The sequence below is a fragment of the Citrus sinensis genome, chromosome 8, assembly GCF_022201045.2.
Source record: "Citrus sinensis cultivar Valencia sweet orange chromosome 8, DVS_A1.0, whole genome shotgun sequence".
NCBI classification, from domain to species: Eukaryota; Viridiplantae; Streptophyta; class Magnoliopsida; order Sapindales; family Rutaceae; genus Citrus; species Citrus sinensis.
Window position 1 is genome coordinate 16,021,580 of NC_068563.1, and position 72,089 is coordinate 16,093,668.

Genomic DNA, 72,089 nt, shown 5'->3' on the forward strand with positions numbered 1-72,089 from the left:
ACTAACATATTTACTTTTATGTATTTAAGTCCCTTAAACTTTATTATCATTTCACGATCAAGAAAAAATTAGATAGCAGAACAAACAACACTTTTTAGCTTAGAATAACTAAAAACCTTAAGAAGGAGATAAAGGCCTCATGTTCGGGGTCGTTAATGGTGGCACCAACATCATAAACCAACTTAGAAGGCTTGAAAACCGAAAGAACAATAGAAACCAGATTCAGAGGTCTGAATCTAGTATGGTAAGATGTATGCTAATTTGGTAGAGCTTAGTTGACTTTGCATTGACTGATGATGTGGCAACATTCTATCTGACTGTATTGTGCGCTTACTGAAGCCTTGTATGCACTAAAATATGGCCATTGAATTTTCATTTGATTGACATGATAATATATTATTAGACCAAATGGTGCATGCATGTACACTAAATAAAGCTTGTTGACTTTTTATTTGACTAGTGATATGGTAGCGTATTAGTGGATCGAAAAATGCACATACGTATGTGCACATATATGGAATGAAAACTCTAGTGATGTGTTCTATCTAATCTGAGAGTGCTACATGATGCAAACCTGTGCATCCGAATGATTTTCATCTAATAGCCATGATTTTTGTATTGTATTTATAAATAGGGGGCCCCTGTAATTTGATAGCTCTGAATCTAAATTTGAACTCCATTTTGTATAATTTTCACTCTATCTTTTTACTTATTTCATTATCAAATTACCATTTTACCTTTAGTTCAATATGAGTGGCTAATTTAATTTTAAGCTTGGTTTAAAGGTGAAGTCTCAACACGATCCATGACTTAATTTGGTAAGCTTATTTTCTTTTCCATCTCTAATTTATGTGAGTTGTTTTGACTCATTGTTGACTAACAGTGTATCTTATCTAGTTTTTGCACGATATACCGCTCCCTTGTGACAGATCATTACTATTTGGCACAATAAGCACTTTACACTATATTTATTAGAAAAAGACTTCTCTCTAGTAATTATGGGTCATCTTGACTCAGTGTTGACAGAGATTGCATCAAGTTATTTAGTGGGCAATCTTACCACGTTGTCGATAGATGAATTATTATTGTGCACAATGTGTAGTTAACATCACACATAGTGGAAGATTATTACTCTCATACACAATGAGTGCTTAATATCATATTTATTAGAGTGAGGCTTATGAGGAGTGAAAATTTACCCCTCATAAATCAATTAGCATTAAAGAGGAACGTTAAGCCCATTATGTAGTGTTAAGTGTAAATCTAGAAACTCAAGTGCTTCATTTCATCTGTAATTTATTCTCGCCATTTTCTTATTTTAGATCTTAGTATTTCTTAGATATCACCTCCAACCAATTCACATATTAAATTGGAAAATTAACCCTTCAGATAATTAAATCAATCTCTTCGTGGAACCCACACTCATCATCATTAATCTATACTATAATAAATTTGTGGGCTTATGAGATCAATAAAATTTGTACAAGAAATTTTTGGCGCCGTTGTCGGGGAGGTAAGTCATCTTAATTTGTAGAGTTAATTTTCTTTGTAGAAATGGTATAAATAACTTCGTATGTAGATTTTGAATATATTTTCATAGTAGTATGTAAAAGTGTACTAAGGTCAGTATCATAACTTCTCATTTCGTTTTATTTTCATTAGTATTGTTTTTAATTTTCTTTCCATGCATGGTTGAAGGTCATAATCACATAATCTAGAACCTATAGACCTTTAACTACAAAAGACACTATGCACATTGAGTCACATTGCATCACAGGGTAAAATTGTGGATAACATTGAAATGGATTTAGTGCAACAACAAGCACAAGCATCACATCAGAGGCCATTCAAGGATTACTTTAGTCCATTAGCTAATTTGAATGCATCATGTATAAGATACCCAAATATAGCTGTTACGACTTTCGAGTTAAAAACTAATGTGCTAAATTATCTCCCATCATTTTATGGCCTAGAAAATGAAGACCTTTACAATTATTTAAATGATTTCATGTTGTTTGTCAATATTTTAAATATGAAAAATTTTTAGGTGAAGGTGTAAATTGAGTTTATTTCCATTTTCTCTAAAAGATAGAGCTTATTTTTGTTCAGGTTATTGTGTTCTAATAGTATCACATCATAGGAACAATAGTAACTGATGAGATTAAGGATAAAACTATCACAAGCACATAGGATGAGGCATATTCAGATCCTACTCAAGTTCCCGTCGGACCAGTTGCAAGAGCTCGAACAAAGAAATTCAAAGAAGCGCTTAATGGATTGATTCAAGTAACTTGGGCTTAAACAAATTCGTGGAGGCCCGTTAAAGGAATCGCACATGATAAATACATGATTCAGACTCTTGAAGTTTCCAAATAATCACTTCCATTAAATAGGGAGTTGGCTTGCAAGTTATGGCGGGAAAATATATTATTTTCCTTTTTCAGATACTTTCCCGTTTCTTGAGGAGGCTATTAGGGAAGCAAATCAATTATTTCTATATTAATCACCTAGTTTCCATTTTAATTGATGTAAGGCATTTAAGCTAATTAGGATCCTTATTTGATTGAGATTCTTTCCTATTTACTTAGATTAAAATTCTGATTTAATTTAGATTCTTTTCTGTTTGCATATATTAGGATTCTGATTTGATTTAGATTCTTTCCTATTTGTTTAGATTCAGATTTTGATTTTATTTTTGGTTTAGGATTTATTTTCAAAAATTCTTGTAATCAACCTTATATAATGTACTCGTATCCAATAAATAGAGATAAGTTTTGATGCGATTGGTGAGAGAGTTAATTCTCTTTGGTTCTTTATGAACACTTTGAACTTATCGAATTTCCATGGCATTCAAGCTCTTGACTTATCAATCAGACTATCCATAACTGATTGTAGGTTCGTGCTTTCATTAAGTATTGGGTCGAGATTCCATTCAATTCCTGGTGCATAATCGATTTGGGGGACTAAATTACTTAGGGTTGCGTCAGCTCTTGACGGGGTTCATATCAGTAACTAAATTTTTAAATATATATTTCCTAGTGCATAAAGCTAATGCTATTCACAGGGAAATCTTAGAGTTAATGGGAGTAATTCAATGGGTTACTCTTGAAGTGTCCACATCATGGGTACAAGAAATAACACCAATGTCAATACTTCTTGGAGGGACTATTGCCACATGTGCAAGAATGCTAATGGCGACAAGTGGAGGTAAGCTAATGTTTAAAAAAGCAACATAAATTTAGAATTTCTTCATGTGATAAGCGGATAAATCCCAAAAGCGAAGTTGATCACATTGGTGAATCAAGAGAGTAAATGAGGTCCACGTTGGTGAATCAAGATTGGAAATTAAGGAAGTCAAAGAAATAGTTGAAAGACTTTCTCACCAAGTAACATCATTAACAGCTGCCAAATCAACAGAGCCACATGCTTACAATCGATTTGACAATGATTCATGTCAAGATCAAGCCAACGCCATAATTACGAAGAGAAAGTAGCTGAACTACAAGCCTTACTCTAATAATTACAATCCAGATAGAGAGACCATCTCAACTTTTAATGGTCTCAAAGATTCTGACAGAACAGAACAATAGCTCTAGCTCTACCAAAACAACTATTTCACCAAGCTCCTCAAGTCTCTAAGTCATAAATTAGACGGTACAATTAGAATTAGAACTACTTACAACTCAAACTATGGGAAAAAGGCACTCCAAAATTTCAAAACTTTAACTCACTTTGCAATGGAACAAAAAAATCACACTATTGATGAGCTAAGGAATCAGTTAAGACCTGGTAGTAATTCATAAGCCCAATCGGTCTCAAACCTCGAAAAGGTAGTGTGTCAACTTACTTCTTTAATTCAAACCTTGATGATGACCGTTGAGAAAAGAAAATTCTCAAGTTACTCATGCCCAATCTTAAGGGAGTAGATGAAGTTAGTACAAGTTCACCCCAGTAACATGAAGATGTCAAAGCCACCATCACCTTACGAAAAGGCAAAGAAATTAACAATAAAGTGGAGATGCTAGTGGAAAAGACAACTCAAGTTGTACCTTTAGAAAGCAACGCACGAGACTACCTCCATAAAGCTCCATTCCCTCAGAGGTTAGCTAAAGCAAAGAAGGGAAATTCCACAGGTGAGATTATGGAGATCTTTAAACAAGTACGTGTGACATCCCTTGACGCTATAAAACAAGTGCCCTTTTACCCTAAGTTTTTAAAAGACCTTTGCACTAAAAAGAGAAATATACATATTTAGAAAAGGTCTTTTTAATAGAAAACAATACAAAATTCTTCTAAAATACAAAGATCTAGGCTCCTTTACTATTTTATATAGTATAAGGAATCACATAATTGTGAATGCTTTGTTTGACTTGAGAGCAAGTGTAAATTTTTTATCTTACTCAGTATTTGTGAAACTTGGATTGGGAGAATTACATCCAACCCTAGTTGTATTACAACTTGCAAATCAATCCATGAAATACCTCATGGTATTATTGAGAATGTGCTTACCTAGGTAGACAAGTTTTATTTTCCTATAACACTCAACTAGTGCCCCACCCAAAAGGGAAGCTACTCCTTGGCTGCTGAATAGGATGAACTGTGGTTGGAACATTGGAATTTATAGCCTAAAACTTTCTAATGCACAAGATCCTACAAAGAGGCGAGTGCAGAGCATACTCGTTACAGGATCAAAATGAACTATTATGAGAGTCTGTTGTTTTTCAAGGAGAATAGAGGAAAATAAAGAAACTTAGAATGCCATTTATGAAAACATGATTTTATTTTATTCTTATACGAGTTTTGAATACAAATTAAGATAAGTTCTTCTTATATAGAAGAACTCCTGGAGAGAGGATAAGACATGACCCTTTTCATTTTTCAAAAGTAAAAACATAATTATGAAAGGGATATGACATGACCCCTATCCTACTTTTCTTAAAGAAAAAGCAAACATTAGACAACATGATTACAAAGCAAAAGTAAAAGCAAGCTTTTAGAAGAGTAAATGCTTTGCTTTTGTAAAAACAAAAGTAATTATTACAAGCAAACTAAAACTTAAAGAGGCAGCAATCACGAGACTCATAGATAAGATCATTAATGGCTATGAGAAGGAGATAGGTTGTCAACATCGCTATCGACTTCTGCGAAATGTTCTTTCCACCAAGGCAGATGGGTATAGTATTGGCGAGTTGGAGAATTTGTCGGTAGAACTGGACTGGTTGAAGGTGCATTAGATGCTTCTGCAGGATGCATGATTGAAGTGAATTATTCCCAAGGATCATGGGAATCTTGGAAAAGAATATTGGTATAATCTGGTCTTTCTTCCTTAATTAATATTCCAGTGGATGGTGAATTGTTGGGTGAGGGCATTTTAGCAATAAGAATGATCATAAGTTCATGATATGGACCGATGGAGGTATGTTGAATGTCAGTTGGTGTGGGTTGAACATGGTTTAGTTCAAGCAGGTAATTTTTCAGAGTAGAGACAAGATCAGGGTCATGTGTCAGGGGAAAACTATGAGGGATGATTTTCCACTCATAGGCTTGATCCTGTGTCTAGAAGAGTTTAATAACAGGATGTTGAAAGTAGGGACGATGGACAATGAAGATTGAGGTGAATTGTTCACCTTCTTGATCAAGGCGAAGATTGAGGTAATGGTGATTTATGATAAGGCTAAGTTGTTTTCTCCACCAAGAGAGAGGAGAGAACAATTCAAAGAGAGTCCATAACAAGGAATGAGCTTTGGTTGGGTCGGTGAGATGACTGAATATTGCGTGTACAGGAAAGATAAGCTTAGTAGCATATAAAACAGTGAGGTACCATAGGTACCACAATTCATCTTTTATGGTATCTCTGGAGGGATCGATGGTGAGTCCTGTGAGAAAAAGGTGATCAAGGTGAAAACTAGGGAATCTAGATGACTGAGTATGATACATGTTCATGAAGTACCGGAAACAATTTTTTTTAGCAAAGTCTTGGATTTGATAGGGACTGGAAAACGTGAGATTACAAGGGAAAGATTTCCTTGTAAGAGCTAAGTTTGGTAAAGAAGAAGTCATGAAGATTACTGGTACTGCAATAGATGAGGATATGAGAGTAAGATTAGTTGAAGATGGAGGTTTGGATAGCAGATCAGGAATCAGATTTTGATCTCCCTTGATATGCTAGACTGAAAAATCATATTTGGAAAACCATGTCTTAAGACAGAGAATGTGTTTGTCTGGAAGTGTCTTATTTTTTAAATTAAGGATCTTCGGAAAAGAGGGGTTGTCTAATTTTACAAGAAAATTATAGCCAATCAGATGAAATTCAAACTTTTGAATTCCATACTTTACGACTAAGATTTCTTTGTAGATTACGTGATAATATTTTTTTGATTTTTTGAACTGACCACTGGCATGAGCACAATAAGATTCTTTTCCGTCAAGCTTTTCCAAAAGTACTGCTCCCCAGTACTCATCACTTGGGTCTATTTAAAGAATGCGTTGTCTTTAGTAGGGATCTTTAGTGGAAGTGGATGCTGAGTAATCTTTTTCAGATGTTGAACTGCAGCAATCTGAGAGGGACCCCATGGTGGAGCAGATTTTTTAAGCATTTTTGACAATTGGCTGGTGTGAATAGTCAGATAAGGGAAAAAATCCCGAAGATAATTCAAAATGCCCAGAAATTGTTGTATCTTGAGCTATATGTGGACAATGGTCATCTTTAATGACCATGCCAAAAAATTCTACAGAGTCCTGACCTAGGATGCTCTTTTTGTCAGAAAACATAATGCCATGTGATTCCACTATCTTGAGAAAGTGGGAAACTAGATCCTGATGGGAGTCATGATCTTTTGAAAATAAGAGCACAGTTTATTCTATTCAGCAGCCAAGGAGTGGCTTCCCCTTTTGGGTGGTAGTGGTTGTCCGAGTGGTATCAGAGCCAGAAGTTTGTCCTTAAAAGAAGTGGTAAATATGAGATATGTTCGTTTTAATTGGTGAATAGAGGGAAAAATTTCTCTAATATCTTCTTCATCTAACAGTTCAGAAAATCTTGCTCCTGTTACTCTTTCTTCATTTCTTTCTCTTCCAAAAACCTGTACTAAACACCTCGCCTCCAAAATAGAAAACCTTGTTGAATATTCTTATATTCTTGATTCAGCTCAAATCAGTGAGTCTTCTATGCCCCTTGTTAGTCCAATACACTATATCAAAGGTCCAATTCCTTTACCCAGAGTGTTAGGACATTGATATCAACCAAAAGACCTGCTCCTAAAGAATATGTCTAGTCATCTCGATTGGACCAGTGTACTCTTCAAGCAACACAATTGGAACAGTATGTCACCTTAGAGATTCCAACGGATCTTGTCTCCCATTGGAAAAGAGAAGGATATATTCATCTCCATCTTGGTGGAGTTCGATTGATTCTTACTCTTCATGGTAGAAAAGGGTTACCAGTCACCGCCCGACTAGCACTGCTAGACACCCGGTTCAAAGAGTACCAACATGCAGTCATTGGAACTGTCCTGACTACTCTACATGCAGGAAGTGTTCTTTTGACATTTTATCCTAATTTTAACCTCTCTCTTGATGACCCCAATCTTCCCACAACCTTAAAAGTTTAGATCCAACTCCAAGGAGGTGAACAAACAGTTTCTTCAAAAATGGCAACATTACACCACCAGCTGGTGTACCGACTACAAAACCATGTACTTAACCTTCCTACCCCACAAACATCAACTGATGCCCTTATGATTCTTGCTGATTCAGAAACCATCCCTTCTATGGTCTAAATCCCTAGAAAGATTCAAAAGCAAAAGTTTATGCCTCTTGAATGGCTATTCAATTATGAAACATTTCACCAGAATTCCCAAGCTGTTCAAACTTCTAACGCTCTCTTTGAAAAAAGAGCTGATGGAACGGTTATATGACATTTCAGCCACCCACTGAACAAACACCATCCAAAGATTATTTCTCTTACTCTTCTATGATTACGGCTGTTCCAACAGCACAAGAAAACATTCTGATCCATGGATTTGCTTCTGATGGCTATCCAATTTACCCGGATAAGATTAATGGGCACTTTTTATGGGATGTTCTAGGGTCTCATATGTGTGATCCAGCTGTCCATGCTTTGAAGAAGAAGATGATGATGACTTTAACAGACAGTCCAGACGTCAAAAAAAGAAAAGTCATAAGATGGAACCATGCCAACAAAGGCCTCCTCTGCCTCCTGATGATCCAGATGATACAACTCCTTTGGCGATCTATAAGAAAGGTTAAGGCTCATTCAAAAGGAGTATCAGCAAAAAAACATGCAGACAAGAGGCTAATCAGCCTAATATGTAGCCAATTTAGTCTTGCATGATGTTTTCATTTAGCTCGTACCAAGAGCAATTTCCACTTTTGGAAAACAAGACAAATATTCAGACAAAGGTTGTCACTAAACCTTTTGTCTAGTCTCTAGTAACACTGACAGGTCAACTTGAAAAACCAAGACCTTTTGAAGCCGTTCTAAACCAGCAGGCATAGAACGCCAGAGCACAAAATTCAGCTTTTAGAACCCTTGATGACAAGATTGAAAGGGTTGCATCTCAAGTCAAACAGACTGACACCAAAGTTGATAAAATCACAGCTTAACTTGAACAAATATACCTCAATCTGCAACATCAAGTCTCTCAGCTTGATTCAGAACTTCAGATGATGATTCAAAACAGATATTGGGTCTAGAATTCAACCAAAAAGAAGTCGAGATCAGAAGGCTAAAAGCTAAACTAGCCAGAATAGATGCAGATACTTGCAACAACCTTCCTTATTTGTAAAATCTCCTACCCTACCTCTCCATACACTAATATTCAACACATATCAACCGTTTTATACACCATTTTCCTCCCGTCAGCTAGTAGATTATGCTAAATTTTTTGGACTGTCTCATACTTTGTACAGACAAACCCCAACTCCAGCTCCACCTAAGCAAAAACCCAACAAACCTGAAACAACATAGCCACCACCAGTCTATCAAATACCACCAACTGATACCAGTCGGTAGATGTACGTGGCGTTGTTACACCAGATCTATAATAGAACAAAGTCTGTCCTTTGGGCCAATAGCCTATAAGCTCTGGTTTCCAGCCGATATACACTTATCCGTCAAATACCAAAACCGAAAATCATATTTGAAAATAGTTTTCACGATACCACCCGAAGACACGGCACTCTTGGCCTTTAAAGAGGGTGAACGTTGTGAGAAAATAATTTCATTTTAAAAAATCAGTTTTTGAGGATAAAACAGGACCTTTCTGATGCACAGGATCCTTAGGCTTAAGGTAAGTGCAGAGCATACTCAGTTTAGAAAATTAGAGGTGAGCGTATCATTATTAACCCAAATAATTTCTTTGAGTCCTAGAAGAGAGAAAAGTTTTTAGAGAAACATGATGTGAAGAAAAGCTGAATTTTATTTCTGATTAACTCCTGCCTTACAAAAGGATAGAGAGATCCTTATATAGAGAACTTGAGGAAGGAGCGATAAGGTGGGGCCCTTATCTTTTACAAAAGTAGAAAGATTAAAGCATGCCACGCCAAAACCAAAAAAGAACAAGTATAAAACACACTTTAGACAAGACATGACCCTTCTCTAATTATTAAAGCAAACTTTAAAAAAGCAAAAGCTAAAGATTCCCATGCGTGTCTGCAATCATGGAGTGGATGGGTAGTGTGATGGAGACACGTCGCTAGTTTCTTTTTCATATTGGCGTTTGGCACAACAGATCTATTTTTGATCAAGATAAGCTTCAGCTTGCAGATAGGCTTCTTCATCAGCGTTAGTCATTTCTTTTGGGGCTGATGTAGTAGGAGGGTCTGGGTCTGTGACAGTGTAGTTGGGATTTTCAATATAGAGAGGAGACTATAAATCTTCCCATGGATCCTGAGCGTCTTGGAATAAGACGTTAGTGTAATCAGGACGTTGTTCCATGACAATGATTCCTTGAGGACTTGAACTAGAACCAGGAGTACAAGTTTGTGTCTTTGGGATAATTTCCAAGGTGTATGATGGTCCAACAGAGGTGTGGTGGATGTTTGTGGTAGGTGGTTGAACATTGTTGAGTTCCATTAGGTATGACTTGAGAACAGAGGTAACAGATGGATCATGGATGCGGGTATAAGGATGGGGATACGTTTTTCATTTATAGGCCATATCTTGTGTTCAGAAGTCTCTTGTTTTTGGGTGCTGGAAGTAAGGTCTATGAACAATGAAGACTGCAGTGAACATGTCTGCTTCTTATTTTTGCATCTTGTCTAATCCGTGAAAAGCACACAGATTTTTGAGTTGTTTACGCCACCATGTGAGTGGGGAATACCATTCAAGGGGAGTCCACAGAAGGTCTGGGGAGAATTCAGGAGTGGTGAGATGGCGGAGGACTGGTTGGACAGGGAAGACCAATTTTATAGCATACAGGGTAGTGAGGCACCACATGTACCATAACTCATCTTCGCAGATGGTTAAGGAAAACAGGGTAAGACCTATGAGGAACAAGTTTTCCATACAAAGGGAAGGAAAACGATCAGGCTTTTTGCTTTGAACATTGAAGAAATACTGTTAAAGGAATTTCTTTGCAAGTCTTGGATTGATAGGCTGAATGAAAAGGAATGTTCATGGGGAAGGTTCTCTCGTTGAGAGCTTTAAAAAGAAGTTGACGGTTCATGGCTATAACTGGGATGGTGTGAATGGAGGAAATAAGTGAGGGTTTATTTATAGCCGGTCATGTAAGGAAGTCTAGGATGAGATTCTGTTTGCCTTTTATGTGTTGGACAGTAAAATCATATTTAGCAAACTAGTTTTTTAGGTTGAGCAACTGTTTGTCAAGCAGCAACTTATTTTTAAAATCAAAGATTCGAGGAAAAGAGGAGTTGTGCATGTTGATAAGGAATTTATGGCTGATTAGATGAAATTTAAACTTTTTGATTCCATTTTTGACCGCGAAAATCTCTTTGTAGATCACATGATAATTCTTTTCAGAGTCTTTGAATTGTCCGCTTGCATGTGCATAGAAGTGACGTACGCCATTGATCTCTTCAAGAAGGATGGCACTCCAGTAATCATCACTGGCATTAGTCTATAGAATGCGTTGTCCAGTTGTGGGAATTCAGAGAGGAGGAGGTGACTGGGCTATCGCCTTTAGTTATTGGACAACATCTGTTTGTGCTGGTCCCCATGGAGGGCACTGTTTTCTGAGCAGGCGGGATAGCTGGCTTGTATGGATTGCAACTTTAGGGATGAAATCACGGACATAATTAACAATCCCGAGGAATTGTTGGATCTGCTTTTTGCTGAGATGTGTGTCTGAAAACTTTAATAATTCAGTTGCAATGTGTGGACCAGGTTGATAATGGCCATCTTTAATCACCATGCCAAGAAATTCAATTGATTCCTTTGCTATGCTGCTTTTCTTTTCAGAAAGCATGATTTTGTGTTCCTGCACAATATGAAAGAAATCCAAAAGGAGCTTGTGGTGGCTCTCATGGTCAGAGGAAAATAATAAGATATCATCAATGTATACCAAAGCATGATGAAGGATAGGACTGAAGATTTTTGTCATGGTTTTTTGAAATAATGAAGGAGCGACCTTAAGACCAAAAGGCATAATAGTCCACTGATAATGGGCATCAGGGATGCAGAAGGCAGTTTTGTGGCGGTCAACTGGTAAAATACCAAGTTGCCAAAACCCAGCTTTTAAATCAAACTTAGAGAATATATAAGCCCTTGAAGATGGACAAACAAGGTCTGAATTTTTGGAAGGGGGAACTTATCATCCTTAAGGAAAGAATTAACTGGCTAGTAATCGATAACTAACCTCTTTTTACCACGAACTAATTCAGATCTTTTTTCAACATAGAAGGCTTAACAAGCCCAATCTGAATCAGTAGGTTCAATAAGACCTTGCTGAAGCAACTGAGAACATTATTGCTTAGCAAGTAGGAGGTCTAAAGGAGACATACCCGGGTGTGATGCTTTTGTGGGATTTATGTCTTCGTTGAGTTTGAAAGGAAGATGAATGAAGAATTGTTCATTTTTCCAAAGAAGTGAAGGATGGTGGAACTGTGAATGGTTTTCTGAACAAAACTCCAGGAACTTCTGTGAAATAGGACTGTATGGAGATGGTGTTTCGGAAAGTGCATACAGACGCAATGTATCTATATAAGGCAAGAACATTTGCTTGTAGCGAACTCCAGAACTAGTGAGGAATAGGTTTTTAACCAAATAAAGAATGTCAAAACTAATTAGTAAATCTTTATCTAGGAGTTTGGATGTTACAATCTTTTTCCAAATTATACAATTAAGAAAGAATTGAATACCAATGGGTTTTTTGGTAATCAAAGTGGTTTCAAAAGTTTCTCCATTAACTGCTCGGAAAAGTTTCAAGTGTTTTTCCTAACAATCAGAGGAAAGGACAGAAGGATCAATCATACTGGTATCTGCACCAATATCAATAAACCCGATGACAGGAACAATTTTATGAAATTTGGAAAGAAGGATTGACATTTTTAAAGAAGGTCAAGGAATGGCTAAAACATGGTTGACAGTTTGAACTGTAGAAATAACTGAAATATCATCAGAATCAGAAGATTCTGCAATAATGAAAGCAGTTTGATCATCTTGTTCGGACTGTTCTGAGAAATTTGATTCAACATCTTCATTTTCAGATAACAGTGAAGAATGTTTAAGATGCTGTATGAGACTAACAGCTTTGGCAGACTTATGAAGAATGTTTCAGATCTTGTAGATGAAACATCGGTTGTGCTTTTTTTTTCTGTACTGAGAAACATCCTTTTTCCTGAAATATCGGAGAGGTTTCTTGGAGGATGATTTTCTATGGAAGTGTTTCTGAAAATGTCTTTTCTTTTTGGTTGGACAAACACACTTCTTTTCATCGTTGCACTCTATCTTGAGATAGGGTTTTTTGCAAGCTTGAGAAAAGGATTTTTTGTCTTCCATAAGATATTTGAAAAATTCTTTTTACTCACAGATCTTGTCGAGACATAGCATTGCCATTTGGAAAATCTTTCCCAGAGAGATATCAGCTATGTCGAGATTAGTGACTGTGAGTTTTTTTTGGAGATCAAGTTGTAACTCGGAAGGAAGTGAGGCTATGAAGACATGTTTGAGAGATGGCTCATTGAACCCATTCAACTTATAAAAAATATACTTATCATTTTGTAATGAGATTCTAAAAGGTGTCTTTTGAGCGAGCAGCACTTCATCTGGTGATACTCTTTTCTGTCTGCATCAGTGGAAGCAATTTTTTCACCAATGAATTGTTCATGAATGATATTAAGTGCTGTGCCAATTGGAGATTGCATGAATTGGAGCTGACGGTATTCTCCCAAGCTTTCTAACCAATCATATAAATAACCCGTTGATCGGGCCATAAATTCACGGAGAACAGCTTAAGGTTGAGCATTAGGTTTGGTTCCTTGGAGATCAATCCATGCGGCAAATTCTTGAAGCTGAGCAGGCCATTTATGACGAGGAATGTCATCAAAAGTGAACCAAGAGGCTGAAGATGGTTTTGTTGAGTGATCAGGAACTAGGGGAGGCATTGATGGCTCTGGTTCTGTTGGAGATGCTTTATTTTCAGCATCAGAAGAGCTGTCTTCAACAATAGGTGTGGCAGTTGAAGTACTTGGATCTTTAGTTTTGGTGGCCATTAATATGCTTGTAATGTCAGCATATTCAGATTCAGAGTCAGTGGAGGTACCGACTGAGTTTATGGATGAGGAAGATGAAGACGGGTTGGACTTTGATGGGTTTGACTCATAGACTGGTTCTAGCTCAGAGGAGTCAGAAGATGTGTTTTGGACAGTATGATAATGATACTGATCCATTGGGCCTTTTTCTTTTTTGGTAGGCTCAGGAGTGGCTTTTGGTGAATCTTCTGGTGGTACCAGAGGAATAGATGAAGATGAAGTGGCTTTTGACTTTGGTTCTGAGATCTTGACTTTGGATTTTTATTTTTTAGGTGAAGATGGCTTTGGTTGAGGAGTTGGTTGAAGGTGTGAGAATCCAAAGAACTAATTGTAAACAGGTTGTTGAGGTCTGGATGGTGTGTAGATAGGTGAATAAGTTTCAAAGATCAGAGAAGGTACCGGTGGGGTTTGTGTTTGAGTAAAAAGGGAAAGTCAAGTCTTTTCAGCATCAATTCTTGTCAATTCAGCTTTGAGCTTTCTGATCTCTGCTTCTTTTTTATTAAATTTTAGACCCCATATGTGGTTGTTGATCATTCGTTTGAGATCGGTATCTAGCTCAGAGATACGATCTTGTAGATGGATGACATCTGATCAAGACGATTGTTGATTGAATCAACTTTAATTTCAGTCTGAGAGACTTGACTAGCAACGTGCTCAATTTTCTTACCGAGTTGTTGAAGAGTTTGATTCTGAGCATTGGCATTTTTGGTTTGCCAATTTAAAACAGCTTCATACTGTTTTGGCTCTTCAGGTTGCCCAGAGGCTGTAACTGGGGATTGGACAAAAGGTTTTGAGACAACCCAGGTTTGTGTGTTTGTCTGTTTTTCAAGTTGAGGGAATGATTCCTCATAAGATTGACTTGAAAACATAAGGCATGATCTTATGGTATGGACATGAGGTTTGGGATCTGGTGAAGGTTGTGGAAGAAAGGATTTGCAAGATGTTTTTGGATGAGAGAATTTTTTCTTCTTATTTTTCTTTCTCCTCATAACTTCCAATTCGTCATCAACATCCGTATCATCCAAGCAAGGACAATCCAGGTTGCACATATGGGCTTCAGGAACATCCCATAAGAACTGACCATTGATTTTATCTAGATATCCTTCTGATGAGAAATCATAAATGGGAAGTTTCTTTTCTTGACCAGTTTGCACTGCTGTAATCATAGCAGTGTAGGAAAGCTGTGAAGTGTCTGAAACAGGCTTGGTTTCAGGTGTTTGAAAAGATAGTTTGACTTGACCATTTTGTCGTCTTTCAAACGTGGCTTCTGTTGTTTGAACTGGTTCATAATTTTGGTGGAAATGCTCGTAGTTGGTTAACCATTCAAGAGGCATAAGTTTGAACAATTTTTGTTTCTGTATTTGTTTGGGAATTTGGATGATGGTTGGAATTGTGTCTGTGTCTGCAAGGATCATTAATGCATCAGATGTAGTGTGAGGTGTATGAAGATCTAGTGCATGATTCTGTAATCGATACACTATTTGGTGATGGAGGGTTGCAATCTTTGATGTGGGTGTTTGTTTTGCTCTTTAGAGCTGGATTTGGACTTTAAGGGTTGTTGGAAGATTGGGATCCTCAAGAGAGAGTTTGAAATTTGGGTAAAAGGTTAATAAGACACTGCCAGCATGAAGTGTGGTTAGGACGGTTCCTACAACAGCATGTTGGTACTGTTTGAACCTGGTGTCTAGGAGAGCAATTCTGGCTGTAACAAGTAAACATTTTCTACCATGGAGGGTTAGAATCAATCTAACACCACCAAGATGGAGATGTGTATACCCCTCTCGTTTCCAGTTTGTTACGAGATCTGGGGGTATTTCTAAAGTGACGTACTGCTCACTTTGAAAGGCTTGTAAAGCACATTGATCCAGTCTAGAAGACTAAATATATTCTTTTAGGAGTAGTCTTTTGGTGGAGATCAAGCTTTGGATACTTCTGGTGAAAGAAGTTTTTTGTTTGTAGAGATTGTAAGGACTCATGATGGGAAACTGAGATTCATTGATTTAGGCAGACTCAAGGATATAAGAATACTCAACAAAATTTTCAATTTTGGAAGCTACGTATTTTGAACATGATTTTGGAAGAGATAAGGTAAAGGAAAGAGAGATATGAGATGAAGACAATGAAGGAATTAAAATTGATGATGAAGATGTTTCCATATTTGTGTAATCTTCTTCTAGAAAATCAAATAATATTATTTGACATTACTAATGATACCACCTCTACGGTAGGCTTGCCTCTGATACCAGTCGTCCCAAGTTTATTCTCATTCATTTGAGTCAGAAGATACTTCTTCTGATCAAGAATCCTCTGACGAATCCTAAAAAAAATCCCCTCTTTCTTCAGACTTTGAAGTAGATTTGGCTGATATCTCTAAACTGCATATGGTTCAACTCTCTACAAGGTCCAATGATCCATCTCCTTCATCTCCCCCTCCAACAACACCGATTGTTGAAGAAGTAGAATCAGATACCAACCCCACTACACCTTCCCATGACAATCCTCCTAAACCTTCAAATGGCCCATTGTTTACCTTTGACAGCATCCCGAAAGTCAAATGGCCAGTCTTATTCCAAGAATTTTCAGCATGTATAGATGTTCAAATGCTCAGAACTGGAGCAACATCTCAAACAGTCCCTAAAGAGTTCAGTTCTCGATTTACTGGATCTTTAAGAGATTGGTTTAAAAGTCTTGGTCAATACAGACAACTTCAGTTGGTCCAAGCTGAAATCCCTCAAGTTTTTAGTATCATTTATGAATAATTTCTTGGAGAAGCTACTACTGCAAATGAACAAACACGATGAGAATTCCATCAAATGAAGTGTTGTTCTCTGCAAGTAAAAGATCTTGACTTCCACTAGAAAAGAATGTCTACGATGTACTACAAGCTTAATGGCTTTAATGATCCTTTGTTAAAGCACGTCTTCGTAGCATCTCTTCCTAAAGAAATCCAGCCAGAATTACAGAGACAATTCACTATTCATCAGCTGGATATAGCCAACCTTTCTTTAGGGAAAATCTATCAGTTAACAGTAAATTATTTAGAAAAATTTTGTGAACAAAAAGAGTTTTTCAAGGATCTAATGGAAAACAACCAGCCATTCAAAAGTGCCTGCAAAAAACCTCATCTCTCCATCAAGTGTAAAAGTGGTAAAGATTGCACTTGTTCAAAAATCCCATTTTCAGAAATACCGACACCCACATAAGAAAAAGCAAACATTCGACAACATGATTACAAAGCAAAAGTAAAAGCAAGCTTTTAGAAAAGTAGATGTTTTGTTTTTGTAAAAGCAAAAACAATTATTACAAGCAAACAAAAACTTAAAGAAGCAGTAATCACAAGACTCATAAATAAGATCATCAACGGCTATTAGAGGGAGACATGTTGTCAACATCGCTATCGACTTCTGCGAAAGGTTCTTTCCACCAAGGCAGATGGGCATAGTATTGGCGAGTTGGAGAATCTATCAGTGGAACTGAATTGATTGAAGGTGCATTAGATGCTTCTGTAGGATGTAATCGGCAATGCCCACATTTAATGCAGGACTGAGTCGATTTAATTGAAGAGTTAGTTGATTATACTTTTCCTTCTTACTATAGTAAAGTTCTTTTACAAATATGTTTAACTCACTTTGACTTGAATTTTGATATCAACAAATCAATTGACAAGGTCAATGCCTTACTCAATTCATCAATGTCTATGGATACGAATAACTGGAAGTCAATAATAGAGCAACTAACACCATCATGGAAGAAACATAACCCCTCATTGGAATCACCATCAAAGCCTGAGCTCAAACCATTACCTGAAACTTTGAAGTATGCATTCCTAGAAAAAGAAAACAATTTGCCTGTAATCATCTTATCTTCTCTTGACAACAAGCAAAAGAGTAAGTTATTGGGTGTTCTAAGAGAGCAAAAAGAGGCATTAGGATGGATTATAACTGACATAGAAGGCATAAACCTAGTGGATTACATGCATTACATTTATCTTAATGAAAATAATAAACATGCTAGGGAAACGCAACGTCGGTTAAACCCTAATATGAAAAAAGTTATTAAAGTTGAAGGTTTTAAACTATTGGATGTAGGTATCATTTATCCCACCTCAAATAGTTCATGGGTCAGTCCTATACACGTTATTCCCAAAACGTGAAGAGTCACAATAGTTACCAATGTTAATAATGAATTAATACCCACTGGCATAACTATAGGATAACGTGTATGTATTGATTATAGGAAATTAAATTTCGTTACATGAAAAGATCATTTTCCTATACCATTCATCGATGATTGATCAAATACTTAATAGATTAGCTAGTTATGAATTCTATTGCTTTCTAGATTGCTACTCAGGATATAACTTGATACCTATAGCACCAAAAAATCAAGAGACAACCACTTTCACTTGCCCTTTTGGCATTTTTGTATAAAGGAAATGCCATTTGGTTTATGCAATACACTTGTCATATATTCAACTATGCATGTTAATATTTTCTTTTTTTGATATGGTTGAACATTGTATTAAAGTCTTTATGTGTGACTTTTCTAGCTTTGGTAATTCATTTGATCAATATTTGCATCATCTAACAAAGTTCTGGATAGATGTATAGAGAAAAATTTGGTCTTTAATTCAAAGAAGTGTCATTTTATGGTAAAACAAGGTATTGTTCTGGGTCACATCATTTTGAATAAAGGTATTGAGGTTGACAAAGCCAAGGAATTCAACTTTGAGTTCAAAGATAAGAAAGACACATAAAATATGGCGGCAAATCATCTCACTTGCCTTAATTAAGGAATTCAACCTCGAGTTCAAAGATAAGAACAAAAAATATGGCGACAGGCCATCTCTCTCACCTCAATTTTGACACGGTTCTAGAATCATTGCCATTAAATGAATTTTTCCTAGATAAAAAACAAAGAGTGTGGAAGTATTGCCATAGTATCCTAATATAGTTACTATCTATATACAAGGCAACTTCTTTTGGGATGATCTATCTGTTCATTTATTGTCAGAATAAAATTGTCAGACAACAGGGTTCGAGAGTGTGAATTTTAAAAAATCCTTTTATTCTATCATGAGCAAACCTGTGGAGGCCATTTTAGTGTAAAGAAGACGACTACTAAAGTTTTACAATACGGATTTTATTGGCCAACTTTATTTTGAGATGCTTATACTTTTTATTCTTCATGTGATAGGTGCCAGCGTATGGGGAGCATTACACAAAAGAACATAATGTCAATAAACTTTAGTTTGGTGGTCGAGATTTTTTATGTGTGGGGTATCGATTTTAGTGGATAGAAGTAATTCCTTGATGTTGATGAGATTTTTGAGAAGCAACATTGTTTTGCACTTTGGATTCTCTCAGGCAATAATTAATGATGGTGATACCCATTTTGCAATAAACCTTGCAAAGCTCTTTTCACAAAGTACTCCATCATGCATAAAGTGGCAACCCTATATCATCTACAAACCAGTAGCCAAGTAGAGATATCTAGTTAGAAATAAAACACATATTAGAAAAGATGGTGAGACTAGATATAAAAGACTGATTATTGAGACTCAATGATGCACTATGGGCATATCAAATAGCTTTCAAGACACCTATTGTGATGTCTCCCTATAGGTTAATGTATGGGAAAGCTTGTCACCTATCGATAGAGCTCGAGCATAGTGTATATTAGCCCATTAAGAAATTCAACTTTGACATGTAACAAACTGAATCAGAAAGGAGATTACAGCTGCTAGAACTTGAAGAGACCTGCAATTATGCATATAAAAATGCCACGAATTACAAGTAATGAATGAAAGTTTTTCATGCTTTTACACCAGGTCAGAAAATACTTTTATTTAATTCTTACTGAATTTATTCCTTAGTAAATTACACTCTTGATGGTCTAGTTCATTTGTTGCTCATTTTATTTTTCCACATAGGGCCATTGAAATTGAGGATTCAAATAATAGTGTCACTTTTAAAGTTAATAATCAAAGATTAAAAGTATATCTGGAGTACCGACCACATGAAGAAGACACCCTGATAAATTTGAGTGACTCACCAAATCTTGGTTAAGTTTTTTTTAGGTGATTTAACCTTTTTTTTGTTTCATTTTAATTTTCTGTTTGAAATTGCTTAATTGTTTCTTTCGTCATCTTGAATGAGACAGACCTTCTTCAACCATCTTGGAGAACTTCTACATGTGAAATTTTTTACATGAGACCTAATACAAATTTGTAAATCGCATCATGTTTGGGATATATGACTACCAATGTTAGTGTCCCATGTTGAGGATTTAGAAAGACAACTCAGGAAAATAGAGTGTGGTGTATATAACATCCAAATAGAACTTTAGACAAATTCAATAAAAGGTGAATGATGAGTTAAGTGTTTGATTATATCCCCTTTTTTTTACATTGCTTGTTTTCATTTTATTTGTTTGCTTTCATGCGTGCCATATTTTTGCTAGATTGCTTTTTTTTCTTTAGTGTGCTGTCATTTGTTCCCTCACTCCTTCAGAATGCTTATGATTGCTTATGAGGAATAACATCCCTATCGACATCCGTTGGTTAATCGAAGCCAAAGTACGATTGTTAGGGGAGTTACCTCCTAATTTGTTGCATGTATGCCTGGTTGCAAAAAAGAAAACTATTCAAGAAAATGAAGAGTAAGACAGCTCCAAGCTTTTTTGCCATAAGTGTGCTCGAACGAATTGCAACAAACGTCCTTGTACATCTTTGGAAATGGTGTCCAACACATCCTAGTGGATACATACAAATTACAATTGCTCGCTTGTGGCCACTATTTTTGAAAGAATGTGCACAGTATAGTCTTGGGAATTTGACAATAAATGATATTGTCTGCCAGTATATAACAAAACTAGATAGGAAGCCTATTCGCGACCGATAGAGGTCATTTCTAAACGTATAAGTATAGGAAGATGTGAGCCATAGTCACAACTACTAGTAAATATCCTTTTATTTTATTGTTCTTTTATCGTTGACATTATTATTTTTAATGTTATGACTTTATATCTAATCATTGTTTGTTTATTGTTTGCTTTTGAATATTAAGCCACCAACTTTACGCGTCGTTTGAAAACACACCACCCCATTTACATAATTTTATCATTATGCCTATCAATAAGATCTTTAAATACGAGCTTTCTTTTTTCAAATTTTCACAAATTATTTTTGAGAATTGTCCCAATGGTAGCAACTTCAAGTAGACAATTCAAGAACATTGTTGTGCTTTTTGAATTTATACCACTCGGGACAACCACCTACCACCCAAAAGGGAAGCCACTCCTTGGCTGCTGAATAGGATGAACTGTGGTTGGAACGTTGGAATTTACAGCCTAAAACTTTCTGATGCACAAGATCCTACAAAGAGGCGAGTGCAGACCATACTCGTTACAGGATCGAAATGAACTATTACGAGAGTCTGTTGCTTTTCAAGGAAAATAAAGAAACTTAGAATGCCATGTTATGAAAATACAATTCTATTTAATTCTTAAACGAGTTCTGAATACAAACTGAGATAAGTTTTTCTTATATAGAAGAACTTGTGGAAAGAGGATAAGACAAGACCCTTATCATTTTGCAAAAGTAAAAACATAATTATGAAAATGATAGGACAAGACCCCTATCCTTTTTCTTAAAGCAAAAGCAAACAGGAAATTATTACAAACAACATTATTACAAAGCAAAAGTAAAAGCAAGCTTTTAGAAAAGTAGATGCTTTGCTTTTGCAAAAGCAAAAGCAATTATTACAAGCAAATAAAAACTTGAAGTACGAGACTCATAGATAAGATCATCAATGGCTATGAGAGGGAAACAGGTTGTCAACATCGCTATCGATTTCTGTGAAAGGTTATTTCCACTAAGGCATATAGGCATAGTATTGGCGAGTTGGAGAATCTGTTGGTGGAACTGAACTGGTTGAAGGTGCATCAGATGCTTCTGCAGGATGCAGGATTGAAGTGAATTCTTCCCAAGGGTCTTGGGAATCTTGGAAAAGGATGTTGGTATAGTCTGGTCTTTCTTCCTTAGTTAATATTCCAGTGGATGGAAGATTACTAGATGAAGGTGTTTTAACAGTAGGAATGACCATAAGTTCATGATGCGGACCAAGGGAGGTATGTTGAATGTCAATTGGTGTGGGTTGAACATGATTTAGTTCAAGAAGGTAGTTTTTTAAAGTAGAGACAAAGTTAGGGTCATGTGTTAGAGGAAAGCTATGAGGAACAGTCTTCTATTCATAGGCTTGATCCTGGGTCCAAAAGAGTTTGGTGACAGGGTGTTGAAAGTAAGGACGGTGGATAATGAAGATTGAGGTGAACTGTTCACCTTCTTGATCAGGGAGAAGATTGATAAGGCTGAGTTGTTTTCTCCACCAGGAGAGAGGAGAGAACCATTCAAAGAGAGTCCACAATAAGGAATGAGCTTGAGTTGGATCGGTAAGGTGTCTGAACATTGCCTGTACAGGAAAAACAAGCTTGGTAGCATATAGAACAGTGAAACACCAAAGGTACTACAGTTCCTCTTATGTGATATCTCTGGAGGGATTGATGGTAAGCCCTGTGAGAAAAAGGTGATCAGGGTGAAAACTAGGGAATCTAGATGACTGAGTATGATACATGTTCGTGAAGTACCAGAAAATAATTTTTTTTGCATAAGTTTTGGATTTGATAGGGACTGGAAAATGTGAGATTACAAGGGAAAGATTTCCTTGTAAGAGCTGAATTCGGTAAAGAAGAAGTCATGAAGATCACTGGTACTGTAACGGAAGAAGAGATGAAAGTAAAAGTAGTTGAAGATGAAGGTCTGGATAGCAAATCAGGAATGAGATTTTGATCTCCCTTGATATGTTGGACTGAAAAATCATATTTGGAAAACCATATTTTAAGACGGAGAAGGTGTTTGTCTGGAAGTGTCTTGTCTTTGAAATCAAGAATTTTTGGAAAAGAGGAGTTGGCTAATATAATAAGAAAATTATAGACAATGAGATGAAATTCAAACTTTTGAATTCCATATTTTACGGCTAAGATCTCCTTGTAGATTACATGATAATAATTTTTCGATTCTTTGAACTGACCACTGGCATGAGTACAATAAGATTCTTTTCCATCAAGCTTTTCCAAAAGCACTGCTCCCCAATACTCATCACTTGCGTCTATTTGGAGAATACACTGTCCTTCAGTGGGGATCTTTAATGGAAATGGATGCTGAGTAATCTTCTTGAGATGTTGAACTGCAGCAGTCTAAGAGGGATCGATGGTGGGGCAGATTTCTTAAGCATTTTTTACAACTGACTGGACAGGTGTTCATCAGGGAAATGAACCAGTTCTTGAGCTATGTATGGACCAGGGTGGTAGTGGCCATCTTTAATGACCATGCCAAGAAATTCTATAGAGTCCTAGCCTAGGATGTTCTTTTTGTCAGAAAGCATAATACCATGTGATTCCACTATCTTAAGAAAGTGGGAAAGTAGGTCCTGATGAGAGTCATGGTCTTTTGAAAATAAGAGCACATCATCTATGTAAATAAGTCTATGGTGGAGTATGGGCTCAAAGATTTTGATCATTGCATTTTGAAAAAGTGAAGGTGCTACTTTGAGACCGAATGGCATTACTTTCCACTGATAGTGGGCATTTGGAATGCAAAAGGCAGTTTTATGACGGTCAACAGAATGAATTCCTAGTTGTCAAAAACCAGCTTTAAGGTCAAATTTGGAAAAGACCTTGGCATCACGAATATGGACAAACAAAGACTGGATTTTTGGCAAAGGGAATTTATCATCACCGAGGAAACAGTTAAGAGGCTGATAATTTATGACAAGACGTTTTTTACCTCGGACTATTTAGGACTTTTTTTCCATATAGAATGCCTGACAAGCCCAATATGAATTTGTGGGCTCGATAAGCCCTTGTTGAAGCAATTGAGAACATTCTTATTGGGCTAGTAGAAGATCAGATGGTGTCATACCAGGATGGGTAACTTTTGTGGGATTGATGTCTTCGTTAAGCTTAAAGGGAAGCTTAATGAAGAAGTCTACATTTTTCCACAATGGGGATGGATGTGAAAATTGACTATGGCTTTCAGGACAGAAAGGAAGAAACCGGGTTTTGAATGAGCCATATGAGGGAGGAGAGTTTGAGATGGAGAACAGTCTCAGGACATCAGTGTATGGTTGAAACATTTGTTTGTACCGAATCCTATAGGTTGTAATATAAAGGTTTTTAATCAGGTGAAGTATGTCAAACCCGATCAAGAGATCCTTATTAGGTAAATTGGATCCAAAAATTTTAATCCAAAGGACACAATTTGGAAAGAACTGAATACCAACTGGTTTTTTGGTAATTAGGTTGGTGTAGAATAGTTCTCCATTGGCTGCTTTGAAATATTCTTTATGTTTTTCCTAGAAATGAGATAGGAGGATGAATGGATTGATCATGCTTTTTTGTGCTCCAATGTCAATGAATCCAATGATAGAAATTGGTTTGTCAAATTTCTTGGGTAAAAGATGGATTTTGATTGGAGGAATTAGTGTGACTGGCTGGGTTTTTTGGATTTGTTGCATGGTTTGGATTATTGAAACACTTTCTGGATCATAGTGATCTTCTGTAAGAACAAAAGCAGTTTGTTCGTCATAGTCTTCTTGTTCTGAAAAGAAATATTCAACATCATCATTGTCTGAGAGCAAATAAGAACCTTGAAGATGTTCAATGAGAAGAACTGATTTGGAAGGGCGGTTTGGACAGTTTCTTGTAAAATGCCCTTTCTTCTTACAGATGAAACGACAGCTGCTTTTGGATTTTGAGGACTGGGTAGGATCTTTTTTTCTGAAAAAGCGGTAGGTTTTTTGGGTCTGGATGAAGTTCAGTTTTTCTTATGTGAGTGTCGATATTTTTGGAAATGGGATTTTTTCTTCGTTGAACAAGTGCAATCTTTATCACTTTTACACTTGATGGAGACATGAGGTTTTTTGCAGGCACTTTTGAATGGCTGGTTGTTTTACATCATATCCTTGAAAAACTCTTTTGTTCACAGAGTTTTTCCAAACAATTTACTGCTAACTGATAGATTTTCCCTAAATAAAGGTTGGCTATATCCAGCTGATGAATAGTGAATTGTCTCTGTAATTCTGGCTGGATTTCTTTGGGAAGAGATGCAACTAAGACGTGCTTTAACGAAGGATCATTAAAGCCATTAAGCTTGTAGTACATCGTAGACATTCTTTTGTAGTGGAAGTCAAGATCTTTCACGTGTAGAGACCAATACTTCATTTGATAGAATTCTCGTTGTGTTTGTTCATTCGCAGTTGTAGCTTCTCCAAGGAATTGTTCATAAATGATACCAAGAACTTAAGGAATAGTTCTTGGTATCATTTATGAACAATTCCTTGGAGAAGCTACAGCTGCGAATGAACAAACACGGTGAGAATTCCATCAAATGAAGTATTGTTCTCTGCAAGTGAAAGATCTTGACTTCCACTACAAAAGAATGTCTACGATGTACTACAAGCTTAATGGCTTTAATGATCCTTCGTTAAAGCACGTCTTTGTAGCATCTCTTCCCAAAGAAATCCAGCCAGATTACAGAGACAATTCATTATTCATCAGCTGGATATAGCCAACCTTTATTTAGGGAAAATCTATCAGTTGGCAGTAAATTATTTGGAAAAACTCTGTGAAGAAAAAGAGTTTTTCAAGGATCTGATGTAAAACAACCAGCCATTCAAAAGTGCCTGCAAAAAACCTCATCTCTCCATCAAGTGTAAAGGTGATAAAGATTGCACTTGTTCAACGAAGAAAAAATCTCATTTCCAAAAATACTGACACTCACATAAGAAAAACTGAACTTCATCCAGACCCAAAAAACCTACCGCTTTTTCAGAAAAAAAGATCCTACCCAGTCCTCAAAATCCAAAAGCAGCTGTCGTTTCATCTGTAAGAAGAAAGGGCATTTTGCAAGAAACTGTCCAAACCGCCCTTCCAAATCAGTTCGTCTCATTGAACATCTTCAAGGTTCTTCGTTGCTCTCAGACAATGATGATGTTGAATCTTTCTTTTCAGAACAGGAAGATTATGACGAACAAACTACTTTTGTTCTTACAGAAGATCACTCTGATCCAGAAAGTGTTTTAATAATCGAAACCATGCAACAAATCCAAAAAACCCAGCCAGTCACACCAATTCTTTAAATCAAAATCCATCTTTTACTTGAGAAATTTGACAAACCAATTTCTGTCATTGGATTCATTGACACTAGAGCACAAAAAAACATGATCAATCCATCCATCATTCCATCTCATTTTTGGGAAAAACATAAAGAATATTTCAAAACAGCCAATGGAGAATTATTCCAGACCAACCTGATTACCCAAAAACCAGTTGGTATTCAATTCTTTCCAAACTGTGTCATTTGGATCAAAATTGTTGGATCCAATTTACTTGATAAGGATCTCTTGATCGGGTTTAACATACTTCACCTGATTAAAAACCTTCATATTACCGCCTATAGGATTCGATACAAACAAATGTTTTAACTATACACTGATGTCCTGAGACTGTTCTCCATCTCAAACTCTCCTCCCTCATATGGCTTATTCAAAACCCGGTTTCTTCCTTGCTGTCCTGAAAGCCATAGTCAATTTTCACATCCATCCCCATTGTGGAAAAATGAAGACTTCTTCATTAAGCTTCCCTTTAAGCTTAGTGAAGACATCAATCCCACAAAAGCTAGCCATCCTGGTATGACACCATCTGATCTTAAACTAGCCCAACAAGAATGTTCTCAATTGCTTCAACAAGGGCTTATCAAGCCCACAAGTTCAGAATGGGCTTGTTAGGCCTTCTATGTGGAAAAACTGTCTGAAATAGTCCGAGTCAAAAAATTTCTTGTCATAGATTATCAGCCTCTTAATTGTTTCCTCCATGATGATAAATTCCCTTTGCCAAAAATCCAGTCTTTGTTTGTCCATATTCGTGATGCCAAGGTCTTTTCCAAATTTGACCTTAAAGCTGGTTTTTGGCAACTAGGAATTCATCCTGTTGACCGTCATAAAACTACCTTTTGCATTCCAAATGCCCACTATCAGTGGAAAGTAATGCCATTCAGTCTCAAAGTAGCACCCTCACTTTTTCAAAAGGCCATGATCAAAATCTTTGAGCCCATACTCTACCATGCACTTATTTACATAGATGATGTGCTCTTATTTTCAAAAGACTATGACTCCCATCAGGACCTACTTTCTCACTTTCTCAAGATAGTGGAATCACATGGTATTATGCTTTCTGACAAAAAGAGCATCCTAGGCCAGGACTCTGTAGAATTTCTTGGCATGGTCATTAAAGATGGCCACTACTACCCTGGCCCATACATAGCTCAAGAATTGGTTCATTTCCCTGATGAACACATGTCCAAAAAGAAGTTACAGTAGTTTCTAGGCATTGTAAATTATCTTCGGGATATTTTCCCTCATGTGACTATTCCCTCATGCTTAAGAAATCTGCCCCACTATTAGGTCCTTCTCAGATTGTTGCAGTTCAACATCTCAAGAAGATTACTCAGCATCCATTTCCATTAAAGATCCCCAGTGAAGGACGACGTATTCTCCAAACAGACGCAAGTGATGAGTACTAGGGAGTAGTACTTTTGGAAAAGCTTGACGAAAAAGAATCTTACTGTGCTCATGCCAGTGGTCAGTTCAAAGAATCGAAAAATTATTATCATGTAATCTACAAGGAGATCTTAGCCGTAAAATATGGAATTCAAAAGTTTGAATTTCATCTCATTGGCCATAATTTTCTTATCAGATTAGACAACTCCTGTTTTCCAAAAATTCTTGATTTCAAAGACAAGACACTTCCAGACAAACACCTTCTCCGTCTTAAAATATGGTTTTTCAAATATGATTTTTCAGTCCAGCATATCAAGGGAGATCAAAATCTCATTCCTGATTTGCTATCGAGACCTCCATCTTAAGCTACTCTTACTCTCATCCCCTCGTCCGTTACAGTACCAGTGATCTTCATGACTTCTTCTTTACCGAATTCAGCTCTTACAAGGAAATCTTTCCCTTGTAATCTCACGTTTTCTAGTCCCTATCAAATCTAAGACTTTGCAAAAAAAAATTATTTTCTGGTACTTCATGAACATGTATCATACTCAATCATCTAGATTCCCTAGTTTTTACCCTGATCACTTTTTTCTCACAAGTCTTACCATCAATCCTTCCAGAGATATCACAGAAGATGAACTGTTGTACCTATGGTGCCTCACTGTTCTATATGCTACCAAGCTTATTTTTCCTATACAAGTAATGTTCAGACGCCTTACTAATCCAACCCAAGCTCATTCTTTATTGTGGACTCTCTTTGAATGGTTCTCTCCTCTCTCCTGGTGGAGAAAACAACGTAGCCTTATCATAAGACACATCACCTCAATCTTCTCCCTGATCAAGAAGGTGAACAATTTACCTCAATCTTTATTATTCACCGTCCTTTACTTCCAACACCCTGTCACCAAACTCTTTTGGACCCAAGATTGTCCCTTACAACTTTCCTCTAACACATGACCCTAACTTTTTCTCTACCTTAAAAAACTACCTTCTTGAACTAAACAATGTTCAACCCACACCAATTGACATTCAACACACCTCTCTCGGTCTGCATCATGAACTTATGGTCATTCCTACTGCTAAAACACCTTCATCCAGTAATCTTCCATCCACTAGAATATTAATTAAGGAATAAAGACCAGACTATACCAACATCCTTTTCCAAGATTCCCAGGACCCTTGGGAAGAATTCACTTCAATCATGCATCCTGCAGAAGCATCTGATGCACCTTCAACCAGTTCAGTTCCACTAACAGATTCTCCAACTCGCCAATGTTATGCCCATCTGTCTTGGTAGAAAGAACCTTTAACAGAAGTCAATAGCGATGTTGACAACCTGTCCCCCTCTCACAGCCATTGATGATCTTATCTATGATTCTCGTGATTGCTGCCTCTTTAAGTTTTTGTTTGCTTGTAATATTTACTTTTGCTTTTACAAAAGCAAAGCATCTACTTTTCTAAAAGCTTGCTTTTACTTTTGCTTTGTAATAATGTTGTCTGTAATCATTTCCTGTTTGCTTTTGCTTTAAGAAAAAGGATAGGGGTCTTGTCCGATCCTTTTCATAATTGTGTTTTTACTTTTGCATAAGGATAAGGGTCCTGTCTTATCCTCTCTCCATGAGTTCTTCTATATAAGAAGAACTTATCTCAGTTTGTATTCAGAACTTGTTTACGAATAAAATAGAATCGTATTTTCATAACATGACATTCTAAGGTTCTTTATTTTCCTTGAAAAACAACAGAGTCTCGTAATAGTTCATTTCGATCTTGTAACGAGTATGCTCTGTACTCGCCTCTTTGTAGGATCTTGTGCATCAAAAAGTTTTTAGGCTGTAAATTCCAACGTTCCAACCATAGTTCATCCTATTCAGTAGCCAAAGAGTGGCTTCCCTTTTGGGTGGTAGGTGGTTGTCCCGAGTGGTACTCTTGTAGCCATAAATCTTGGTTGAGTCATAACAGAGAGAAAAATTCCATTGGTATATGGAGGAGGTGACCGAGGGTTAGCAAAACTTGTTTCAGAAGCTGCTTATACTAGAGGAAGCCAAGTGCTAGGCATCATTCTAAAAGCTCTATAACCTCTAGGATGCCTATCTAGCTCACTAACTAGAGAGGAGTTAGTTGTCCTAAGTATGCAGGAGAGAATAATTGAAATGCTAAAACATGCTAATGTTTTCATTTTCTTAGTAGGAGAACTTATAACTCTAGAGGCATTAGTTACATTTGCACATAAAAAACCCATTGGTTTGTTAAATGTTAATAACATTTATAATGGCTTGATAGCATTTTTTTAACCATGCAATCAAGAATCATTTCATTCCATGCTCTGCAAAAAAACTATTTATTAGTGCTCCTACTGCTAATGAGTTACTTGATTTTTTACAAGTTTATAGACCAGAGCTAGATCTCAGGGCCTCCGTATTAGATTTGTCAACTAGTGATGGTAGCAGTTGCAGTAGTAAGAAGTGCAAATTAGATTTAACTTTTCATTTGTAAATATTCTCTTATCCTGCAACATTTAGGTGATGTCTTCTAAACTCTACTTCTTTCCTTTAAGACATTAAAAATAATATCTTGTTCTGATTGGAGGGAATGAATAGTTGACAATTGTGGAATAACTGATAGTCGAATCTAAAACTTCTAATCCCTAGCAATATTAGTATTAGTTTTTGTTGTAGAGACTAATCTTTTCCAAATTTTTGAGTCGAAGATGGAATATAGGGTTTAATGACTCTAAAATGCATAATCTTAATTTTAGAGTTTAGTTACCCTTTAAAAAAAAATTGTTTTCTAATGTTTTTTTTTTTGTTCTTTGTCATTTTGTTTTAAGCTTCTACGCTAATGCTAGTGTGATTTCTCCAACTTCTTCTTTCATTATTTATGTTTTCTTTATTTTTTTTTTCGCCTTTTTGCATGCATATATTTAGAGTATGAAATGTTAAAGACAATGTTAAGAAGAGATTTGGGGGTGAGATATCTTAATTAAAATACAAAAAGTAACTTTTAAGGCATTTTGTATCATCTTTTGACATTGGATGATACCATGACCTCTACAATTTTGGTATTTGTATTTTCTTTCACTTGAAATATGTTACACGATGTTTGCTACTTTGCATATTAATGTTATTGACAAAGCAAATTGAGATATTTGATGATTGAAATTGATTGAGTTATTTCAAAGAATATACATGTCACAACAAAAGTGAGTTTTTGAGCCTATTATTTTTTTTGAAGAGAAATCTTTTTTTTTAATACTTTTCATAGCTTATCAATTTATCATATACATAATCTCTATATTTTTATTCTCAGTCTACCATGAAAAAATTTAAAAAAATTATGTGTTGCTACATATGAAAGTCCATTGAATTAATAAACTCTAACAAATTACAAAAACACAATTATTGATCTGCTTGAGCCTTTTCTAACTAACACATTGTGAAATATCTGTAGCTACCTCTTTTGAGCAAAAAAAGAAAAAAAGAAAAGAAAAAAATTTCTTTGTTAACTTATTATCCTATCCCACTCCAACTGAAGTATTAACCTATGTTTTATGTTTTTTGTCGCCTATTTGTGTTTGAAAAAAATATGGATAATTATTTTTCAAAATAGTGGTGCATTACAAAAACAAAAAAGAGAAAAAATAATAAATAATAAATAAATGAAAGAAAGTGAAAAAACCTTGCAATTTCCAAAAGATCTCTGCTTTTCTCAAACATATTGTTTTTCCTATTATTCCTTCTTTATCAACCATGTCCCTAACCTACGTTACATCTTAGTGAAGGTCCTTAATTTTAGGGAACTATAGTCTAAAGTAGAAATTGGTAATATGGATCAAAAGATATCGTGATGCATAAAAATTAATACAAATAATAATATTGGTTTGACTAACAATTTGATAACTTGAGATGATATTCCTTTTTAGGCTATGAACATTATTCTTTCATCTTAGGGAGAGTATGTGATATTGTTTTTCTATTATTTTCTCTCAATCTATCATTACTTCACTATTTCTATTAAGTTTATTTTCTTTTAAGAGTGCCACTCTTACTTATGAGATTTTGAGGTTTGACATGTCATTCTTGAAAGTGGTTTGATTAATTTAGCTTTGATAATTAGTCATTTTGCATGAGTTTATTCGACTGATTTTTGTGAATGTTGATGTGGAGGTATTTGTTTTTTCTAGGCTGGAGATAATGCTTATACTTTTATTTAATTTTTATCATTAATTTGATTTAAAAAGTAAGCACAATTGCCCCCAAAAAAAAATTAATTTGAATTTGAATTTTTCTAGATATTATCACTTAATTTACTAGAAACTAACAATAAGCTGGTTGGTCATTATTTTGAGTGCTAGAGACTGTATATTTATAACATTATATCTATAAATAGGGGACTACACCCTAATTTGACGGCCCTAAATCCAAATTTGAGCACTATTTTGTGTAGTTCTCATTGTATCATATACTTTAACATATTTTATTATAATTTTTTTTTTACCCCTACTTCAATATAAGTGGCTAATATAATATCAACCTTGGGTTGAAGGTTTTTTTTTTTTTCTCTCTGATTTATGTGGGTTGTTCTGACTCATTGTTGACTGACAATGTATTTTGGCTAGATTTCCCTAATGAAAGATCATTATTGTTTGGTAGGATGAGCGCTTTACACTATATTTATTAGAAAGAGACTCCCCTCTAATATTGTGGTTCGTCTTGATTGTTGACAGAGAGTGCATCTAAGTTATCTTTAATTTAATTCTTAGTATTACTCATATATCATCTCCAACCAATTCACATATGAAATTGAAAAATTAACCCTCCACATATTTAAATCTACCTTTTCGTTGGATTGACAATTGTCACCATTAATCTATATTATAATAAATTAGTGCGCTTACGAGTTCAATAAAATTTTCACAATACCTAACTTGACTCTTTACCTTTTTAAATTCAGTCTAAAGCCCAAAATTTTTGGATTAGATCATTTTTCATTCCTTACATTGGTGGGTACTATAAAGTATGAAGTTAAAAAGAAAAAGTGCACAGAAAAAAATAACTTAATAAAGGTAGTGTAATAGCTTGAATTTTTTTAAGTTAATTATTTTCGGATAAATGTTGATTTAATTTTTGTTTAGATTTATTAAAGTGAACGTTCTCATTTTGGTTATTAAAGGGCAAACTTGATTTTTGACTTCGTAATTTGTCAATATGAATGCATAACTTTTTTTGAAGTTAGAAATAGAATTATCAAATTATTTGAATACATGAGGGGAAATAGGGAATGCTCAAGTAGTAAAATCACAAATTTCATAGTATAGTGGCAACTTATTTCTACCCCAAGACACACTTTGACAATCATAGTTCCTAGTTTATTGCAAATTCATATCCATATGACCTAGTAAAACTTCAATTCAATTATAGCAGTACTTGTAAATTGTTGCCACATTTTTTTCTCAACTCTCTCTCTCTCTCTCTCGCTCTCAAATTTCTCTCTCCATGCACATGCATTTTTTCTCTTTCACTCTTATGCATCATCCCTCCTTATCTAATTTCTTCTCAATATATGGCAGAGCAAAATGATATCCCAAAATGCAAGATTCCAAGCAACGACATCATCTTCACAATTGTATATTATTCAACTACCTATCAATCGAATTCATCCTAGACCACACAATAGCTCTAATGATGATGCCAATATATCCTTTACTTTTCTTCTTTTATGGGTTTCTCTCCTTCTTTTCATTGTAGCTCTCATTCTCCTTCTAATTTTTATTATATTTTTATTTGTAGTAAGGCCTAAAGGTCCCAAGTATTATATTGACAATTTGATTCCCATCAATCAAAGTTCTTATTATGATGTCATATACAATTTCTCGATAAGATCAAAAAATCCAAATTGTCATATGGGTATCATTTACCAAAACGATGGTATTGTCTCTCTTTCTTTGAAACAACAAGTAATAGCCATTGGCAATGGCAAATTTCCTAAATTTTACCATGGTACAAAGAAGTCAATGTTATTCAATCTTTTACTTAACTTCAAGCATGAGTTGCCCAAGGAGATTGAAGACATCTTGAAAGATGAAAAGATACAGCTACCACTTAGTTTATTAATCAATGTTCCAGTCAAATTTAAAATTTGGTTGGTATAGTCATGGAGAATGAAGATAGTTATTAGATGTGAAATGACAATAAGCGCATTTGCAAAAGCTCCGCGTTTGGTATCACAACATTGTGATCATAAGGTTCGTCTTTGAAGACATGTTGACAGTTGTATCATCTTGAGAAGGATACTATACATGGTATAAAAATATCATTTCTTTTTCTTTTAAGAGAATAAAAGATACATTTATAGAGTTTCTTTTTCCATATAATTTCTCTTATTTAGCAGCATTTCAAAAAAGTTCATTTTATTGCTTGAAAAAGCACTTTATATTTCCTATTCCTGGCACACCTAACATGTGTGTTACGGAGACCTAACATCTATAATGTTCTCGCCAATAGGTCAAGCTCACTTAGGAATGGCAATTTGGCTAGGCTTTGCAAAGCCCAAGCTCGGTCCTCCTACATGTCGAGCTAGGTGGCCAGGCCTTGGCCTGACTGGGCTTTTGTTGGGCGAGCGTTTTAAAAATTATTATTGTTGTAGAGCAATAACTAAGGGTATAACATAGAAGTAAACAAAATTAGATATACAATTTTATGACGGGAATATTTTGACCCACCAATTTTCTCTCTATGTCCACCTATAAAAAATATATGAGAAATTATCCACCATCCACTCATTTGTTCGAGATTTGTTTTAGTACACCACTTAAATTTAAAATTTTATTGTACTCGTCCACTTCCTTCTAACCGTTGTGAGAACGTTGCTGACATCATAGGAGTAAAATGAATATTTCATTAGAATACTTAAAACTATGCCATATTAGGCTTTTTTTTTTCAAAAAGAGCAAAACGACATCATTTAACTCGATGGAAATAAAAAAAAAAAAAAGAAAGAGAACCGACATCGTTTAACTTGATTGAAAGAGAAAAACAAATACAATTTTTCTATGTCCAATAAGTAGCAATCACTGTTTTCCTCCCATATCCAGCATCTACCTTTGCATTTACCTCTGTTGCTTGAAAAAAACTTAAATCCAGCCAATTTATATCCAATTTCCACCTATTTTCATCAAAGAACTAAGTTTGAGCATTAGAGGTTTTGTCCATTCGAAGATTTAAAGGTGTGGACGAAATCAGTGAATTTTTACAAGGTTAGACGTTTTGGTTTAAGGGGTTTCAGCCTACTTTCAAGTAAGTTTCGTTGAATTTGTTTGCTATTAAACCTCAATGTTTCGTTGATCGTTGTTAATTTGTGATTGTTGTTAATCATTGTTGTTGGAAACCCTAGAATTTAGATTAATTTTATTTGGCCAAAATTTTTAAGGGCAATGATAAATTAGGGAGTAATAGGTTGTTTTACGGATGTTGATATGTTAATCTTCTCAATCTTCACTGAACTAAAAGAACCTTTACTATAATACATGTATTTTATAATCACTGTTACTAAGTCTACCAAATTATTTTTTATATTCAGGATGACACGACTGAAGCCAATGATATTCTTTCGAGACAAGAAGTAGAATTTAGGTTTATTTGGACCTAATTATACCGTTACCAAAATAAAGGATGTTGCATTGAAGATTACGAGTGCATATGGATTAGGCTCGAGTTCATAGATTTTGTTAAGTGTTATGAACCCAGAGAATAAGTTTAAGCTTATGCTAGATTCAAATTTTGGGCTGCAGTGTTTAGTTGCAATGCATAAGTCTTTAGGTGCCTGTATATTTGAAGTTGATGTTGTAGCAGTTCTTTGCCCTCAGTTCAAATATGCTTCCTTATTGCAGGCCTTGTTGACTAACCTAAGAGTTTTGTTATCTGATGGGCTTATTACTCAGCTACACAACTCTATTAAGGGACATACTTCTGTTGAGGAAAATGCTGCTGTTGGGGGACATGCTTCTATGGAGGGACATGTTCTATGGTGGAACATGTTGTTGTTAGGGGACATGCTTCTATGGAGGGACGTGTTCTATGGTGGAACATGCTGTTGTTAGGGGACATGATGTTGTTAAGGAAAACATTGTTGTTGGGGTTGATAAATCTAACGAGAATGCGATGCTATTTGATTGATCATAAAGAAGACTTGGCAGTGATGATGATCTTGATGCAAACTTCATGCAACCTGATGTTGATGAAGCTGTTGAGCCTACTGTTGCTTATGCGGATAATGAGGATAGTGAGGGTAGTGGGGGTAGTGAAAGACTTAAAGGTAGCCACTTGGAAATTGATTCTGGTGATAATATATTTGATGTTGATAAAGAGGTAAAAAAGGTGATATATTCTTCTGATGATGACATTAAACTCGACACTACCCAATTGACTAATTATTTAGAGGAACATGAGTACAAAATGGGTATCGATGGGAAACATAGGCTAAAACTAAGGCACGTGTTCAGAGAAATTGTTCATTTTAGGGAGATATTAAACGAGGTGATAGTTAGGAAAGGGTTTGCTATTAAAACAGTATATAGTGCGTCAAGAAGATTTCACTATCCAAGCCTCCCAAGGCTTCAAGTTCTTTACAATTGACTTCCAAGGTATCAATAAACCTTTACAATGAAGAGATTATCTCTCAATCTCTTCACTTAAGTGTTTCTCACACTTATACACTTACAAATTTGATGAGAAAACAAAGATTACAACAAAAACTCTCCGTTAGAGTGGATATACAAATTATAGCACAATGATGATTCAATATATAATGATTTGCAAATTGAAAGCTCAAAATATATTGTTTCCACTTGTTTATACTTGCAAAAGTTCTTAAAAATAAATTATATTTGAGTTTATATAGTTTTAACACAAAAACTAGCCATTATAGGCAAATTCCAGTAAGCAAGTGGCTAGCCTCTTAATTAGCCGGCTTACCACTTCAGTACAGTGAAAGTTACCGTTATAATTTGAATTTTGCTATAGTAACACTATTTGCCAAAATTACATTTTTACCCAAACGTTTTGTAATTGTACTATGGCCCAAAATGCCATAAAAATTTACAAAAAGGTCCAATTTCAGAATTTTTGAATAATGCTTGTTATTCCCAAAGGTTTTGGAAATTATGATACGGCCCAAAACTTCATAAAAATTTTTAAAGAGGTCATATTTAAAATTTTAACATAATACTTATTTATTTTAAAGTTCTCAAAACTTTTTCACTTTAATCCAAAATTTGAGAATTTGAAATTTTCCTCATGTGGCTAGCCGCTAGCCCTCAGGTGGTTAGCCGCTAACTCTCTGTCTATTTTTAATATTTATACTTTAGGCCCAAAACTTTTAAAAATTAGAATATGGCCTAAAAGTTTCAAATGCTTGCAAGTAGGTCCAAATCCAGAATTCAGAAAATACTTATTAAAATCAAAGATTGCAAAACTTTTTTATTTTAGTCCACATCTTGAAAAAAAACTAATTTCATAAAATGCTTGGCTTATAATTGCAAAACCTTCGCTTTATGAAAAATGATGATTTATTGAACAAAATCTTGAGCTTTTTAAATGCTAAATCATGTGTATATTAAATCATACCGGCTTTACAAGAATTGTTGCAATAATGAGTCTATTGAGCTCTAAACTTTATTCTTGATCGAACCGTTGTTCATTAAGTGTCTTGAACTTGATTTCACTCAATTCACTTGCATAAATATTATCCTTCAAGAACTAGTAAAAATGTGAAATACAATATTTATCAAATCACTTAAGACACATGTTTGTTCTCATCAAAATTACAATATGTGTAGCCCATTAGGCTAACAATTGGTGCAAAAATGAATGATAGAAGTGGTTTTATATTGTGTGAGTACAATAAAAAGCATGATTGCGGACTTACTAATAGGACACTAAAAGTTACTTCTACTTGGGTTGCTACTAAAAGAAAGAGTCAAGTTGCTATTGATCTTAATGTGAAAATTGATATTTTGAAGAATTATATGCAAGAGACTTTTGGTTTGAAGATTGAAAAGATGACATTGTATACAGCTAGAGCTAAGGCAAGACTTGAGGTGTTAGGGGATCATTCCAAGGGATATGACAAACTGTTTCAGTATGCTGCAACTATTCACAAAGTTGATCCAAGAGCAATATGCAAGGTGTTGTGTGATGTTGTTTTTATACCTAACAAGATGTTGTTCCAAAGATTTTTTGTTGCCTTTCCTGCACAGAAAAATGCTTTTCTCAATGATGTAGACCTTTTATTGGAGTAGATGGTTGTCACTTTGAGGGTAAGTATGGAAGAGTGTTGTTAGCTACTGTTGGCATGGATGCTAATAATGGGATTGTCCAATTGGTATTATGTGTTTGTGAGATTGAGAATACAGAGACATGGGGTTGGTTTATAGAGCACTTGTATAAATATTTGGATGATGACAAACAAGTGACATTTATCAGTGATAGACAAAAGGGGCTGATTAATGCAATGTCAAACACAGTCTACTACCTACCATAAGGCATGTTCTAGGCATGTTTATGCAAACCTTTCCAAGTCACATGCTAGTGCATAGTTGAAACTACTGTTTTAAAAGGCTACTAAGAGTTGTAACAAGCATGATTTTGATGAGCCAATGACAAAGATCAAAGCTGCAAAAGAAATTACATATAAGTGGTTAGAAAGCGAGCTGCTGATATGAAACCCGTCAAGAACTGATGCGACCCTAATCAATTTAGTTCACAAGATTGAATCTAAACTTGGAATTGAACGGAACTACGACCCAATGCTTAATGAAAGCATGAACCTTGGTATGTGAAGACGCCACAATCAGTTATGGATAATCTGATTGATAAGTCAAGAGTTTGAATGCCACAAAAATTTGATAAGTTCAAAAAGTTTGTTTAAGAACCAAAGAGAATTAATTCTCTCACTAATTGCATCAAAACTATTCTTCTTTATTTATTGGATGCGAGTACATTATATAGGGTTGGTTACAAGAATTTTTGGAAGTAAATCCTAAACCAAAATCAAATCAGAATCAGAATCTAAACAAATAGAAAAGAATATAAATCAAATCAGAATCCTAGTCGGCTTAAATGTCTTACATTAATTAAAATGGAAACTCGACAATTAAAAGAGAAATAACTGATTTGTTTCTCTACTAGCCTCATTTATCATATGTGACTCCTTCAACAGGCCTCCACAAATTTGATTGAGCTCAAGTTGCTTAAATCAACCCATTAAGTGCTTCATTGAATTTCTTTGCTCGAGCTCTTGTGACGGATCCGACGGGAACTTGAATAGGATCTGAATATGCCTCATCCTACGTGCTTGTCATAGTTTTGTCCTCAATCTCATCAGCTGCAAGGTTATAATTGGTTGATGCTTACATATGACAGAAACTACCTAGTAGATTGTACTGACAACAACACATCAAAGTGCTTTAACAACTGGATATTACCTTATTGAGACAGGTTGTGCTTGACAATGCTTTAAGAAATCCAATGTATACTTATAAAACGATTTACAAAGAGAATAAATGAGACAGCCAATTAGAAAAGATAGTTAACACCTAAAGTGTTGAATGAGCTGGACAAGAAAAATAAAATTGCACAGAAAATGATTGTGCAAGCTTATAGTGATCTAAATTTCCAAGTCATGGATAAAGTCTATTGTCCAACTAAGAGGTTTGTAGTGAAGTTAGAGAGCAAAACATGTGACTGTGTTATTGAGAAATTGTTGGCCTCCCTTGTGCACATGTTATGCAAGACATGAAGTAGAGGAGTATTTTCCAGCATGTTTTACCAAACAAGCCTACCTCAGTACATACTCATTGATGTTTAGTCTTATTCTAGATCAATGTACATGGAAGCCTATTGGAAGACCATTGATTGATCCTCCAATTGTGGAAGAAAAGATCTAAAGGCCTAAGAAATCTAGAAAAAGAGCAGCAAATGAGCCTCAAAAAGAAAAAAGGAAAGTCTTTATCATTTGCTCAATTTGTGGTGGATTTAAGCATAATGTCATGTATTTGCCCATTAAGGCCATTTGTTGTCTGGGCAACTAAAGCTAGAACAAACAATTCTCAAGTATTCTTATGCTATTATTATTTATTATATTTATTTTATGTAGCTATTAGTATTTATTATGTTTATTGTAAATATTATACTTTCGTCTAATAAAAGTATTATGTTTTGCAACCATCAACTACTTCGACTCAGCCATTAAATGCTTCATAGTAGAGAATAAGGAGGAAAAACCAGGTCCTGGTTTGCATGTATATTTTATTTGTTGTGCATCACTTGTGTAGCATGATATTCATTCATAAATGAACATGATTTTCAAGCATTAGCAGCCTAGTCAATTGCTTTAGGCCATCCAGCAACTGCCTTATCATCCCAGGTAGCAAACAAGGGAAAACAAGTGCTAGTTTGAAAGAAAAATGCTTGCATGTTTTGGTATTTTTGTTGATGTTGTTGAAGTTCTTAAACTAACTTTTCATATGTTCAAATAGCAAGTGTTCCCGGTGAGACTTCTAATGCTAGAACAAAGAAAATAAGGCTTATTTTAACTCTGGAGATTGTAGAACAAGAAGAAGATTAAGTCCAAGACTGAACGTATCTCAAAATCCATCTCAATCTTCACATGTCATAGGTTCTATGTAATGACCGTAATAGGAACAAACTTAAATTATTTTAACTTGTTATATTTGGTTACTATTTTGGACAATGATGGTTATTTTGGCTTCATTTTGATAGTGTTATTTTGGAAAGGCCATATGCTATTTAGGATAATTGCCCTTTCGGATATTATGTTATGTTGGTATTTAGTTATTTTGGATTTATAACTATATTGGGTGTATTTTGAATAATTATGATCTGTTATTTTTTATATTGTTTGTAGTTAAAGATATGTTATTTAGGATGTCTATTTCAATACAATTACAAAAACATATACTAGGACAACTGGGACATAATTAAGCATTCATTAATGCATATTTTGTAGGCTACATTACATTTACATAAATAAAATTGTACAAACACAGAGCATCAGAAATATAATATATTTAAGCTTTCCTTCGATGAGCCTAAGCCTTTTCTTTATTTTCACCACATCATCATTTAGCTACGAAATTCAATTATCTGCCATCTGATCACTAGTACTAGGGTATATGAGTGCTTCAGTAGTAAACCATTGCCAAAACTTTCATTTATTCAACTTGCATGACCAAAACATTGCATTAAGATTTTGTGGTGTAGTAGAAACCATAGCACATGCCTACATCACACTAACAATGCTTGTAATGTATTGAACTTTTCTATATGCTTGTCCACTGACTGCAGAACTTGAGCTATAACTTGATGCCATTTACAAATGAATGGTTCAGTTGTCTGCCTGAATTTGTAGATTATGTGTTTAATGGTTTATATGAGTAGATTTGATGAATATATGAGCAGGTTTTTAACTTCAATGTGGCTGGTTTACAAAGAGAAGAAATAATGGAAAATGAATGGCTCAGTGAGCTTAAGTCTGTAGATTGTGCTTGATGGATTATATGAGTAGATTTGATACATGTATGAGTAGGTTTTTAACTTCAATTTGACATCCATTTTTAGCTAGTTGTGAGCTTTAATATTGGCTAATGAATGATATTCTATGAGCATTCTGAGCTATTTCTTATGTTTCTTGTTGTTTCTTATGTTTATATATAGCCAAAATTGTAGCCGTTGGGAAGCTAACGACTACAATTTTGAATCTTATTTTTTTGGCTTTTGTTTTGGAAAAAAATGTAATTTTACGTTTGAGGAGCAAATAGGTCATTTGACTAATATTCTATTCAATCCATTAACTGAGGTTAGACAAAAGTGGATGACTATAATAAAATATTGGCTAAAAGCCTATTTAGTTCCTGTATTTTAAGATTAGTGTACATTTAGTCCTTATATTTTTTAAAATGTGTTGAAACATCCCTGCCGTTAAAGTATTGATACCCCTACTGTTACTTTTTATTGCTTTTGACTTACTTTTACAATATTACCCTTTTATAATAATTTTTTTGTTTGGACATTAATAAAAAGAAAATAATTAAATTACCAATTTAACCCTAGAAAATTAAAAAAATTATATTAATTTTTTTGCAAGCATCATTTGCACACTTGATAGTTTGCATACAATTTTTGACAATTTAAAATTAATATATATTTTTTATTTTTAGGGTTAAATTGGTATTTTAATTTTTTTATTAATGTCCAAATATTACCCTTTTTATAAAAGGGTAATATTGTAAAAGTAAAACAAAAAAATAAAAAGTAATAGTAGGGGTATCAATACTTTAACGGTAGGGATGTTTCGAGATATTTTTAAAAATATAGGGACTAAATGGATACTAATATTAAAATACATGAACTAAATGAGCTTTTACACTAAAATATTAACCTTAGGTGGCACGCTGAGAAAAAAGTATTTGTGTATTTTTGAAAAAAGCCCGAACAAACGGGTGGACAGTAGATAATTGTTAAAACTAAAAGTTTCAAAATCTCAAAATCCTTTCACTCATTTTCTCTCTTTCTATTATCACGTTATGCATTCTAAAGTCCTAGTTTTATTCTTTCAGCCATTGATTCTTTGCTTTTCTTAGTAAATTCTATTACCATTTTTTTTTCCTTTTGTTCATCTTAAACTTGTTGTTTTAAGGATAAATAGGAAACCCAATGAAATTTTTATGGTTTTCATGGCTAATAAAAATTGGTTTATATTTATGGTAGATTTTTTATCTCCTCATCTGTAATAGCCATTGTAAGACTGATTTTGAGAAGTTGAGAACCAAGCATCAATACTTATCCAAAATTAAAAGAAAAAGTTTGAATTAACTAATGTGAATTGAGGAATTGGAAGAGAAACAGAATAAGGGTTAATAATTCACTTATATCAAGAATTATTCTGAAAATATAATCCTAATTTAAATTGAGGGTTTATAAGAAAATTTATCAGTTCAAATAGCCATGCCCTAATTATAAAACAATTAAAAAAAATGTAAGCAAACATGGAACGGTAACTTTTATCGGTAAATTTCAAACTATACACACCTAGAGTTACTATCTTCAATCTATCCCAAAAAATATGAAAACATCAATTTATCCCTTAAATCTTATTATATAAATGTTAATTTTAACAACTAAAAGGAAAATTTTATATTTGTACATTGTAATGGTCAACTACTTGGAGAAAGTCAAAATTTATCTTTTCTACTTTTTTAAATGGCACCACACCCAATTGTTTCAGGAATTTCATCATACACATCCGACACACTTGCAGCCATTGCTTCCTCTTAGTTGCTAGTCGGTTTTTTATGTTGATTGATGAGTATAAAATATTTATATATTTTACCCTTATTATATATTTAGTAGTTATTTTTATTTATTATTTTTAAATTAATTGAATTATTTTATTCACTGGGAAAATAATTAGAGATGATGGATGAAAAGTGCATGAAGAAGTTCAATTTTAAGAAGTAATGCAGATTAAATTGGAAATCAATTGGAAAACAAGCAAATAAGAATTTATTTGGCAATTGGATACGAGAAGCATTACTTTTAATTTTCCATAGACAAAATCTGCACGTGAAGAAATGGTAATGGACGATTACATAGGCGAGCATGTGCAAGAATTCAAAGTATAGCATTAAATTATAATGAAGTGGATTGGCTGGCTTAGTGGTTAATAAAGGAAAACAAATTGAATCTGGTGATTTTACCTTACAAAAGGCGGATTTTTCATGCAATTAGATTTTGAATGGGAGTCGGCCAAAGTCACCAAGACATTATATAAAGCCAAAAGAGGCAGACGATGAGCAGAAAATATTCGATAGACGGGCAGAGCAACAAAAGCAATCTTCAAAGTTTTTCATGGCTAATTTTATTTTCTTTGTTGCTCCCATTTAAGTATGTCTAACTAATTTTCTTATATTAAGGTTAAAGATGAAGTCCTATTCAATGAAATTATTGTCTTTTTTTATTTAATTATAGTTCTTGTTTCTTATGATTGATTGAATAATTATCTTTTCATCTTTAATATCATGTATTCTTGATAGGTAAGAGATTATTTGATTAAATATAAGCTTGGTAAAATAATGGCTAATGTGATTCTCTTTGATTATTTGTTTTTCAATAAATTGGATATATAGAATGCTTAGGAAACTTTGACGATTGGTTTTTCAAAAGGACAAATATAATCCTTAGAAATCCTACATTATAATTACTTGGACTTAAATTGTTATATCCATGGGATGACATAGATTGATTTCAAGTTGTTCGAGATTTATAATATTTAGATAATTACTAGTTGAATAGTGGTGGATTTTGAAACCTTGGTAAACTTTGTCTTATTGAAATTTTCTTTGCTTTGATTATTTTAGTTTATTTAGTTTAATTTCCCTTAAAACTAAACTCAACTAGGTTAGGATTAATATTAATTTTAGATTTAAATTAGACTTCCCAATTTCTAGCAATCCCTATGGGTTCAACCTTGTTACCACCAATCTATTTTAAAGATTCATGTGCTTGTGAGTATATTAAAAATTTTCACAAGTTTATGGTGTTGTTGTCAGGAATTGTGCTAGGAAGTCAGTTTGATTTGATTCTTCCACCAGTTATAATTTAGGTTGTCTTTTATTATTATAAAAAAATGAAACAAAAAAACCAAAATATGAGAAAGAAAATAGGATTAGACTTTAAATTCATTGTTTGGTTGTTTGGTTTATTTTATTTTAATTTTCATTTCTGTTAGTTTATTTATTTCTCTATTTTTCTTTTTTAGTCTTGAGAAAACTACTTCTCTAGTTTAGGTTGCTCTAGATTTTAGGACAAAATGTAAGATAGATTATCTTAGCAACTCTCTTTTGAAGACACCAATTACTTGAACACACTCACACTATCTTATTTTTTTGTTTAGTTTGCATTCAAAATTAGTCTAGTTAGTTTATCAGTGTTTGGGAACGCAATTCAACAAATAGTTTGGTAAAAAAAAGAGTCCAAAATTGATAGTGATCAAGCTAGTTTATTGTGATTCCTAGATGACTAATAGACCTAGCGTGAGATGGATTTGGCAGAGTTGCTCACATTCATTGGTTCTCTTAGTCTTAGAAGAATTTTTGACATGTACTAGATTATGACTTTTTGGGACCTATTAAGTGTAATATGCCTTTTATTTTTGGAAGTTATTTTGCTGAACTCTAATTTTATCAATATGTTTTCTGCACTTTTGAGATATTGGTCGGTAAAAAATCATCCTTAGAGCTTTTCGGGTTTAGGGCGTGACACGTTACTAAATTTTGACAAGTTGTTTAAAGTTGAATGTAGTGCCTCTAGTAAGGGTATAGAAGTTGTTCTTTCTTAAAAGGGCTGACCAATTTTGTACATGAGTCAGAAATTGATTGAAACATGGCAGAAGTGGTCTACCTATGACTAAGAATTTATGTAGCCGTTAGGGTGTTGAATCGTGGGAGTACTATTTGCTTTATAAGGAATTCATGCTTGCAGTGACCATCAAGTATCGAAGTACTTAAACAACAAGCGAAATCTAAGTAAGATGCATGTAAGATTGGTAAGCTATATGCAGACGTTTACTTTGGATGGTAGAATAGTCAATGTACAACTCTTTTGAATGCCTAAAAGAGTTGTGCACAATTGAGATCAGTTTATCAATCATCAGAATGTAGAAGATTTCCTTATTTAAGATGGGCATCTATTTAAGGCTAATGAAGTATATGTGCTTTGTAGTTCTTTAAGGGAACAAATTATTTAAGGCACTTGTTGAGGAGCGATATTATTGGCCTCAATTGAATAGAGATGTGCAAAAGATTGTGCAAATGTGCTATATTTTTCAAAAGGTCAAGGGAAAATCCCAGAACACTGGGCTATACACATTATTACAAGTTTTACCAAATATCTAATTAGATCCATCCATGAATTTTATGTTGGCGTTACCTTGTACAAGGGCTAGTTGAGATTTTATACTTGTGATTGTTGATATATTTTCTAAGATACTGCTTTTTATTGCTTGTAAAAGGACTAAAGATGTTTCTACTATAGCGCATTTGTTCTAAATTCATGAAGTAGTGCATGACTATTAATTCTAATAGGGATGTGAAGTTCATTAGAAAGTTTTGTGGTCATCTATAGGATAAATTTGGTATGCAATTATGATATAACAATGCTTTTCATCCTCGGATAGATGGGCAAATAGAAGTGGTCAACTGAACTTTGGGCAATGTGTTGTGTTGTGTTTATAGTGACGAGCAATGAATTGAGAAACTCCATTACCTTAGGCCGAGTTTGCTTACAACAGCATGATGAATCGATATACTAGCAAAGCTCCTTTTGAGACTATCTATACTTATTCCTTAAGCCATGTCTATAATTTGTTTGTCTTGCCAATAGTAGTTGAAAGAAGCAAAGATGCAAATAATGTGGTAGACAGGGCTCTGTAGATTCATGCCGAGGTGGTGTGCTCACTTAGAAGCTACTGATGCTAAGTACTGTAGATTTGCCATCACTAAAAGTTTCTAGTAACACGTGACACTGCTTGACAAAAGCTATGAAATTTTATTAGGAATCACACTAAATTTTAGAAGCAAAAATATGGTCCATTTTCTCTAGAAAGCAAGATTAATGATAGTGCTTATATGCTCTATTTTTCGGATAATTGGAATATCTATCATACTTTCATTATGGCTAATTTGTTCAAGTATCATATGATTAATAAGGAGTTGTATCAGGCTAACTCAAGGGTGAGTCCTTTTCCAAGTGAGGATGAATGATGTAGGCTAGTTGTAGAAGATGAGAAGGGAACCTTCTGGGATTATAACTCAGGCTACAAGTGTCCTTTTTGTGCCTATAATATACTATTTCGAAGCTTATAATGAGACAAACCCAAATTAGATCAGATAAAGCCATCCTACCCCTCCGTTGAGCATAAAACTCTATTTTATAGTTTTAAGATATCTTGCTATTTTTCCTATTGTTTCTTAGATTTCTTTTCTTTTTTTTTCTAGATGTCGGATTTGGATACCATTTTTTTTTCTTATTTAGACTAGGATCATTGTTGTAAAATAAAATTTTAGGTTTATCTATTTTGGTAGATTCACAATATTTAAAGTTGTATAGAAGGATCCAAAGACCTGGTTTTGTTTATTCAGACTTATCAATAATATTCTAGTTATTCAGATTTCTTTATCTTTGTTAATATTTACATTTTTGCATCATCGTAGGTTCTCAACACTCTTCCATGCCAAAATTAGTTTAGCTATACTTTCCACATTTTGACGGTGGAAAGGATCCAGCAACTTGATTTTGTTGAGCAAAACAATTCTTTCAGCTTTATGCCATATTAAATGAGTAAAGCGTAGCTTTAACATCTTTCCATATGGAAGGATAAGCTCAGTTATGGTATTAACCTCTTCGTTAGGGATATAGAGAATGCACAAATTAAAATTAATTCCCAAGCATGAAAGTGTCAAAATAATTAAAAAAAAAAAAAAAGCCGGTGAGTCTCAAATCGAACCATAATGAATTTAAAAATTTACGAGTCAATATTTAAACAAAATAATTGTTAAATAAATGGTTGTGATAAAAAATGAAGAAGTACATCAAATAAGAAAGGCATAAAGGTTACAACATCCACTCTTTGTAATCAAAACAAGATTTATACATTTATTTTTGTTTATAAGTTGTGAATTTTTATCGATTTTGTTGCAATGGGCTCAAGGTACCATGATAGTTTCTTCTCCACATCTAAAGACAAGGTCAATGTATGCGACAAGTCAATCTTCAAAAACCACTTATAGCTAAGTTTGGGTTAAAGCATTCACTGTGTCATTCCAAGCTAGGTATGCGGATTGTAAATCAAGACTACTATATAAATCCATGGGATGCAAAACAATAACTATTAGGGGTTAAGTGCTTAATGTGTTACAACTGTATTAAAGTGTTCCTATTATCATACTGGTATGTTAAAAATAACCGATAAAAAACATAACTTTTAATTAAAAATAATAAAATTTAAACTTACTTGAGAGTCTGATTAAAATCCATATATCAATTTGTTGAGTTTCACACTTCATCAGTTCATCTTATCTTAAAAATAAACTAACCACATTGTAGTAGATATAGCAAAATTTTTATTAATTAATAGATGGAAATTTAACAAAAAAGAAAGAAGTTGAAAGAAATTGAAAGAAAGATGTAGGAAGTTAAAAGGACAAAAAAGATTATAGAAAAAAATAGGCTTAAGAAAGTCGTAGAGAAAGTTGACTCAAAATCTACAGAAGTCAAGTCTATTCATAGGCTCAATTCTAAATTGAATATAGTGTACAACTTACACAAATGTTTCAGCGCATGCTTAATCAGCACCATTGATTAGTTAGTAAAAGGAAATCTAATGATTCAGATGCAGTCAAATGCAAGTAAAATTCAACTACCATGTGGCTCTCTAAGAACACCAAATAGAATAAATAAGTAATCCGCAATGGCAACTTATCTTAAAAAATAGCTCTTCCCAAACTTTAGATTCTTTTGTGAAAGTAGAGGCTGCCAACCATTGGACAAAGCATCCTAGTTATATTGCTTTTTAGAAATATTGTTTAAATATATACAATAATGCTTCCCAAAGTTTTTGAGCCTCCAAAATTTAAATTTTATATCTGCTTCTCTATTTGAGCATAAAAAAATTCACAATTCGAGGGTTTGCGTACGGAGCACACAAAAATCACATAGAATAGATAAAAATTGATAATTTCTTAAAGCGAACAAGGATTAACAAAAATGATAAAATTTTTACCCTTCAATTAATGTGCACTTTCAAATGTTAGTCAAGAAGTATTATGGAGTGAGTTCAAACAAGGCTTTCATTTCTGTTATGATTTGACTGAACTTTTCAAACCTTTTAGCGACTAAAACTGGAGTATATAAACGTTCTTGTGAAGGATAGACCACTTAACTATGACAGCTACGTTATAAGTGGGTTATAAGATAACATCAAGGCTGATGTTCTTCTAGGAATGCCAATCGACCTATCTTTGGCCATTGGGTTGTCATGGCCATGTAGAGCTCAAAATGCTACACAAAAGAATGTACCGGGTTCAAAACAAAATAAAAAGCATGAAGCCAAGCAAGAAGAACCAAGTGCAAAGACCAATCCTACCTATGAAATAATTTGTCATACCCTATTATTCGTTAATGATATCATAAGAGTAAAACTAGAATGAAGCCTCAAATCATTATTGTAATAACTGATATAAAGAAAACAACCAAACTATCCATGACTAAGTTTAGGTCTCTAATTCAATAACTATTGCAAATTCCTCCAAACAATAACTAATGTAGTAGCAATTTCATTAACCAAAGAAAATCTCCAATGTTTCTACTAATGAATCTTTCGCTAAAGACCATAAGCCCACATATCTAAATAAATCCGCAAAATGTTAGAATCAAGGTCTAAATCTTAGACAATTCAAGAAGAACTTCTCATAACCTAAACCATAAGAGGAAGCAATTCAAAATTATCAACATCTACACAAGCTGTCTTGGATTAGCAAAATCATATCATAATTGAATTCTAGAATAAGATGATGATAACCAGAATTTGCAAGTAAAAGCTATCTCATACCTTGAGACGATAATAGGATAACTTGTTTAGAACTGTAGAAGAAGACTACAATCTTCTCTTCTATCCTCAATAGTCTCCTTACATGTGTGAGCTTGTAGAGAACCTTAATTGCTTATAGCTAGCAGAGAAACTGTAGATCACAAGCATTCTGGTTCCAACTTCTCATAACACATTAGAACTATTAAGTTAACCCTAAGCTATTGCACTAAAAGCCCAAAATTGCACTCTAGTAACTCATGTAATTAAATAAAAGACCAATTCATTAAAACTCTCTTTAGTTAAGTTTAGCTTGGTCTCATTTATTATATCAATAATGATAATTGACCATCTATCTGATGCTCATAATTAGAGCTAGCTTCGTGAAAAATCTCGTGCCTCTATGATTAAAGTTACTATTTGTTCCATCGTCACTTTAATATATCTATATTTGTAAATAAATTTGAAATAAATAATTTATTTAATAAACTACAGTTATAAATTTAAATGATCAAGTTCTTCAAATAACTTAGGTAAGCATTATTTCCATAGATTTTATCTGGAAAGTATACATTCCTATGATTAGAGATGGCCAATGGGTCAGGTGGCACGAGGCATAGCACGGGCACAACACGTGTCTATACAGCACGGCACAACACGAGCACGTTTCGGTAGGGCATGCGGCACAACACGACATGCACGTGGGGCATGCCGGGCCTAGAATTTTAGGCACGCGGGCCTTAAAAGCATGGCACAATTAGAGATGGGTCAAAGCACAGCACGCGAAAAGGTACGTAATAAGAACACTTTATTGGTGGGCTAAGCATGCGGCCCATGGGCCACCTATACGTGGGCTAAAGTATATCAAAGTAAAATTTTTTAATGAAAAATAAATATAAAATATCATGATTTTACAAATATCTTGAAATTAAATTTTTAATATATTTTTTTAGCATAGGAGCACAATAGTATAACAAGAGAAAGAAAGCAAATAAGACGCACAATGTCTAGATAGATATTTTATTCAATCTCAAATGTTCACAAATAAGAAGCAAAGACTCCCTTTTACAGTGATAAAATCATAGTGAAGTAATTAAAAAGATCATAATGCAAAAGAAGATGATCCATAATTTAAGGAGATTATAGGAGTTATAAATAGATCATAGGTTGATCATATAAGTAATTAAATGTATCATAAGGAGATCATAGACTCCTTAATTTAATTTTGACAAAGACAGATAGTGATGCAGATGAAGTATTCTACATATTAGCTAATACGAACCTCGTCAAGAGCTGACGCGACCCTAATCAATTTAGTTCCCAAGATCGAATCTAAACCAGGAATGGAATGGAACCTCGACCCAACGCTTATTGAAAGCACGAAACTTGGTATGTGAAGACGCCACAATCAGCTATGGATGGTCTGATTGATAAGTCAGGAATTTGAACGCCATAGAAATTCAATAAGTTTAAAGAGTTCGTAAAGAACCAAAGAGAATTAACTCTCTCACCAATTGCATCAAAAACTTCTTTTGTATTTATTGAATATTAGTTCTTTATATAGGGTTGGTTACAAGAATTTTTGGAAATAAATCCTAACCCAAAAATCAAATCTAAATCTAAATCTTCCCTAATAGGAAAGAATCTAAATCAAATCAGAATCCTAATCTAAGTAAATAAGAAAGAATTTAAACTAAATCAGGATCCTAATTGTCTTAAATGCCTTACATCAATTAAATGGAAACTAGGCGATTAAAATAGAAATAATTGATTTGATTCTCTAATAGCCTCCTCAAGAAATGGAAAAGTATCTGAAAAAGGAAAATAATATATTTTCCCGCCCTAATGTTTAAGTCAACTCCCTATTTCATGGAAGTGACTATTTGGAAACTTCAAGAGCCCGAATCATGCATTTATCATGTGCGATTCCTTCAATGGGCCTCCACGAATTTGATTGAGCCCAAGTTGCTTGAATCAATCCATTAAGCGCTTCTTTGAATTTCTTTGCTCGAGCTCCTGTAGCGGGTCCGACGGGAACTTGAATAGGATCTGAATATGCCTCATCCCATGTGCTTGTGATAGTTTTATCCTTAATCTCATCAATATTTTAACACAATAACTAATCCAGAACCAGGTTCATATTATGGGCAATCATGATTATTAAATTTGATCTCATAATTGTCAACAAAAATGATAAAACATATATTAAAATGCTCAAAGAACCCAACACCATGTGTAATCCATTTATGATACCATTACAAGTGTTTCCAGAACTCAACCAAAAATCATTGATCCGTTCTAAAACAGGGAATGGGCCATCCCTTCGAGGTAATAACTTAGATTTCCTTCATTCTGAAAATCGTTCCTTGAGCATGTGTAACCACACCCAATCACCGAGTTTTGTTGGCTTGTTTAGCATATTGTTCAGTTCTCCGCTCAATGTTGAACTTCGCCTTCTCATGTATCTGTTTAACAATTTCAGCCTTTTTCTTACCATCTAAGTTAACATGCTCAGAAACAGGTAATGGAATTAAATCTAATGGGGTTAAAGGATTAAAACCATAAACAATTTCAAACGGTGAATACTTAGTAGCAAAATGAACGGAACGATCATAAGCAAACTCAACAAGTGGTAAAAAAATCTTCCCTTGTCTTTGAAAATGTGCTATCTTTGAAAATCTATCTACAACCACAAAAATTGAGTCTTTCCCTTGTCTAGGCCTCGGTAAACCTAGTACAAAATCCATCGAAGTATCAGTCCAAGGTGCACTAGGTATTGGCAAAGGGGTGTATAAGCCATAAGGTTGCACTTTTGATTTGGCTTGCCTACAAGTGACACCTCTACCACAAAGTCTTTCAACATCTCGTTTCATATGTGACCAATAGAAGTGTTCCTATAAAACTGCTAGAGTCTTTACAGCTCCAAAATGCCCCATTAACCCTCCTTCATGGGATTCTCTCATTAACAAATCTCTCAAAGAATAGTTAGGCACACACAATTTATTATCCCGAAATAAATAGCCATCATGCCTAAAGTATTTACCGACTACGATCTTTTACAAGCTTGGTATTCAACACTAAAATCATGGTCATCAGCATACAATTCTTTAATATGTTCAAAACCAAGTAGTTTAGCATTAAGTGTTGAGATTAAGACATACCCGCGGGAAAGGGCATCTGCAACAATGTTTTCCTTACCTTGCTTGTAACGAATGACATATGGAAATGTCTCAATGAATTCTACCCATCGAGCATGCCTCTTATTCAGCTTGTGCTGGCCTTTAAGGTGTTTTAAGGACTCATGATCGGTGTGAATCACAAACTCCTTAGGCCATAGGTAGTGCTACCATGTTTCTAACGCTTGAACCAACGCATACAACTCCTTATCGTAAGTAGGGTAGTTTAAGGCTGCCCCACTCAACTTTTCACTAAAGTAAGCAATTGGTCGTCCTTCCTGCATTAGGACTGCGCCAATAACAATACCTGAGGCATCGCATTCAATTTCAAATGTTTTATTAAAGTTAGGCAAAGACAATAAAGGAGCATTGGTCAGCTTTTGCTTGATTATTTAAAATGCCTTCTCTTGTGCTTCTCCCCACTTGAATCCAATATCTTTTTTTATTACTTCAGTAAGCGGTGTGGGTAATGTTCTAAAGTCTTTCACAAATCGTCAATAGAAACTAGCAAGCCCATGAAAGCTTCTCACATTACTTGTACTTGTGGGACTCGACCACTCTTGGATTGCACGTACCTTTTCCTCATCAACCTGTATACCCTGTGCACTCACAACAAATCCTAGGAATACAAGTTTCTCAGTGCAAAAATTACACTTCTTCAGGTTAGCAAACAACAGATTTCAAATGTACTACATGATCATTTATGTTTTTGCTATAAATGAGGATATCATCAAAATAAACAACAACAAACTTGCCAATAAAAGCTCGCAAGACATGATTCATAAGTCTCATAAAAGTGCTCGGGGCATTAATTAGACCAAAAGGCATGACTAACCATTCATACAAACCATATTTTGTTTTAAAAGAAGTTTTCCATTCAACTCCTTCTTTCATTCTAATATGATGATATCCACTTTTCAAATCTATTTTGGAAAATACACAAGACCCGTGTAATTAATCAAGCATGTCATCTAGCCTAGGAATGAGATGTCGATAATTTACCGTTATGTTGTTGATGGCTCGACAATCAACACACATCCTCCACGTCCCATCCTTCTTAGGAACTAATAAAATAGGAACTGTACATGGACTCATGCTTTCTCTCACGTGCCCTTTTTCTATTAATTCATTAAGCTACCTTTGAAGTTCCTTGGTCTCCTTTGGATTGCTCCTATAGGCTGGTCTATTCGGAATGGCTGCACCAGCCATAAAATCAATCTGATGCTCAATCCCTCGGATTGGAGGTAAACCATGTGGTGTTTCCTCAGGAAAGACATCCTCATACTTTTGCAAAAGAGAAGTAATAGAACTAGGCAAAGTAGGGCCAAATTCGTTAGTGTTTAAAAATGCCTCTTTATACAAAAGTACAATCATCGGCTGATGTAAAAACAACGCTTTTTTTATCTCACTCACTCTTGCGTAGAAATTCTTTTGTTTTCCCTCTAATTTTCGCTCAATGGCAGTATTTTGCTTTGGTTTTTCTCTCACATTTTTCTCAACCTCTTTTTGAATTTCACTCTCGTTTTCTCTCCTTTTCTTTTCCTCACTCTCTCTCTGTAGGCTCACTTGGTCTCCATAAACCTGCTTTGGTGTCAATGGAACAAGAGTGATGTTGCGTTGATTAAATACAAATGAGTATTTGTTGGTGAAGCCATCATGTTTCACACGTCTGTCGAATTGCCAAGGCCGCCCAAGTAACAAGTGTCCAGCCTGCATTGGCACTACATCACAAAGCACCTTATCTTCATACTTGCCAATTCAAAAGGTCACTAGTACCTGCTTGTTCACTTTCACCTCTCCATTGTCATTTAACCACTGTAATTTGTATGGCCGTAGGTGTTTAAGTGTCGGAAGCCCTAACTTCTCTACCATGATAGTACTAGCAACATTAGTACAACTTCCACCATCAATAATCATACTACATACTTTGTCTTGAACATAGTACCTAGTATGGAAAATGTTTTCCCGTTGTGCTGCTTCGTCTTCCTTTACTTGCACACTCAAAGCTCTTACGCTACTAAAGTCAATTCCCTAGGGGCTATATACTCTTCATCTTCGACATCCTCTAATGGTGGTATCTCATTCTCTTTTATTCACACATTCACTTGCGATATGCCCCCTGCCTTGACATTTAAAACACTTAATGTCATGATTCCTAATAGTATGAGTTACGGTGTTACCTTGTGTATTGTGCTTGAAGGGCTCGGATCTTAGCTTAGGTGTAGTAGATGCTTGTGGCCTCTCGTCTCGTTTCACATAGCTCGGCTTCCAAAGAGTGGAACTCGAGTTTGGGGCTGCACGAGTATTACCCATCCTCTTGAGTTGCTGCTCAATCTTGATGGCTTTGTGGACTATTTCCTCAATCTCCACATAATGTTGCAACTCAACCTTATCTGCAATCTCCCGATTAAGTCCATTTAAAAATCGTGCCATGGTAGCTTCTCTATCCTCCTCCACATTTGCTCTAATCATGGCAATCTCCATTTCTTTATAATAATCCTCAACGCTTCAGCTACCCTGTGTAAGACGTTGTAATTTTTGGTCGATAATAGTGGTTAGGTACAAAATGCTTTCTCATCAATGATTTCATTTCATCCCATGACTCAATTGGACGTTCCTTATTTCGCCTCCTACTTATAACAAGCTGATCCCACCAAGTAATGGTATAGTCAGAAAACTCAATCATAGCCAATTTTACATTTTTTTACCTCTGAATAATTATGGCAGTCAAATATGAACTCCATTTTCTTCTCCCATTCAAGGTATGCTTCTGGGTCGAATTTTCCTTGAAAAGATGGAATCTTCATCTTTATGCCACTCAATCCATCATCTCTATTCCTAGCTCTCCTTCCTTGTCCATCTCTCCTATAGCTACCCACTAAGTCCTCTCCTTCATCTTACTCATCCCTATAATAGTCATCAATCTCTCCTCTAGTTGGAGCTCTTTCTCTCCTACATGCTCAAGGAACGGGTTGTGGCTGCCCTGCACGTGTGTTCTGCACCCGATCCAAACACTCGTGGATGAGCTCTAATTCAGCCCTCATCATCCTTCTCATCTCTCCCATCAATGCTTGAATTTGTAAATTTTAAGTAGTTGCGGATTGATCCTCTTCATTTGTGTTTTTTTCTAGGTTGTGAGACATAGCTATTATCTGCAAAAGAACGTTGGAAATAATGTGGAAGGACCTCACCTCACTCCCTTACATGTTTCACTCAAGAAAAATGACTCACTCAATTCCACTTGTGTTTCACTCAAATTATTGACTTTTACCCTCTAATATGCTCACACTCTCTTGCCTTTTTCCACTCTTAGTAATCCTCACTCGGTTCTTATCAAACTAATCAAACCAATATCAAGATTTCAGAAGCAATTCACAAAGATGACAACTAAGGAGAATTTAATTTCAAGAGTAAGAAGGCAATGTGTACGAAAGTCGAGTTTTGATTTCGGGCAAAATTTTCACCGACGGGGTAAAACTTGTTTTAGACTTCCAAGACACAAATAAAAAAAATAAAAGATTTTAAGAGGAGGTTGGAGTTTTTTTTTTTTTAAGGAAAAAGAATAGGTAAAACTTGTGGATTTAAGGAGAATTAAACCAGAAAGATGCAAAATTGCTTTTAAAAGGAAACCCTAAAAAAATTGTTCACATGGTACTGTTCACGCAGCATTGTTTCACGAAAATATTGTTCACGACTTTTTTTTTTTAAGATACTAGAACAAGATGAAAAATTCAAACAAGAATGAAAAGCAACAAAGATAGATGGATCTGACCTTAGAACCTAGGCTCTGATACCAAATGATACGAACCCCTTCAAGAACTGACGCGACCCTGATCAATTTAGTTCCCAAGATCGAATCTAAACCAGGAATGGAATGGAACCTTGACCCAATGCTTATTGAAAGCACGAAACTTGGTATGTGAAGATGCTACAATCAACTATGGATGGTCTGATTGATAAGTCAGGAATTTAAACGCCACGGAAATCCGATAAGTTCAAAGAGTTAATAAAGAACCAAAGAGAATTAACTCTCTCACCAATTGCATCAAAAACTTCTTCTCTGTTTATTGAATATGAGTACTTTATATAGGGTTGGTTACAAGAATTTTTGGAAATAAATCCTAACCCAAAAATCAAATCTAAATCTAAATCTTCCCTAATAGGAAAGAATCTAAATCAAATCAGAATCATAATCTAAGTAAATAGGAAAGAATTTAAACTAAATCAGGATCCTAATTATCTTAAATGCCTTACATCAATTAAATGGAAACTGGGTGATTAAAATAGAAATAATTGATTTGATTCCCTAATAGCCTCCTCAAGAAACGGGAACGTATCTGAAAAAGGAAAATAATAAATTTTCCCACCATAATGGTTAAGCCAACTCCCTATTTCATGGAAGTGACTATTTGGAAACTTCAAGAGTCTGAATCATGCATTTATCATGTGCGATTCCTTCCATGGGCCTCCACGAATTTGATTGAGCCCAAGTTGCTTGAATCAATCCATTAAGCGCTTCTTTGAATTTCTTTGCTCGAGCTCTTGTAACGGGTCCGACGGGAACTTGAATAGGATCTGTATATGCCTCATCCCATGTGCTTGTGATAGTTTTATCCTTAATATCATCATTAGCTTCCTAGAAAGATAACGTTAATATTTGTGGTGTACATGACTACTTTACAATGACAACATAATTTGCTTCACTGTATTCATTTTGTATGATTATTAGTAAATTCATGATTATTTATGCTTTTGAGTAAAAATTAACCTCAATAGTACCCTATAAAAATGCACATGTGATGACATATTTTTGAAAAATTATTGTTGTCCGTGAGTTTTAAAAATTTTGTGATGTCTATATCTATAATACTGTATGGTTAAGATTTAATTACTCATATAATTTTATTTAATAAACAGTAATTACAACAATGCATGTTTTTGTGCAGCATAATTTTTTGTCAACAAGAAATTCAAATCCATGGTGATAATATCCATATGTACCAATTGACCATTTTCTTAAGGGTATAAGCTTGTTTGGTGCATATATTATGAGGTTAATACGCATTTATTTCCTGTATTCTTAAAACTACCTCAAAACATTCTTGCTGTTAAATTATTGACACTCCTGCCATTATTTTTTGTTTGTTTTGACTTGTTTCTATAATATTACCCTCTTACAATAATGTTGCTTTTTTTGGACATTAATAAAAAGAAAAAAAATTAAATTACCAATTTAACACCAAAAAATAAAATAAAAATAAAAAGATATATATATTAATTTTTGTAGAACACTTTGCTAAGGAGTTAATATATTTATTAATCAATTTTACGTTCTCTAGTGTATGGACTGAAAGTCCAAATATTTTGCAATTTTGGCCGATCATATAATTTGATGTTCTTCACATTTTGTGATTCAAAAGCTTAAAAATTTTATCATAACAACTAAATTTTATTGAAAAAAATCTTATGTCGATTTCAATTTCTATATGCCCAATTGAGATCTTCTAATACATATGCCTTTCCAAAGGCTAATGATCTATCAGTCTCTCTCCTTTTTTTATTTTTTTAATGTGCGTGTGTGTTTTTTATAGGGCAATTTGAATCCCCTTATTTCTTACTATTTACCTCTTCAAGGGTATTTGAAATTCATTTATTAGTTGGTATAATATGCCTCTCCAAAAGCAATATATCTATTAATTTAATTATAGATCAAATCTTTTGCTATACATGCAAACATGGTCTCTTGAGGAACACCAAATTATTTAATTTTAACTTCCCGATAGTTAATTTATTTGTCTCACCATTTCGTCCTTCAAGGACATCATATATATCAACCCACAATCACATATTTTTCACTTTCACATATTAATAAATTCATCCAATAACTGATCAATAATGCACAGTGTACAATAATCTTTTTGAACTTCAAGTTCAAACTAATTAACATAAATATTAAAATGATATTTATGGTGATACATACTATTATCATAAAATCAAATAATCCATCATGTATAGCCTTCCCTTCCCTTGTGATCAGATGACTTTTTCATAAAATATGTTACAAACTATTTAAGCATATATATGTGAGGTACAATTTTCAACACTTAAATATAATAGAATTTATTTTAAGCTAACAAACTCCCATAAGTATTAAAATAATAATAATATAAAATATTTAATTCTAAGTAATGATGACATAAGCAATAACATAAGTGATGATGTAAGAGAAGTATGTAGAGAAAGTTAAGAATTTTAGAATTTAGTAAGTTATTTATAAAGGTTAATCTCAACCATTGATCAAGATTTATGGTGGCAAAATCCTAGCCATCCATTAGCCCTAAGAAATCCTATAAATACCCCCTACTCCTTTCATTTTCGATCCAACCTAGAAATTTCATTATCTTTTATTCTAAGTCATAATATCAAGAGTAGAGCAATCCTTAATTTAGAAAGGTCTAAAGAAGTCCAAGTCAAGAGGTAAGTAACACTTCAACTGCAATGTAGGGACCATCCCTTTTCATACTTAACTTCAGTTTTGACCATCCTTTTATGTTGGGATGGCTATTATGATGTGATTAGTTATAATTTAAATTCTTATATGGTCGGCTATGTCGCCTAATCTCTGATACTTAATTATGTTATGGTCGGTTCTGTCACCTAATCTATGATACTTAGTTACGTTATTGTAACACCCCAAATCTAACACGTGCGGAGCACGTGAAGAAGGAGGTTACTCACAAATCATAATCTTTACTCATAAGTTTCAAATTGAAATTCCTCCAATTCTTATTCAAATAAATCCATAAATTCAAATGTCTAATACTAAATAATCTCTCCCGAGGACATAAAAAAAAAATAAAAGTCTCAAACTCCAAATTACACGTTCATAATAGAAATAACTAAATAGAAACACGAGTCTATTCCTCCTCTTATTCAATGGCAAACGGAAACTGGAAATTACTAACTCCAAAGCTAAGCGCACCTCTCAAAAGAAACTTAATCTGCAAAAAGTAATGACGAGGGTTGAGCCGTCAACTCGGTAAGTAAAACCATTCCTAACACACTAGGCCTATCGATACAAAAAATATTGCAAGCCCTTTTTTTTATTAAAACATATATCATAATCCATAAATTTCATAAAACGATATTTCACGATAACATCACATAAATTCTTAATAATTCAGAATATCGAAAAGCATATTTACTTACGAAACAAATCATATAATACTTATACAGAAACAAAAAGGTTAGCTCTTGTCACATAGTGTCACCTATAGTCCCGGTGACCCGGCCAGAAACAGAATCAGAATATCGTGTGCACATTCAGAACAGAAACCCAGTACTGGTCCAGACGGATATATCGTATATTACGATCAGAATCAGAATCAGAATCAGACTAACTATGGACAATGAGCCAAAGCATTAAGAATCTCATATAATCATCAATAATTGAAATCAAACATAGGTACAAAACATTCGTATCAGTTTCATAAAAGTTCATATCAATAATATAGGCTTGCATAACATTTTAAAGATAACATCATAAAAGGTTGTCATGTCATAAAATCATTTACATATTAAAAAGCATTTATAAAATACTTTGTTAAAAAGAATGGTTTGAAAACATTTACATAAAGCTAATTTTGTTATCAAAATTAGTAATCCTTTAAGTAGTATCAAAACATTTATACTTATAATAATAATATCAAAATACTTATACATATCCAGTACATTAGGAATGAAGTTACTTACCTCGGCAAATGAACTTGAATTAACACACCTCTAAGCTTCTAAGAGCCTCAAACACCTTCAAAACCTTAAACAAATACAAGATATGACAATCAATAACTTATTCTAAGAATTTTATTTTCTAATTCATACCCGTACAGGTCTGATTCTCGGAATTTTAACTCTTAATCCAAGTCTCAGAATGATATAAAATCCTATGGAACCATTCTAGACATCCATGAGTACCCCATGTAAAATTTACAAGAGAATCCGATATCAAAAACATTTTAAAAACTATTTACTTCTCAGCAAATTCGAAACTGTTTTCACATAATCTAAACCAAACAGAACGGGTTCCGTGATTTTTATAAAATAAAATACTAATTAGAAAATTATGAAATTAAAACTGGGAATCCTAGACACATATGTTAACATACATATAAACTTTCAGAATTTTTTGAGTTCATTTGGTGGTACAAATAGTCTAGTGAATCTGATCACAATACTGGAATCGTGGATTTCTAGTACAGTGGTTTCTATTTCCAAAATACGTATAAAATTGAAAACGAAGTTGAATTTAATGAAATAAAATTTAATCAAGAAGCCCTACATGTCTAGTTTCCAGAAATATAAATTTTATAAGAAAATTCGTTCAGAAAATATAGCTTTAAAATTCGAGATCCTCATGCTGTCCAGAATTATCCTGTGCTTAATACGTCAAGGATTGATTAACTAAACTCATACTAAATCAAAACCCTAAGCAAAGTCTAAATATATTCTAAACCATGCATCATGATCTACAACCATTAGAATCGTGCCAATATAAACCCTAGTTAGATAGAGTGATTAGAAATCTGTTGAGAACATGGAGAATAACTTACCCGTCGCTTGATTCTCTCCTAAACAAAGGTTTGAATCCTAAGATTTGGGTAAGAGCGTAAAGAGCAGCAGAGAAGAAGAATAAACGTTGTGAACTTAGGGTTATGGAAGGGGGAAAAGTATGTATTTATAGGGGATCTTAAGAAACCCTATTCAATAAGGAAAAATAACCCTTTTCCAAAATGATCTCATAAATAACCTCTATTTAATTAGTACCCCTTTCTAAATAAGGGTTATAGGCCACCCATAATTCTCAATGAAAGCCCAATTTCCATAATTTAATATGTATGGGAATTTGTGGCGTTACAATTTCTCCCCTCCTAACAAAAATTTCGTCCTCGAAATTAAAAGGTTACCTTATGCATGGAAGAGTTGAGGATACTTCTCCAACATTTCTGCTTCTCGCTCCCAAGTGGCTTCCTCAATAGAATGATTCATCCATCGTACCTTCACTAGGGGAATAACTCTATTCCTTAATACTTGTTCGTCTCGATCGACAATCTGAATAGGCTGTTCCTCATACGACATGTCTTCATTTATCTGAATTGGTTGATAGTCTAGCACATGTAAAGGGTCTGCAATGTACTTTCTTAACACAGACACATGAAATACATTGTGAAGCCTAGACAGACTTGGTGGTAAAGCTATGCGATAGGCCACCGGACCAATTCTCTCTAAAATCTCAAATGGTCCAATAAATCTAGGGCTAAGCTTTCCTGTCTTCCCTAACCGAAACACTCCTTTCCATGGCGATACTTTCAAGAAAACAAAATCTCCTTTTTCGAATTCCAACTCACGTCTACGACGATCTGCATAACTCTTCTGTCTGCTCTGAGCTGTTTGAAGACGTCCTCTAATCAACTTGATTTTATCAACAGTAATCTGTATTAATTCTGGACCTAAAAGTTTTCTTTCACCAACTTCATCCCAGCAGATTGGGGACCTACACTTTCTTCCATATAATGCCTCAAATGGTGCCATGCCAATACTCGAATGGAAGCTATTGTTATAAGCAAATTCGATCAACATTAGGTGCTCTTCCCAACCACCACTCAAGTCTAGGACGCAAGCTCGAAGCATATCCTCAAGGGTTTGAATAGTCCTTTCGGATTGCCCATCTGTCTGTGGATGAAAAGCAGTGCTAAATCTCAATTTCGTCCCCAACTCTTTATGTAAGCTAGCCCAAAATCTTGAAGTGAACAGTGGATCTCTATCAGACACTATTGACACTGGAACTCCATGAAGCCTCACTATCTCCTTAATGAACAACTTAGCTAGTTGCCCTACATTGTCTGTACTCTTCCTTGCCAAGAAATGAGCTGATTTCGTCAATCGATCAACCATTACCCAAATGCAATCACATCCCCTCCTAGAACGAGGTAATCCAGAAACGAAATCCATTGTTATGTGTTCCCATTTCCACTGAGGAATAGGAAGCGTTTGTAAAGTTCCTGCTGGTCTTTGATGCTCAATCTTTACTTGTTGGCAGACTAAACACCGAGACACAAAAGCAGCAATATCTCTCTTCATATTCCTCCACCAAAAACTCTGCTTTAGATCACGATACATCTTAGTACTACCAGGATGCATACTGTAAGATGATTCATGTGCTTCTCTTAAGATCTCTGCCTTCAACTCTTCGTCTGTTGGCACGCATAGCCTTTGTCCCAACCATAATGCATCCCCATTATCAAGTCTAAATCCGGGCTTATGTCCTTTGCTCACATCTTCACGGATTTTATTGAGTTCTATGTCATTCTTCTGAGCTACCTTAACTCTATCAATTAGAGTGGGTTGGACTGTCAAATGTGCTAACACGTCTGCTTGCCCATGAGTAACTACCTCAATCCCACATCTCCTCAAGTCTTTTACCAAATGAGATTGCATGGTGATAAGATGAGCCATGCACCCAGATGATTTCCTACTCAAGGCATCTGCTACCACGTTTGCCTTACCTGGATGGTAATTAATCGAACAATCAAAATCCTTTACCAACTCCAACCATCTTCTCTGCCTCAAATTCAATTCCTTTTGAGTAAACAAGTACTTCAAACTCTTATGATCAGTGAAGATCTCACAAGTCTCCCCATACAAATAGTGTCTCCAGATTTTTAGAGCAAACACTATAGCAGCCAATTCCAAATCGTGTGTTGGGTAGTTTTGTTCATGATTCTTTAGCTGCCTAGAAGCATATGCTATAACCTTACCATGTTGCATTAAAACGCAACCCAAACCTTTTCTGGAAGCATCACTGTAAATCACAAAACCTCCACCTTCAGAAGGGAGAGTTAAAACGGGGGCAGTCACCAAATGACTCTTGAGCTCTTGAAAGCTCTTTTCACATGCCTCATCCCAATTGAACTTCACATTCTTCTTAGTCAAATTAGTCAATAGTGCTGTTATGCTAGAAAATCCTTTGACAAAGCGCCTATAATAACCTGCCAATCCTAAGAAACTCCTTACTTCAGTCACACTAGCAGGCCTTTCCCAATTCACAATTACCTCCACTTTGGCTGGATCTGCTGAAATACCATCCTTCGTCACTATATGTCCCAAAAACATCACACGATCAAGCCAAAACTCACATTTCTTAAATTTTCCATACAACTTCTTCTTCCGCAATATTTCTAATACAATCCTCAGGTGCGACTCATGCTCCTTCTTACTCTTAGAGTAAATTAATATGTCATCAATAAAGACGATGACAAATTGGTCAAGATAAGGTTGGAAGATCCTATTCATCAAATCCATGAACGCTGTAGGAGCATTAGTTAATCCAAAAGGCATAATTAAGAACTCATAGTGTCCACAACGAGTTCAAAAAGCTGTCTTCTATACATCCTCACTTCTTATTTTCAATTGATGGTAGCTAGATCGTAAATCAATTTGAGAATTTGAGAGAATACCGCTGCACCTCGTAATTGATCAAAGAGGTCATGGGTATAAAACATTAGTTAATCCAAAAGGCATAACTAAGAACTCATAGTGTCCAGAACGAGTTCGAAAAGCTGTCTTCGATACATCCTCACTTCTTATTTTCAATTGATGGTAGCCAGATCGTAAATCAATTTTAGAGAATACCGCTGCACCTCGTAATTGATCAAAGAGGTCATCAATTCGGGGAAGAGGGTATTTATTCTTGACGGTAACCATATTCAACTGCCGGTAGTCTATACACAACCTCATTGAACCATCTTTCTTCTTTACGAACAAAACGGGAGCACCCCAAGGCGACACACTAGGACGAATGAAACTCTTATCTAGTAATTCTTGTAGCTGGACCTTTAGTTCTTTTAATTCAATGGGTGCCATCCGATATGGCGCCTTGGATATAGGTGTAGTACCAGGAACTAATTCTATAGTAAACTCAACCTCTCGATCTGGGGGTAGTCCCGGAAGATCTTCAGGAAATACATCAATAAACTCCCTTACAATAGGTATGTCTTCAAGGCACGCCCCATCGGGATGGTCAGCAACTATATACGCTAAAAATCCTTCACACCCCTTCTTTAGCATTTTCATTGCCTTAACCATAGAAATCAAAGCTTTATGACTCTTATGATTCCCTTGAAAATGAAATTCTTCCTCGCCAGGTAGGCGAAAAATAATTTCCTTAGCAAAATAATCTATTGAAACATGGTAAGGTCCTAACCAAATCGGCATAATTGTTAATCTTAAGGATGGTCAATCGCCCTTTAATGTTAGGACGTAACCCTTCCAGGAACTTCCTACACTTACTACCTTCATTAGCAACCAAGGTATGAGCAAAACGAGAGAGGGCAGTAAATTGTTCCTCATACTCCGCAACAGACTTTGTTCCTTGAGTCAACCTCAAGAAATCAGCCTCCATCTGATGTCGAACTCGTTCAGGAAAATACTTTTCATGAAAAGCCTCCAAAAATAACTCCCAAGTAATGGGTGCATCTTGCAAGCCAGCCCTTATGAGACGAGATTTGGCATCCCACCAGTGGTCTGCCTCACCCTGAAGGACAAATGAGGCTAATATTACCCTTTGATCATCATTACAACCCATAGCCACAAATATCTTCTCCATCTGTTTTAGCCATGCCTCTGCAACCATGGGATCGGCAGTCCCCTGAAAGGTAGGTGGTCCCAATTTCTTAAATCGTTCTAAGTTCACCATAGCCCCATGATCTCTTGTGCCACCTTGCCTTTCAACTGGCACATTCTCTTGTGCCCCAACTCTGCCTCTAGCCATATCTTGAATTAACTTACTTTGTTGTTCCATCAATCTAAGCATTGCGCGCATCATAGGATTTCCTTCGTTAGCCATCCCATGCAAGGTTGGGTCAGCGTCGTCAGCGATACCTAAAACATCTCTCGAGCTAGAGGCATGCCTAGCACCTCCCCTACGTGACATCTCTTGACTATAACACGGAGAATAAATAAATAATTAAAAAGGATAAATAATTCATAGCTAAAGGTCGTGCAAGCGCGCAGAGTACTGAATAAGTAGTATAACTAAGAAAATTTGATATTGTAAACAAGAGCAATAAATATTTCATTCTACGTTAATACCACAGATCATATAACAAGAGTTATTACAAAGTCGCAAGCAACATAGAAAGCCAAAAAGACCAAAATAGAATTACTAGTTACTCCTTGCCTTAAAATATTTAATCACTCTATTAACCTCAATAAAGTCTACAGAGTTTCATGTCCTACAGCCACAAAGTTCATAGGTGTACTCAACCGGATAGGAAAAGGATCTATCTTTACTTTCCTTTCCTTAGTCGTGACTCCATCTGTCTCGATTTCCTTAGGAGTTCTATAAGGTAGTTTATTTAGACCTGGAGATACCCATCCTTTGCTATAGTAAGGCTTAAATCGAGGTCCTGTCCAAAATAGGCGACGTATTACAAGCTTATTCTTGTTAGCTCCCTTGCCATAAACACGTAGTCCACGTATAGCCTCATTGAGCTTCTTTCTTGAAGCTCCAGGTCCTGGAGGAGTATCGATGTAGACCTCTATAGTCCGTCTTAGTCTATCATCCATTCGCTGCTTATGAAGTCTCCTAAGATCTTTGACAAGAACTCCTCATAAGATAAATTGTTCGGTCCTATCAATTTCTGTCCATCCCTTATTCTTGACACTTTTCATACCCATATTGTCCTTCTTCATGTCTACAAAACAAATGTAATCGATTTAATTAGACAATCTAATTAAACCGTAAAAGAAAGTCTACAGAATCCTAACCTAGTGCTCTGATACCACAATTGTAACACCCCAAATCTAACACGTGCGGAGCACGTGAAGAAGGAGGTTACTTACAAATCATAATCTTTACTCATAAGTTTCAAACTGAAATTCCTCCAATTCTTATTCAAATAAATCCATAAATTCAAACATCTAATACTAAATAATCTCTCCCGAGGACATAAAAAAAATAATAAAAGTCTCAAACTCCAAATTACACGTTCATAATAGAAATAACTAAATAGAAACACGAGTCTATTCCTCCTCTTATTCAATGGCAAACGGAAACTGGAAATTACTAACTCCAAAGCTAAGCGCACCTCTCAAAAGAAACTTAATCTGCAAAAAGTAATGACGAGGGGTGAGCCGTCAACTCGGTAAGTAAAATCATTCCTAACACACTAGGCCTATCGATACAAAAAATATTGCAAGCCCTTTTTTTTTATTAAAACATATATCATAATCCATAAATTTCATAAAACGATATTTCACGATAACATCACATAAATTCTTAATAATTCAGAATATCGAAAAGCATATTTACTTACGAAACAAATCATATAATACTTATACAGAAACAAAAAGGTTAGCTCTTGTCACATAGTGTCACCTATAGTCCCGGTGACCCGGCCAGAAACAGAATCAGAATATCGTGTGCACATTCAGAACAGAAACCCAGTACTGGTCCAGATGGATATATCGTATATTACGATCAGAATCAGAATCAGACTAACTATGGACAATGAGCCAAAGCATTAAGAATGTATGGGAATTTGTGGCGTTACAGTTATGGTCGGCTCTGCTGCCTAATCTATAATACTTAGTTACGTTATGGTCGGCTCTGCCGCTAAACTATGATATTTAGTTATGTTATGGTCGGCTTTGCCACCTAACCTCTTATACTTAAACTTAATTACGCTATGGTCGGTTGCCGCCTGTATTAAAGAATATTGAATTGCGTTGTGTGTTGATTCTGTTATGCATCTAGGAACTTCAAATGTTATCATATAAGTTGCATTGGATACATGCATATCATGGACTACGATATATCCATCAAAAAATGAATTTATGAAAAATAAGTGGTTATACTACTAGGTGGCAAGTTTCTAAGGAGGGTAAGCCCTCAAAGCAAAGTAAAAAAAAAAATCTTTTGAGGACGGCGATACGTAACGCCCAAAAGATCAACTAATGAGGCCCAAGGGAATATTGTTTAAAGAGTAAAAGTGCCAACCTTATGGTGCAACATACCTAGGGCCCTAACGAAGTTGTTATGTATTTTCTAAGTTTCTTTTTAAAAAGCTTAATATGATCATCCATATGCATAATACGTTTTTAAGTTTCTTTTAAAAAAGCTTAATATGATCATCCATATGCATAATAAGTTATACATGCATCCAAGTGTTATCTTACTAGGTATTAGCTCACAAAGTCCTTACATTGCAGGTAATAATAAGTAAGGCAAGCGGGCGCCAAGTACTAGTCAAGACGAAGTGCATATGGGCATAATAGACCTTGGGATTTTATGATGGACTCGACTTTGTTTTAATAAAAAATAAATATCTTAGCTTTTTCAAATAAACTATGAAATCTCTGTATGACTTTTACTTTATGAAAGAAAGTTTTGTTTGTTACATTAAACTTTTAGAATTCGTATTAAAAGTAACCATGTACTAAACATTTTTAAATAAATATTTTAGTGGAGTATTACAAATTGGTATAAGTCAAGGGGAAGGACAAGGCTCGGCTTTTTAGTAAAAACTTAGAATTAGGTTAGTTAGAAATCTTACATTTGATTTTTTTGACATGTAGAAATTAGATTAAAAACTCGTTGAGATGTCAAGCGCTAGGGGTAACAGAAGCAGAAAGGCGGAATGAACTATAGGGGAGCAATTTGTAATTGATCGACTTACAGACATTGTGGCACGACTTTTGGAAAGGGAAGTTAGAAGGAATGAACATGCTCAGGTTATTAAATCCACCCACATTTGAACCATGGAAAGAATGATAGAAGTAGCTAAAGTAACAGAAGAAGAAAAAGTCACTTGTGTCTCCTTTATGCTACGAGGAGCGGCGGAATACTGGTGGGACTCTATCAAATGAATTCATAATGAGGTAACAATGTAATAGGTGGAATTTAAAGAACATTTCTATAACAAATACTTTTCAAAGATTGTTCGCTCAGCCAAAAGAAGAGAGTTTGTTTATTTACAACAAGGAAAGATGTATGTGCTAGAGTACATCTGAAAATTTGATTAGCTCTCTCGATATGCCCCACATATGGTTGCAACGGAAGATTTGAAAAAGGACCATTTTATGCAAGGAAGGTGGCGGGTGTTTGTGATGCTTCCTTCAATGAACTCATCAGTTGAGCTTTGGTAATTGAGCAAGCAGATGAAGAAAAGAAGGAAGAAAAATGAAAGAATAAAAGAAGTATGGACCAGAGGAATTTTCAAGCTAACCACAAAAAACAACGCTCAAATAATAATAAGAGAAAGAGAATGTCAGCGGTCCATGATCAGAATAAAAGTAAGTGTTGTGCAAATTTTATTGAACTTGCAAGCGAACGAATCTATTGTAAAATAGATTAACGGTGACGAGTCTCGATCCCACGAGGAGGTGGATTTTAATTGTGTGTAGAATTAATTTTCTATGTGGTGAAAGTGATTTAGACTAGAATGACATAATTAAATTAAAGTGGAAACTATTATAATTGAAGCACTTGGGTATCTAGATCCGCATCAACATGCACCATGGGCTAAATATTCCTTATTAATGCCAATTAAATCATGAGGGGGGTTTCCACTCTTTATGAACCACACTCTAATCAATATGGTGCTGAGGGCTTATCTTGTCAAATAATAATAACCTTGTACTAGGGAGCTGGTGAACCCTGGGCGGTATCTAGACAAGATAATTACTATTTATCGACGAAAAGTCAAAACATCCACAATAATTAAAGGGGAAGAGAAAATAAATTTACCAAATAAAGCCCATGGCACATGTTGAGACTTCACCTTCAACCCAAGCTTGAAAGAAACTTAGCTACTCATAATTGAACTAGGGGCAAAATGGGAATTTATTAAAATACGTAGAAAATACAAGATGGAGAAGGAATTACAGAAATATGAACTCAAAAATGAATTCAAGGATGCTAAATTGGGAGGGGGGAGAGGCCTCTTTTTATAGATACATTGAGTAAATCATGATTATCGGATTAAAAACATTTCGGAAGCTCAAGATTGCACCACGTCATCAGTCAACAGTACGCGGTTTGACCACACGGTTTGAACAGTGACGCGATTTAATTGTAAGTTATCCTGTGTATACGCATGTACCGTACGCACAATTTTTGGTCCACTGATATGCGACCGATGAACAATACATAAGAATTTTAGTCCAATAGAATCGTGACACCTCATCAGTCAATGCCACATCATCGGTCAATGCCACGTCATCGATCTGTTTATGTGAACAGTGTCGTGAACAGTAACGTAGACAGTATCGTACATATGAATAGTACCATACATGTGAACAGTGTCATTTTTCCTTTTATGTTCCTCCTAAGGTTTTCGACTGTCCTGAGTTCAAAAGTAATGTCTGTTTTTTTATGTGAATCCCACAATGAAACTTTCAAACCCACACTTTAATTTGTAGTTTCAACTTTCCAAGAAAGTTCTAAATAGATTTAAGACAAACAAAACCTTGACCCAATGTTTAAGAAAACATGAACCAAAGGTATAGAGAATGATATTGACGCCACACTCAAGAAATAGATGAGAAGGTGAGTAATAAGTCTAAGTTTGGAACGCCACAAGAATGCAAATTCTTGATAAGTTCACTAGTTCTCAAAAGAACCAAAGAAAGAATAATCTTTCAAAATCAAATAACATTCCTCTCTAATATTTTTTTACATAGCAAGGTTGCTGAGTTTAAATAGGCTAAAAAAACCCAAGATCCTAAAAATACAAATGGAAACATTAGAACAGCCCTCCAAGTAGGTTTGTCAAAGGATGCTTCAAAAGTCTTCAACAACCCACCATAATTAATGATATCTTTGACAAACTTAATGCTAGCCTACTATAATTAATGATATCATTGACAAACTTAATGTTAGCCCTCCATCATTGATGGTAGACTTACCTTACACATTGACAAACTTGAAACAAAACAAACAAATGAAGTTGAAAAACAAAGGAGTCGTTGAAAATCCCAAGTCTGAACAAGTTGTAATGAATTGGTCATAACTCCTTCTAGAGAACTCTAAATCCAACTCTGTAAACTTTATTGGAAAGCTAACTTAGTTAGCTTTCCAACAATATATAGCTTGCACATTACTTCTGGCTCAGTCAATACATTTTTTATTCCGAACTTGACCTTTCTGCATTTGATACAAATTGTGTATTTGGCTACCCAATAACTTGAATAATGCCCACAATGCCTTGTCTTCTCTTCAAGCCCAATTCATGATGTCTTCTCTTCAAGCCCAATCCATATTTTCTCAATTAATCCATTTAAAGCAGCTTGCATCTTTTTAGCTCTATCTCTTGTAATTGGGCCTCCATGAATGTGCAAAGGATCACTTGAAGTTTTAATGGTATTCCTTAATGGTTCTCATCATTCCCCCTCTCCTCAAAAGGATTCGTCCTTGAATCTTCACCTACATTGAAAGGAGAAAGATCAGAAACATTAAAAGTAACAATCACATTATACTCACCAGGAAGATCCAATTTGTAGGCATTGTCATTGATCCGTGCAACCACTTGAAATGGACCATCTCCCCTTGGAAGCAACTTGGAACGCCTTTGTGCTGGGAACCTCTCATTTCTCATATGCACCCAAACCCAATCTCCAGGCTGAAAAACCACTTGCTTACATCCTTTGTTGGCTTGAGTAGCATATTGTTCAGCTCTCTTTTCTGTGTTGTCGTGTTCTCTCATGCAATTACTTGACAAATTAAGCTTTCTTTTACCATCCATACTAGCACGCTCATCAATAGGTAAAGGTAATAAATCCAAAGGAGTTAATGGATTAAAACCATATACAATCTCAAATGGTGAAAATTTAGTAGCTGAATGGACAGTTCTATTGTAAGCAAATTCAACATGTGGCAAACATTCTTCCCAAGTTTTCAAGTTCTTTTGAATAATGGCACGCAACAAAGTAGACAGAGTTCTATTTATAACCTCGATTTGTCCATCAATTTGTCGATGACATGTAGTAGAAAACAAAAGTTTAGTACCCAACTTACCCCACAAAGTTTTCCAAAAGTGGCTAAGGAACTTAGCATCTCGATCTGAAACTATGCTCCTTGGTACTCCATGCAACCTGACTATTTTGCTCGAAAAACAAATTAGCTATGTTTGTTGCATCATTAGTTTTGTGACATGGAATGAAATGTGCCATCTTTGAAAACCTTTTAGATAATGCATCAGCCACAACATTCTCCTTACCTTGTTTATATTTGATCACATAAGGAAATGGCTCAATAAACTCAACCCATTTGGTATGTCTCTTATGTAACTTATCTTGCCCTTCCAAATGCTTCAAGGACTCATGATCAGTGTGTATAACAAACTCTTTAGGTAGAAGATAATGTTGCCAAGTTTCCAATGCTCTCACCAATGCATACATCTCCTTGTCATAGGTAGGATAGTTTAGGGCTGCTCCACTCAATTTCTCACTAAAATAAGCAATCAGACGCCCTTCTTGCATCAAAACAGCTCCAATACCTATACCTGAGCATCACACTCAATTTCAAAAGTTTTAGCAAAATCAGGTAAAGCAAGTAATGGTGCAGAAACCAATTTCTCCTTAATTAGATTAAATGCCCTTTCTTGTTCACTACCCCACTTAAATCCCACATGTTTCTTCACAATTTCAGTTAATGGTGCAGCAAGGGTGCTAAAATCTTTCATAAATCTTCTATAAAAACTAGTCAAACCATGAAAAGTTATTACCTCACTTACACTTGTAGGTGTAGGCCACTCTTTAATAGCCTTTACCTTCTCTTCATCAACCTCAATTCCTTTAGCACTTACAATATAACCAAGAAAAACAATCTGATTTGTACAAAAGGAACACTTCTTCA

The 72,089-nt window shown here is 34.8% G+C and overlaps 1 protein-coding gene across 1 annotated transcript; it reads right to left on the reverse strand.

Annotated features, from left to right (window-relative positions):
- Positions 1–13,428: 13,428 nt before the first annotated feature.
- On the reverse strand, positions 13,429–13,866 carry LOC127899346 (uncharacterized). The gene has a single exon (XM_052432703.1). It carries the CDS (start codon positions 13,864–13,866, stop codon positions 13,429–13,431), a length of 438 nt encoding a protein of 145 aa, XP_052288663.1.
- Between the last annotated feature and the right edge of the window lie 58,223 nt (positions 13,867–72,089).

Bases quoted from the DNA above. Each gene is read 5' to 3' on its own strand.
- LOC127899346 (XM_052432703.1), bottom strand. From the start codon at position 13,866: ATGGATCAGTATCATTATCATACTGTCCAAAACACATCTTCTGACTCC.